At 34.3% G+C, this 72089-nt stretch overlaps 2 protein-coding genes across 2 annotated transcripts; one reads left to right on the top strand and one right to left on the bottom strand.

Annotated features, from left to right (window-relative positions):
• Positions 1 to 23665: 23665 nt before the first annotated feature.
• Positions 23666 to 25239, top strand: LOC139845336 (3-oxo-Delta(4,5)-steroid 5-beta-reductase-like). The gene is made up of 2 exons (XM_071835589.1): positions 23666 to 23823; positions 23996 to 25239. Exons 1-2 carry the CDS (start codon positions 23785 to 23787, stop codon positions 25124 to 25126), a joined length of 1170 nt encoding a protein of 389 aa, XP_071691690.1. The 5' UTR covers positions 23666 to 23784; the 3' UTR covers positions 25127 to 25239.
• Positions 25240 to 27965: 2726 nt separating this feature from the next.
• On the bottom strand, positions 27966 to 31096 carry LOC139845335 (probable protein phosphatase 2C 63). Its single transcript, XM_071835588.1, has 4 exons — positions 30711 to 31096; positions 30000 to 30373; positions 29186 to 29422; positions 27966 to 28280 (listed from the first exon to the last, which is right to left on the bottom strand). Exons 1-4 carry the CDS (start codon positions 30964 to 30966, stop codon positions 28026 to 28028), a joined length of 1122 nt encoding a protein of 373 aa, XP_071691689.1. The 5' UTR covers positions 30967 to 31096; the 3' UTR covers positions 27966 to 28025.
• Positions 31097 to 72089: the final 40993 nt, after the last annotated feature.

Genomic DNA, 72089 nt, shown 5'->3' with positions numbered 1-72089 from the left:
TCCAACAGTCCCGTAATAATCTAAAAACCTCATTTCTTACCCCAATTACCGACTCCGTCACTTGTGGAAACGTTTTGTTTAATAGTTGTAGCCCGATGTTCTTGTTCTCACTTTGGTGAGAAGCGAACATTACTAATCCGTAAGCATAACATGCTTCTTTATGTTGCATGCTAGCCGCTTTTTCTAAATCACGAAGTCCAATATTCGGATATATTGAGTCAAAATAATTTCTTAACCCGTTGCGTAAAATAGCATTTGGGTTCCCCGCAATATATGCGTCAAAGTAAACACATCGTAACTTATGGGTTTCCCAATGTGATATCCCCCATCTTTCAAACGAAAGTCTCTTATAAACCAAGACATTCTTGGAACGTTCTTCGAATGTCTTACAAACTGATCTCGCCTTAAATAGTTGTGCCGAGGAATTCTGGCCGACTCTAGACAAGATTTCATCAATCATGTCTCCGGGTAGGTCTCTTAAAATATTGGGTTGTCTATCCATTTTGTGTTTTTAAACTGTAAAATAGACAAGAGTTAGATTCATAAAAAAATACTTATTAATACAAGCAATTTTTACATATATCATAAAGCATAAGAACACTATATTACATATATTACACCACACGAATACAACTATCTTATTCCGACTCGCTCGTTTCTTCTTCTTCGGTTTTGGTTCGTTTTGCCAAGTTTCTAGGGATATATGATGTTCCCCTAATACGAGCCGTCGTTGTCCACATTGGTTTAGAAAAACCTGGTGGTTTAGAGGTTCCCGGGTCATTGTTACAACTTAAGAACTTCGGGGGTTGACGATACATATAAAGTTCATCGGGGTTGAAATTAGATTTCTCTATTTTTATGCCCTTTCCCTTATTATTTTCTTTTGCCTTTTTAAATTCAGTTGGGGTAATTTCTATAACATCATTGGAATTCTCGTCGGAATCCGATTCATCGGAGAATTGGTAATCCTCCCAATATTTTGCTTCCTTGGCGGAAACACCATTGACCATAATTAACCTTGGTCGGTTGGTTGAGGATTCTCTTTTACTTAACCGTTTTATTATTTCCTCCACCGGTTCCGATTCTTCTTCCGGTTCCGATTCTTCGTCCGATTCCGATTCTTCTTCCGGTTCCTCTTCGGGAACTTGTGAATCAGTCCATGAATCATTCCAATTTACATTTGACTCTTCATTATTATTAGGTGAGTCAATGGGACTTGTTCTAGAGGTAGACATCTATCACATAATATCAAACACGTTAAGAGATTAATATATCACATAATATTCATATGTTAAAAATATATAGTTTCCAACAAAAATGTTAAGCAATCATTTTTAAAGAAAACACGGTCGAAGTCCAGAATCACTAATGCATCCTAACAAACTCGATAAGACACACTAATGCAAATTTTCTGGTTCTCTAAGACCAACGCTCGGATACCAACTGAAATGTCCCGTTCTTATTGATTAAAAACGTTCCATATTAATTGATTTCGTTGCGAGGTTTTGACCTCTATATGAGACGTTTTTCAAAGACTGCATTCATTTTTAAAACAAACCATAACCTTTATTTCATAGATAAAGGTTTTAAAAAGCTTTACGTAGATTATCAAATAATGATAATCTAAAATATCCTGTTTACACACGACCATTACATAATGGTTTACAATACAAATATGTTACAACAAAATAAGTTTCTTGAATGCAGTTTTTACACAATATCATACAAGCATGGACTCCAAATCTCGTCCTTATTTAACTATGCGACAGCGGAAGCTCTTAATAATCACCTGAGAATAAACATGCTTAAAACGTCAACAAAAATGTTGGTGAGTTATAGGTTTAACCTATATATATCAAATCATAATAATAGACCACAAGATTTCATATTTCAATACACATCCCATACATAGAGATAAAAATCATTCATATGGTGAACACCTGGTAACCGACATTAACAAGATGCATATATAAGAATATCCCCATCATTCCGGGACACCCTTCGGATATGATATAAATTTCGAAGTACTAAAGCATCCGGTACTTTGGATGGGGCTTGTTGGGCCCGATAGATCTATCTTTAGGATTCGCGTCAATTAGGGTGTCTGTTCCCTAATTCTTAGATTACCAGACTTAATAAAAAGGGGCATATTCGATTTCGATAATTCAACCATAGAATGTAGTTTCACGTACCTGTGTCTATTTTGTAAATCATTTATAAAACCTGCATGTATTCTCATCCCAAAAATATTAGATTTTAAAAGTGGGACTATAACTCACTTTCACAGATTTTTACTTCGTCGGGAAGTAAGACTTGGCCACTGGTTGATTCACGAACCTATAACAATATATACATATATATCAAAGTATGTTCAAAATATATTTACAACACTTTTAATATATTTTGATGTTTTAAGTTTATTAAGTCAGCTGTCCTCGTTAGTAACCTACAACTAGTTGTCCACAGTTAGATGTACAGAAATAAATCGATAAATATTATCTTGAATCAATCCACGACCCAGTGTATACGTATCTCAGTATTGATCACAACTCAAACTATATATATTTTGGAATCAACCTCAACCCTGTATAGCTAACTCCAACATTCACATATAGAGTGTCTATGGTTGTTCCGAAATATATATAGATGTGTCGACATGATAGGTCGAAACATTGTATACGTGTCTATGGTATCTCAAGATTACATAATATACAATACAAGTTGATTAAGTTATGGTTGGAATAGATTTGTTACCAATTTTCACGTAGCTAAAATGAGAAAAATTATCCAATCTTGTTTTACCCATAACTTCTTCATTTTAAATCCGTTTTGAGTGAATCAAATTGCTATGGTTTCATATTGAACTCTATTTTATGAATCTAAACAGAAAAGTATAGGTTTATAGTCGGAAAAATAAGTTACAAGTCGTTTTTGTAAAGGTAGTCATTTCAGTCGAAAGAACGACGTCTAGATGACCATTTTAGAAAACATACTTCCACTTTGAGTTTAACCATAATTTTTGGATATAGTTTCATGTTCATAATAAAAATCATTTTCTCTGAATAACAACTTTTAAATCAAAGTTTATCATAGTTTTTAATTAACTAACCCAAAACAGCCCGCGGTGTTACTACGACGGCGTAAATCCGGTTTTACGGTGTTTTTCGTGTTTCCAGGTTTTAAATCATTAAGTTAGCATATCATATAGATATAGAACATGTGTTTAGTTGATTTTAAAAGTCAAGTTAGAAGGATTAACTTTTGTTTGCGAACAAGTTTAGAATTAACTAAACTATGTTCTAGTGATTACAAGTTTAAACCTTCGAATAAGATAGCTTTATATGTATGAATCGAATGATGTTATGAACATCATTACTACCTTAAGTTCCTTGGATAAACCTACTGGAAAAGAGAAAAATGGATCTAGCTTCAATGGATCCTTGGATGGCTCGAAGTTCTTGAAGCAGAATCATGACACGAAAACAAGTTCAAGTAAGATCATCACTTGAAATAAGATTGTTATAGTTATAGAAATTGAACCAAAGTTTGAATATGATTATTACCTTGTATTAGAATGATAACCTACTGTAAGAAACAAAGATTTCTTGAGGTTGGATGAACACCTTACAAGATTGGAAGTGAGCTAGCAAACTTGAAAGTATTCTTGATTTTATGAAACTAGAACTTTTGGAATTTATGAAGAACACTTAGAACTTGAAGATAGAACTTGAGAGAGATCAATTAGATGAAGAAAATTGAAGAATGAAAGTGTTTGTAGGTGTTTTTGGTCGTTGGTGTATGGATTAGATATAAAGGATATGTAATTTTGTTTTCATGTAAATAAGTCATGAATGATTACTCATATTTTTGTAATTTTATGAGATATTTCATGCTAGTTGCCAAATGATGGTTCCCACATGTGTTAGGTGACTCACATGGGCTGCTAAGAGCTGATCATTGGAGTGTATATACCAATAGTACATACATCTAAAAGCTGTGTATTGTACGAGTACGAATACGGGTGCATACGAGTAGAATTGTTGATGAAACTGAACGAGGATGTAATTGTAAGCATTTTTGTTAAGTAGAAGTATTTTGATAAGTGTATTGAAGTCTTTCAAAAGTGTATAAATACATATTAAAACACTACATGTATATACATTTTAACTGAGTCGTTAAGTCATCGTTAGTCGTTACATGTAAGTGTTGTTTTGAAACCTTTAGGTTAACGATCTTGTTAAATGTTGTTAACCCAATGTTTATAATATCAAATGAGATTTTAAATTATTATATTATCATGATATTATCATGTATGAATATCTCTTAATATGATATATATACATTAAATGTCTTTACAACGATAATCGTTATATATATGTCTCGTTTAAAAATCATTAAGTTAGTAGTCTTGTTTTTACATATGTAGTTCATTGTTAATATACTTAATGATATGTTTACTTATCATAGTATCATGTTAACTATATATATATATCCATATATATGTCATCATATAGTTTTTACAAGTTTTAACGTTCGTGAATCACCGGTCAACTTGGGTGGTCAATTGTCTATATGAAACATATTTCAATTAATCAAGTCTTAACAAGTTTGATTGCTTAACATGTTGGAAACATTTAATCATGTAAATATCAATCTCAATTAATATATATAAACATGGAAAAGTTCGGGTCACTACAAATTAATACCAACATTACAACAAAAATATTTGGTAGGCTAGTGGTAAAAATAAGAGGAATCTATCCCTGTGGTCATGAGTTTAAATCCTCCTACATGCAACAACATTGTATTTTTCAGCATGTTTCGTGTAACTCGGCTTGTTTAGCTCGGCTCATTTAGCTCTGCTCGTGTAGCTCAACTCGAGTTTTAAATTGACAACGTTATATTCATACATATATTCTATGCGCTATCGTGTTCCATTTGTTTGTATTTTGAAGATTTAGAAGACTTTTGTGTTTGTTTGAACTAAAATGAAGATAAAGGTCAAGATTTGGTTTAAAGGTTCATATTTGAAGATTTTACTGAATATTTAGTCAAGTTCAAAATTTTAGGTGAAGACAAACGATAAAGCAAGTGAAGATTTAGCAGATACGGTCTTTCTCGTGCATCAAACAACAATCTCACGACATGGCAATCTCACGAGAAGTACTAGTTTTCCAGAACTCAATCCCTGCCACTATTTTCGCATTTGAAGTATGATTCTCGCATTTGAATGTTAAATCTTGCAAAATGCGAGGCCTTTCACGAAACGCAAGAATGCTCGGGAGCTGATGTTTTTATTTTCATGTAAATAACACGTTTTAAGCCATTGTTTAGGGTATTCAGTTTATTCAGCCTCAATTACTAAAATTGATAAGCTTTTCTAGGTTATTGAAAGATAATTTGGATATTGTTAAATTGCATGTGGGACATCAGTGTAATTAGACAATAGTAATTGAATTTGTTAGTTGCCTAAAGTAATTATGAGGTTAAATAGGGACACTAAATTAACATGAAATTGAGTTATAATCTTGAGTAGTTAAAGTTGATTGATTGTATTCTTAAATTATGTGTGGGAAACCAACGTTAATAAGTTACAATTTTATATTAAAATTGGTAGTTTAGGTGAGGGACACCAGCCCAGATTATTAATTGGTGGATTGATTAGTGAGCTAGGTTAAAGACATTTAAGCTTAAGGAATTAGTTAAGAAATTGTGAGAATCGACTGATAATTGCAATGTCACCACAAAATCAATTATTATAATGGTTCTAATTAAAGTAATCCGGATCTAAGGAAATTGATTCTAAGTGGATACCCTTATCTCATTTGAATTTGTGTTTAGTTAATTTTGCGTTAATTAGTATAAGTTTAATTTCATACTTTAAATATTCCCCAAATTATTTAGGATAGCTATTAGTTTTAAATTCTAAATTATCTGTTCTTTGTGGAAAGAATCAGAGATCTTTTCGGTGTATAATGAGCCGATTGGGTATATTTGTGATAATGTTAAGGTTTTAAATCCCGAGGATAAAGTGGTGGAGTCATCAAAGATAGTCGAGGATGAGGAATTTAATACAGTGAAACCACTTGAGGAATCACTCTAATGACCCATCCTAATCCATCTGGACAAATACATTACATTTGGTTACATCGCGAGGTACTTGACCTCTATATGATACATTTTACAAACATTGCATTCGTTTTTGAAAGACAAACTTTCATTTCATCGAAAGTTGACAGCATGCATACCATTTCATAATATATCCAATTATAATTGACTTAATAATAATCTTGATGAACTCAACGACTCGAATGCAATGTCTTTTGAAATATGTCATGAATGACTCCAAGTAGTATCTCTAAAATGAGCAAATGCACAACAGAAGATTTCTTTCATACCTGAGAATAAACATTCTTTAAAGTGTCAACCAAAAGGTTGGTGAGTTCATTAGTTTATCGTAATCAATCATTTCTATAATTTTAATAGACCACAAGATTTCCTTTATTCAATAATCATACACTCGCAAATGTTTAAAAAAATCATTCATATGGATTGAACACCTAGTAACCGACATTAACATCATGCATATAGAATATCCCCAAAACAGATATCCATCTGTATTATATAAACTCGAAGTACTAAAGCATATCATTTTCCAGTATGGGGGGAGTTAGTGCCCGTAGATCTACCTTTAGGATTCGCGTCAATTAGGGTGTCTGTTTCCAAATTATTAGGCTACCAAGCTAAAAGGGGTGATATTCGATTCGATAATCCAACCATTGAATGTAGTTTCAATTACTTGTGTCTATTTCGTAAAGCATTTATAAAAACGCATGTATTCTCAGTCCCAAAAATATATATTGCAAAAGCATTTAAAAAGGGAGCAAATGAAACTCACAATAATGTATTTTGTAGTAAAAATACATATGACGATATTGAACAATGCAGGGTTGGCCTCGGATTCACGAACCTATATCAAGTATATATATTAACACTTATACTTGTTGAAAGGACCCGTTCATATACATTATAAACGATTCACAATAGTTGATTACATCGCGAGGTATTTGACCTCTATATGATACATTTTACAAACATTGCATTCGTTTTTTAAAGACAAACTTTCTTTACAACGAAAGTTGATGGTATGCACACCATTTCATAATACATCCAACTATAATTGACTTAATAATAATCTTGATGAACTCAATGACTTGAATGCAACGTCTTTCAAAATATGCCATGAATGACTCCAAGTAATATCCTTAAAATGAGCTAATGCACAGCGGAAGATTTCTTTAATACCTGAGAATAAACATGCTTTAAAGTGTCAACCAAAAGGTTGGTGAGTTCATAGGTTTATCATAACAATCATTTCAATATATTAATAGACCACAAGATTTTCGTTTATAAATATATGTACACTCGCAAGTGTATAAAAGTATTCTATAAGTTGTAGGCACCCGGTAATAAGCCTTAACATTCATGTTTTACCCTCTGAAGTACACCAGATCAGGTGTGTTTAAAATAACCTCGAAGTACTAAAGCATCCAATAGTCAGGATGGGGTTTGTCAGGCCCAATAGATCTATCTTTAGGATTCGCGCCTACCATACATAGACAAGTAGTTTAATGTTACCAAGCTAAGGGTATATTTCTGGTTTAAACCCACGTAGAATTAGTTTTAGTACTTGTGCCTATTTCGTAAAACATTTATAAAAACAGCGCATGTATTCTCAGTCCCAAAAATATATATAAAAGGGAGCAAATGAAACTCACAATACTGTATTTTGTAGTAAAAATACATATGACATCATTGAACAAGTGCAATGTTGGCCTTGGATTCACGAACGTATCAATATTGAGATTCAATATTGCAGGAAAAGTACGTAGACGCAACGGAGATGATAAACACTAATTTGACTCACGAGCAATACTCCCGAACTATACCCAAAACCTCCATAGCTTTAACCCATAATTTCCTTAGCTCTATCCCGCTCAAAAAACAATTTCGAAATCACTCGGACAGCACTCCGTCGTAATATTTTATGTATACTGATAATATCTTGAAATAATACGGAGTAAATATATATATGTAAATTGATTGAGAGAGTTTAGAGAAAATATTTTCAAGTTTCTATCAAATAATGAAACCTATTGAATTCTATTTATAATAGATTTTTGAATTATTAAAGTGAATTATTAAAGTATGAATTATTAAAGTGAATTATTAAAGTAAGAATTATTAAAGTATGAATTATTAAAGTGAATTATTAAAGTATGAATTATTAAAGTGAATTATTAAAGTATGAATTATTAAAGTGAATTATTAAAGTATGAATTATTAAACTGAATTATTAAAGTATGAATTATTAAAGTGAATTATTAAAGTATGAATTATTAAAGTTAAGGTAAAGTAAAAATAAAGTAAAGGTAAAGTTTAAGTATAGTAAAAGTATAAAACTATGTACGTATAATACGCGTATAAATATATATAATATTAATTTAAATTGTTATATATATTTAATAAAATAAAATATAAATATCATTATCTTTATCATACTGGTTAAGTAATGAGTTGTTAAAAGTGGTTCTAGATATTTATAAAAGTTATATACGTTTTAATAATAAAGTTCTTTTTAAACTGAAAACGTTTTTGTACGTTTGAAACTAAATCAAATAAATATGATAATTTTGTTTTTCAAAACTAAATATATTTAAGAAGCATTTTGTTTAAAGGTTAAAATAATGGAAATCGTTATATCATAAAACATTTTAGAAAAGTAAAATCATATATTTTCATAATAGGTTTCAAGTTTTTAAATTACAGTCTGTTGGTGAAGCATGCGATAAAGTTCAAAGGTTAAATAAACGTATGAAATAATCTTAATGAAAAATGTTGAGTTACTTAACTTGTCGATATCCAACATCTAAGTTATTTACACTCCACGTTCTTACTTATAAATCACTTTACCATTTTTCGAATGTCGTCAAAAAGAATAGATTTCTTAAATCACAGTGGACCTTATAACATAGACCCGTAATCATATCACAATGTATCTGATAAATCAATCATTTGATATTATCTTCTAATTCCATCGATAAACATATTGAAACAAATACGTTCATGTAAAGTATTATACGTTTAATACTTTATTAATATTTTTAAGTTATAATATATATATATATATACATATATATACATATTTATTTATATATAACGGTTCGTGAATCATCGGAATTTGGTCGAGGTTATAATGAATGTATGAACACAATTTAAAATTCTTGAGATTTAACTTAATAAACTTTGCTTATCGTGTCGGAATAATATAAAGATAAAGTTTAAATTTGGTCGGAAATTTCCGGATCGTCACAGTACCTACCCGTTAAAGAAATTTCGTCCCAAAATTTGAGTAAGGTCGTCATGGTTAACCATAAAACTGTTTTCATGACGAATATGAGTTGATAAATAGAGTTTCATCATTACTGAGTAATGTAGATAAAACGATTCGATTATGTGAAGCGTACGAGGGTAGCTGTCACAACAGTTTGAGATAGAAATTTAACTTTTGACGTAGTCACGGTGGATTTCTGGAATTCAAGGGATTTAAAGAAATCTTTAAAATCTGAATAAAATTTGATTCTTCGGAGATTAAGGAATAGGATCTTCTTTGGTTAAATGCGATAATCTGTTTTGATTGCTCTGTCGGATATTTCATTATAAATCCACCCTCTTTATTTCCTATATATTTTGGAGTTCCATCCTTTTGTTTTCTCTTCTCAACTTTAAGTCAGCGAATAATGGTTCAGAATTCGTAAGTATGGAGTTTCGAATGAACATGACTAATGTTCTAAGGAAGAAATTGTAATAGCACGATCTTGATTGGTTAAATTACCAGAATTCAAGAGAAAAGACAGAATTATCAAGAAATTATGTTCTTGATATGTTTAGAGATTAGATAGAATGTAAGAGTCACGTAACATGGCACATGATGACGTTATGGTCTGTGAATCATCATGTTTCATTAGAAACTCGGCATGACTTACTGTAATATAATCACATTGATCAAGTGTCATTATATTATACTAAATCATGCTTCAGTTCCCAACACTACTTCGAAAACATTCATACTTCAAACTCGAAGATTTCAGATTTTAGAAACTAAACAGTTTCCTTTATGATATAACACTGATATCGTGAAGAGATAAATGATTTCGGACAAGAATACTTATGAAAATATCCTCAGAAATATCGAAGATATTTATGATGATATTTTTGGAATTTCTAAGATCGAAGGTTGATGAAGAAAGATTTTCCGCAAGATTTTAACATGACTTCGAAGCAGGATATTTTCTAAAGATTTCATCGGATCCAGAATTACCTGGATTCTTTGAATATAGGGTTTGGTCCTTGTATTTGTCGTTAGTTTCCTTCATGATTAGCTCAATCTATTTTTCAGTACCAAATTTTCTATCGAGCGTTCCCAACATTCCATTCTTTATTATCAAACTTTTGGCCGTTTAGACCATCTACGATTTTGCTGTTTCCTCTGCATTTAATGCTACCATATCTGGGTCATCGGTTATCAATCCGAGGTGGTTTCAAGAGAATTGTGTTTTTAGATGATTAAACGTTGATGGTAATATGGTGGAATATAAAAGGTTCCCCGATAACAATAAAGAGCACGCATATATATCAAAATTATGATATGGTTGTTTCGAACGAAAAGTCGAAGTTGATTTGCTGGAGCTGTGACAAAATTTGCTACTTTGAAAAGGAATTGCAAAGTGATTTTCGGTAATAACAACGCCCAGGGAGCTAGCACAGATACGTGTTAAATGTTTACTCAGGTTCCGAGTGTTTTCAGGTGCATAACTATATGCATCGATCTTTTCTTCCGTAGATGAAGTGCGGTTGGTTTATCCTCTCGATTGAGGTGTTTTCAAGAATCATGAAAGATTTGAATGCAGATTGTAATCGTCAAGATACAAATAAAGTTTAGGATGAAATCAAGTGGCAAACTTGAAGAATTGTTTAGTTTCATATGTTATAAACAATATTTTAATTCATTTTAATTGTCCAATGTTATTAGTCCACAGTCGATAGTCCACAATTAACAGTCCAATAATTCATATATAGTTTAATATATAATATTCAAATTAATTAATACGTATCGTGACCCGTATACATGTCTCAGACTCGATCACAACTCAAAGTATATATATTATTGTAGAATCAACCTCAACCCTGTATAGCTAACTCCAGCATTACTGCATATAGAGTGTCTATGGTTATTCCAAATAATATATATATATATGCGTCGATATGATATGGCAAAACCTTGTATACGTGTCTCGATATTTAAAGTGCGTAAAAATAAATAACAGAAATTAAATGACGATAAATAAAATTGCAAGAATATAAATTGCGATAAATAAAATGTAATCAGTTAGCTAGGAACAGTTAGCGTGGATTCTTAACAAAATTTCTCATAGTTAATTTGTTTGTTTCTAACAAATTTTATTTTGTCCAATGTTTTCTTCATTATGCCACTTGTTGGATTCTGATAGGTCAAAATCTAAATATAAAATTGGATGAAAATGATTATTCTGCGGTGAACGGATACGTATATCAGTGGTTGTAAGTAGGATAGTAAATGACTGTTGAATCAGATTCGAAGAATGTACATTGTAACTTATTAATGTGAAATCTAAATATTCCTCAGGTATTACCTACCCGTTAAAATATTTTCACCATTAACAGTTTGTACGAAAGAATTTTTAATTACAATCTTTATAAAAAAAATATATATATATACCTACATATTTTCTTCGGATGTAATCATGGATTTAATGAGTCAATATGATATTAAACTCATTTGATTTACCGTTAGAACAAGAATATATAATCTCTAAAATATTAGAGATTACATAATCGCTATGTCGAATGAAAATAAATGATGTAGAACGTCATGTAGAATAATGATTATACTCGAGGTACAGAATGAGATGTCGAAGCTGGTGACGCGGATGTTGTTGTTGGTGGTACTAGTGCTGTTGGTGCTGAGGCTGGTGATGTTACTGGTGTTGGTGATACTGCAGGTGCTTGCAAATTGTGTACCGTGCTCTCTAAAGTTAACACTCAAGCTCCGAGTTCTTTAACTTCTTCTACTAACCCTGGTTGGTTATCGGTGTGAGGTAAAGGTCGGATATCTTCTCTAGTTCCGTTAATGGTAGTCTCAAAATGAAAAATTCTTGCAAAAAGGGTATAAACGGTGTTGCGAACGGGTTCGCCGGTTCACGGGTCAAGTACACCAAGGTTAGGTGGTAGATTTGGTTCATGATATGGAGTACCTTCTTCCCTTCTCCATAGGGTGAGTATGTCACGAACCCACCCCCATTTTCTCCAGTAATCACGGTAGTTGATTGGTTGGTGTGCTCCTGTCACGCTGTCTTCGGAGTCAGAGGAACTTGGTCGATTCGTAGAGGCCATCTTAAGCGATCACAGAAAAGATTTTTGGTATGAAGAGTTTAGTGACAGAAATTGATAGTTGGATGGTATTCTCAATGCATAATGTGCATAGATATATATAGTACCAGGATCCCTTAAATTACGGAGAAATTTACGAGAGATATCAGGCAAGGTCTACAGTAACAGATACGCTAAGATATGAATTTTGTCTTAAACTTATTCATGCAATCAATGCAGTAAAAGGTGTCTAGACTAAGAATAATGAGCAAGTAATTTCCTAAAGATGATAAGCAGATGATTTCTGACAAAAATGATAACCAAAACTCTTGACATGCAGACACGGTCAAAGTCCAGACTCACTAATGCATCCTAACGACTATCAGTTAGACACACTAATGCAGACCTGGTTCACTAAGACCACCGCTCTGATACCAACTGAAAGGACTCGTTCATATACATTATAAACGATTCACAATAGTTGATTACATCGCAAGGTATTTGACCTCTATATGATACATTTTACAAACATTGAATTCATTTTTAAAAGACAAACTTTCTTTACAACGAAAGTTGACAGTATGCACACCATTTCATAATACATCCAACTATAATTGACTTAATAATAATCTTGATAAACTCAATGACTTGAATGCAATGTCTTTCAAAATATGCCATGAATGACTCCAAGTAATATCCTTAAAATGAGCTAATGCACAGCGGAAGATTTCTTTAATACCTGAGAATAAACATGCTTTAAAGTGTCAACCAAAAGGTTGGTGAGTTCATAGGTTTATCATAACAATCATTTCAATATATTAATAGACCACAAGATTTTCGTTTATAAATATATGTACAGTCGCAAGTGTATACAAGTATTCTATAAGTTGTAGGCACCCGGTAATAAGCCTTAACGTTCATGTTTTACCCTCTGAAGTACACCAGATCAGGTGTGTTTAAAATAACCTCGAAGTACTAAAGCATCCAATAGTCAGGATGGGGTTTGTCAGACCCAATAGATCTATCTTTAGGATTCGCGCCTACCGTACATAGACAAGTAGTTTAATGTTACCAAGCTAAGGGTATATTTCTGGTTTAAACCCACGTAGAATTAGTTTTAGTACTTGTGCCTATTTCGTAAAACATTTATAAAAACAGCGCATGTATTCTCAGTCCCAAAAATATATATAAAAGGGAGCAAATGAAATTCACAATACTGTATTTTGTAGTAAAAATACATATGACATCAGTGAACAAGTGCAATGTTGGCCTTGGATTCACGAACGTATCAATATTGAGATTCAATATTGCAGGAAAAGTACGTAGACGCAACGGAGATGATAAACACTAGTTTGACTCACGAGCAATACTCCCGAACCATACCCATAACCTCCATAGCTTTAACCCATAATTTCCTTAGCTCTATCTCGCTCGAAAAACAATTTCGAAATCACTCGGACAGCACTCCGTCGTAATATTTTATGTATACTGATAATATCTTGAAATAATACGGAGTAAATATATATGTAAATCGATTGAGAGAGTTTAGAGAAAATATTTTCAAGTTTCTATCAAATAATGAAACCTATTGAATTCTATTTATAATAGATTTTTGAATTATTAAAGTATGAATTATTAAAGTGAATTATTAAAGTATGAATTATTAAAGTGAATTATTAAAGTATGAATTATTAAAGTGAATTATTAAAGTAAATTATTAAAGTATGAATTATTAAAGTGAATTATTAAAGTATGAATTATTAAAGTGAATTATTAAAGTATGAATTATTAAAGTGAATTATTAAAGTATGAATTATTAAAGTTAAGGTAAAGTAAAAATAAAGTAAAGGTAAAGTTTAAGTATAGTAAAAGTATAAAACTATGCACGTATAATACGCGTATAAATATATATAATATTAATTTAAATTGTTACATATATTTAATAAAATAAAATATAAATATCGTTATCTTTATCATACTGGTTAAGTAATGAGTTGTTAAAAGTGGTTCTAGATATTTATAAAAGTTATATACATTTTAATAATAAAGTTCTTTTTAAACTGAAAACGTTTTTGTACGTTTGAAACTAAATCAAATAAATATGATAATTTTGTTTTCCAAAACTAAATATATTTAAGAAGCATTTTGTTTAAAGGTTAAAATAATGGAAATCGTTATATCATAAAACATTTTAGAAAAGTAAAATCATATATTTTCATAATAGGTTTCAAGTTTTTAAATTACAGTCTGTTGGTGAAGCATGCGATAAAGTTCAAAGGTTAAATAAACGTATGAAATAATCTTAATGAAAAATGTTGAGTTACTTAACTTGTCGATATCCAACATCTAAGTTATTTACACTCCACGTTCTTATTTATAAATCACTTTACCATTTTCCGAATGTCGTCAAAAAGAATAGATTTCTTAAATCACAGTGGACCTTATAACATAGACCCGTAATCATATCACAATGTATCTGATAAATCAATCATTTGATATTATCTTCTAATTCCATCGATAAACATATTGAAACAAATACGTTCATGTAAAGTATTATACGTTTAATACTTTATTAATATTTTTAAGTTATATATATATATATATATACATATATATACATATTTATTTATATATAACGGTTCGTGAATCATCGGAATTTGGTCGAGGTTATAATGAATGTATGAACACAATTTAAAATTCTTGAGATTTAACTTAACAAACTTTGCTTATCGTGACGGAATAATATAAAGATAAAGTTTAAATTTGGTCGGAAATTTCCGGATCGTCACACTTGTAATCGAACAACTAAATTTACATATAATTAGTGATATATTTGTTATTTTAGTAAATTATATGTTTCATCAATAAGTAATTTAAGTATTTCTATTTTATGTACTTTAACTAAGTAATTAATATTTATTATAAAACGTTAATATAGATATGTTATATGTATTAACTATAGTGTTATATAACCAAAAATTCATTTGATAAAATAATAATAATAAATAAATAAAATATATTATTTTATAATAATAATATTAGTGTTAGAAATAATAAAAATGATAATAAAAATAATAATGATAAAAATAATGATAATTCTAATAATAATAATAATGATAGTTCTAATAATAAAAATGGTAATTTTTATAATAATAATAAAAAAATTAGTTTCAATAATAATGTTACTTACATTATAAATGATAATAATAATAATAATAATAATAATAATAATAATAATAATAATAATAATAATAATAATAATAATAATGAAAATGAGTAATAAGTAAACTACCTCAAAGAAGTAGTCCTAAAAATGCTCAAGTCCGGGTTTGAACCCGCGACCTCCCGCTAACCCGATAACATCCTAAATCATTCCTCCATTTTTTTTATTCACATACCATATTTATTTAAACCTTTCAGTTTCCTTTATCCTTCTTCATTAATTCGACTAGAGATCATAATCAAGATCATCATCATAGTACTTGTATCATCATCATGATCATCATAATCATCATACGCCATCATCATTTTCATACTATCATCATCAACTTTAAACTTCTCATCAGTATCATAATACTCGCCTAACATCATTATCATTTAAATTCACCGATCATTCTAGTTTTATTACAGTAATCAATCCCGTTCTCATTTTAAGCATCATCTTCTTCTCAATCGTTTTTCATAATCTAAATACACTACGACCCAGATATAGTCCATTAACTAAACAAGCCCATGACCCAACAATATAAATGTTCATGATGATCGTTAATTTATGGGCCCGAGAATTGAAGGGAGAACACGGCCCAAAGCTGAAGAGAAACAATATAGCTCGATTATAAATAAGAAGCTGGGTATTAATATAATCGTTTTATGTTTAACATTTATCTCCATGTTACTTTAAGTGACTCATTATGTCGGCAGAGAAAAAAAAGAACACAAAGATGTCTTTATCAACTTCCACAAATATTATCATTTATGCACCTAGTCATCTTATAACCCCACTAACCTCGTGACATGAAAAAAAAAAGAACAAACAAGATAGAAATCTTCGTAGCAGTAGGAGCATTTCATGTTGGTGAGTTGGTGATGGTTGTTCTTATCCAAAAACATAAAAAGGAGTGTTAACAGTGGCGGTGGTTATGGATTTTATGGTGAAATGTTTTAGTGACAATGAAGGTGGCGGTGTTTATATGGTGGTGGTGAATGGTGATAACCAGTGATCGGTGGTGGTGGGTTGAAGGTATTTGGGTATTCACGACGTAAACCGAAAAAGAGAAAAAGGTGGTGGTTTAAAAGGTGTCAAGGTGGTGATGGTGTGATAGTGTTGACTCTCGGTGATTGATCGTGTACGAGTGTGGTGGTTGATGGTTTACGATGAAGAAGAAGAGCAACAAAAATATAGTTCAGGATGGTGGCGGTTAAGATTTCAAAACGGAAATTAAATAGTTATGAGTTTGATTTTTGGTGGTGCAAAAGTGATTGGGTGGTGGTTGCTTGGCGATGGAAACAAAGAAACAAAAAAAAAAGTAAGCGTAGTAGTGGTCATAGGTGATGTCGGGTTTTTGTGGTGGTGATTACCGGAGAAGCTAGGGTGGCCAAAGGTGATGGCAGGTGTAGTTGTAAATGGTGACCGGGGTTGAATGGTGATAGATGAAGTGGAGATCAAGTAGGAAGAAAAAGAAGATCATAAGATGGTGGTCATGGGTTCGGTGTCGTTGAAGAAGAAGGTGGTGTTTGAAGGTTGTCATGGTTATGACTATGATCTTGGGTCGAGTAAGAACAAGAGCCAGAGTACGTACCGATTCAAATGTTATATGTATGTAAGTGTGGTTTTAATGATGAAAATCTCGGTTAGAAAAATAACGATGATCTTGATTCGTGAATGGTTAAAATAGTAAGGTGAGAATGATATGTTGTTGAGGATCAATCGTGGGTTACATCAAAAACAATTAAGTCGAGCAGTAGCTTAAAAGAACAAGGAGGTGAGGAGCACATGGGTTCAAATGGTTGAAGATGGTCGATGGATTGTTGAAGAAGAGGAAGGGTGGTTTTAGTTTCATGTAATAAGAATATGTATGTGTGTATATATAAAGATGATGTGATGATTTACCTTGGTGATAGAGAATGGTTGTAGGGTGGCGGAAGAAGGTGGCGAAAGGTACTTAGTGGTGGTGGTGGTTTACATCAAGCAAGTATTGGAGATGGTGGTTTGGTTTTGAAAGTTAACTTGAACAAGTGGTTCTTGGTTTTTGGCTTAATCTAAAAGAAAGAAGACAGGAGGTAGTAGCAAGGAGAAGGTAGAAAGTGTTATCAATCAATGTAATTCCATTTTGTATATGTATATAGATAATATATGATGAGAGTCGGTGGATGGAGACAGAAAACAAACACTCACATTCACCTTTACTTTTATAATTTAACTAATCAATTTAAGAATTAAATAAATAAAAACGTGTGACAAAACACACTAACAGCCACCTCAATAAATTAATTCAACCGAAAGTTTTCGTGGACAGTGTATCGTGCGAAAACAGTGGCGGATAAAAGTATTCAGAAAAATCCCATATTTTTAAATTAACTATATTTATTTATTTTGGTCATTATGGTATAAAATTCAATCACTAATTTGTTAAATAAAAATTACATCAACTGTCCCTCTCATTTATGGGTGAAATATAAAAAATTCTAAAATTTAACAAACAACTCCTAAATACATTTTTAATAAGTCTATAAATTATATAACTCATTTTCAACTCATCGTATATTTTTAAATCACATAAGTTTGAATTTAACTTGCTTAATATCAATCGAAACATCAAACGAGTATTACAATTATTTAATATTTATTTTTAATATACATTATTTATATATATAGATATATTTTAAATAATAATTATTATAATATCCTATTTTTATTTTATTAATTTTTAATAACAACAACATATAATACTTCAAATTATATTTCGAATTATTATTTATATATACTTACACACATATCTATTTACAATTAATTGTTCGTGAATCGCCGAGAGCAGTCGAAGGTCAATTGAATATATGAAACAGTTCAAACTTTTTGAGACTTAACCTAACAGACTTTGCTTATCGTGTCGAAATCATATAAAGATTAAGTTTAAATTTAGTCAAAAATTCTCGGGTCGTCACAATCACCTTCTCATGTGGAATTTGTATACCCTCGTGAGGTTAGCATTTGGAATACGATGAAAGATTATCTGTTTGGGCAGGATCCACCTAAGAGAGTAAATCTACTGTTGCAAGCTGCACTCGGAGGATAGTCAATTATTGACTCTCAGTTGGGACATCCTTTCTCTGGAATCTGAAAAAGAAATTATATGATATCTTATGTATCACCCGAGGGGTTAATGATTGGCTCACATTATTAATTTGTGGAACTTTTTCTACTGATTTCACATGTCATTCGATAAGTGTGAGGGAGGATGACCCCACGAAGCATTATAATATTGGGTCGAGTCGAGTGCACGACTCGTTAATAAACATGCATAAGTATCCTTGTAGAGTTTGTATTTTATTCTATTTTTGAAAATCGAAAAATCCTAATTTTTTTTTTAAATTTTTAACTTTAAAAATCCAAAAATATATTGCTTTTTGTGTTTTGTGCTTCTTGTGTATTCATTTATGTACCATTTGAGGTGAACATTATGTGATGACAATCGAGGAATGGCTATCAGTGCAGAGCCATATGTCACCCGTTTCGCAATTTCCAGCTCTACATCCGGGTATCTTTGTTCCCATTACTCTATTATTCTCTCGAATTTATATTTGATTATTTGATTTCATGTAATGAGGGCATTACATGATCTTAAGTGTGGGGAAAAGATATAAATTCTCATGGATAAATTACACTTGACTTTATGTCTTATTTTTGAGTCAAATTTTGAAAAATTTGAGAATTTTTAAAAATTTTGAATCATTCAAAAGCCAAGTTGTAATTGTTTATTAATCTTATTTGAAGATGTTATCACTATTATGTGTTGAGTTTGTTGGACGTACCTTGATAATGAATTATGATATTTTTTTAGTATTTTTGTGTGTATGTGTGTGTTAAAGGATGTATGTATTCCATCCTAAAAGGAAGTAAAGTCATCCGAAATACCATCCAATTAATGTAGCCTCTTCCTAAACTACATCAATTTCTACCGATATCATTATGATATTAGATACTTTGGGAAGGCTTGGCTTGACCAAGAGCGGGAAACTCGCATTTTCAAGTATCATTCACATCTTACTCTTTTTTCCCCGGAGTGATTTTGTTAGGGTTTGATATTTGTTTCGTGTCGCAATCCTAAAACCAAGGATTTGTTGTGGTTTGGCACATTTCACTACCTAAAATCCGATACCGGTGAGGAATAAATCTGAAAAAACACATATTCCGTAATCATTAGAGTCTTTTTTGGGCTAAAACTAGAGCTACTTGGGGCCAAATCCAAGAACCATTTATCTCAATATAAGTCAAGTGGGACTAAAATTCCACGACCAGCCTTCATTTGCGCACCCTGCTCTAGAGTCACCAGAGTGGTCGTTGGTACATTTGATGAGTGTCGTTGTCCTGAACACGAGGATGACCACTTATGGCACACCCACCTTGCAACTAAGTTTCACCCATTTAAAGCTTTTTGGTATTCTTGGGATTGACGAAAAATGCCTTTAGTGTAACAGCTAGAGTGTAGTATGAAATTTGTACCTTAGTTCTCTTGTCATGATATTATACGTTGCGTTTTATTTTGAGCTTATGATTATACATTGCTATTTGTGGAAATCAAAAGTTTCAAGATCATTTTGAAGATCAAGAGTTTTTTCATTGTTTGGAAGATCATTGGAGATATTATTGTTTGAAGACTTGCACCTTGCATATTTACGTGATATTTAAGATTAGTTTTGCTTGAGGACAAACAAAGTTCAAGTGTGGGGAAATTTGATAACGCTATATTCATACATATATTTCTATACGTTATCTTGTTCCGTTTGTTTGTATTTTGATGATTTCAAAGACTTTTGTGTTTGTTTGAGCTAAAATGAAGATAAAGGTCAAGAGGGGCCAGCAGCAAACCCCATCATCTTTAATGAACCAAACCCTAAATCAACCCCCAAAACCCAAACAGATCCCAGATCCCGAGCAGCAAGTGCCCGGAATCGCCGCCTTGAAGCCCCTCGAGTGACCAAAGAAGAAAACAGGCTGATTAACGCTGGGGCAACAAGGATCTGAGCAATTGCACCTTATTTCGATAGAAAGTAAGAAAATCCAGACCACCGGCGAGATGCCGGTGGCCGAAGAAGGAAGGCAGGATATGGACTACAAACCTGCGTTACTAAAACACATTAAAATGAAGATGAAGGCTCCTAAAATTAGGGTTGCTGGAGATGGGTGTTGTTCTTCAAACGTTGTTGTTAAAGATTAAAAAAAATGAAAATTTAAACATGATGTTTTAAGGATTTAGCCAAAGTTAAAAGGTGAAGGTGGGTGGCGGCTGCAATGGTATATGCTTGATCATTCTACTTAGACTATAGTTATGGCTTAGACTATACATTGAGAAAAAAGGTAGGGATATTTTTGTATCGTTACATGTATCCTCTAGTAGACTAAGACGAGTTGAATCGCAAGGGGTACAACCCCGTTGTTGCCTAGGTGGCAGGCCGGAAACGCCACCCGACAGCCGTATCCCGGCGTTGGGCCACGGCATTTTTTCGGCGTTAAGGTGAATCCAACGTACAAGCCAACGGCCGTTGAGGCCACGTGTCTGGTTCCTGTTGGTCCAAAAAATTGATCCATTGGAAAGAGTCATTTGATAAAATAAAAGAATTAATATTCTTTACTTATTATTTATATCCCCATTTTACTCACCAAAAACACACAATATTCAACTCTTTACCTCAAACACTCTCAATTTCATCTTTTATTCAAAAAAAAAAAAAAATGTCTAACACTCCAAACAATTCACACAATGAAAATGTTGATGATTACGATACACCACTATCAAATACCCGTCCGATATCAAATCTTTTGGTGTTCGGAAGTGCTAATAGTCCCGGGTTAAACCAACCTCTTCAAACACCAAGTCCACAACAATATGCTAACGTCACAAGAAATTTATTCGGGTTTAACCAACCACAATAATTGCTGCCGTTAACTCATGAACAACAACAACAATGAGCATTTTTTCAAAAAATGATGCAAAACCAACAACAAATGTTTCAAAGCCAACAACAACAAATGTTTCAAACCCAACAAACAACTTCTCAAACTCAATCGCAAGAATCACAAAAATTGGAACAACCTCGCGCTACTCGCAAACACGAAAAAAAGGAAAAAGGTTTATTATTTATTTTATATCTTTATTATATATATATATACACATACTGTTATATTTATTATTATTTATTAGATATGTTTATATCTTATTGTTTGTTATATATAATTTATTATTTATTTTATATGTTTATTATATATATATATATATATATATATATATATATATATATATATATATATATATATATATATATATATATACCTACTGTTGTAATAATTTATTATTTATATATTTTTATTATTAATAATAATTATTAATGTAAAATCTATAGGGAAATTTGTGGAAGAACCAAGTAAAAAGAACGCAAGAGGGTGGTCGCAAAAAGAGCTTTTGTGGTTAGCGGAATGTTTTTGTGATACTTCGGAAAATCCTATAGTTGGGAGATCACAAAAGCGCCAAAGTTTTTGGGGGCACGGCAATGGAGAAGTTTAATAATAACGATTCTGGATGGGTACGCAACGAAGATTCGTTATCTTCAAAGTGGCGAGATTTAAATAAGTCATGTACGGAGTTTTTGCCAATTTATAAGGATATTAAAGATAATTGGCGTAGTGGAGCGAATGATGAAGACGTTTACAAAGCTGCGGTACAATCTTATTTTGATACATACACGAAGACTTTTGTTAACAAGGATGCCTTTTTTTTCTTGATGCAACATCCGAAGTGGATGGTGCCAAATGATACAACTGCTAGAGCTCAGCATCAAGATGACTATCATGTGGATACTACGCGTATTGGTGAAAGTCAAAGAGACCCGATAAGCCTCAGTCAAGACTTTGATGAGGCCGAGTTGTTTGGGGACATTCCGATGCAACGTCCAATGGTACGTGATAGAGCAAAGAAAGCCCATGAACAGTCGGCTTCGTCGGACGCAGGAGCGTCATCTCGTGGTAAAAGTTCGAGTACGTCGAGGACGGAAGAGTTTATGGACCAATGGGGTATTGTGGCAAAAGAAAAGACAAGTGTGATCGACAGTTTCAAGCAGTATTGCACTATGCAAACCGCGCTCACACAAATTGATGTGTTGGGGAGATCATCGACTCAAATGGAAGACCTTGAAGACGTGATACGTCTTCGAAATCTCAAAAAATTTGTTCGTAAACAGATGAAAGACAATTTGAACATCGACGATAACCCGAATGCCTAGATTCACTTTATGTTATTTCATCTTTTATATTAAGTATTTAATTTATGTATTTTTTTTATTTTGGATTTTTAATTATGTACTTTTTTTATTTAATGTTATTAATTTTATGTGTTTTTAATTTTATAACAAATATTTATTTTTATTTTTAATAATAAAAATAAAATAAAACAATTAGATAAAACAGAAAAATACAAAATTAAATGCCACATCATCATTCCACTAACACAACACCAACTCACAACACCACCACTACTCCACTCAACAACACAACACGTCCTAATCATCTAAAAAGTGCAAAAAGTGCACAACACGAACCCACGATACGAACCACCATTTGTAATGGTCTAATAGATTCACTACTCTCACCTATTCCGTGTTTGATTTTTCGATCATCTGATAATGTAAACGTGATTATCGGTCGCCTGATTTAAAGATACGAATCCACCTATGCTTTTCTTTTTATTCGTATCCTCTAGTTCATGTAACTCAAGTCACCTATCACGACGTGCTTCCACGCTAACACCACACGTTGTACACTGTACATTTTGTAAATATTAAAACAACGGTGCTCTCGTTGACACGTGGACTCCTTACCTCCGATGATCCGTAGTCACTATTTTTGTCACAGCCGTGCCGTACATACATTTCGATCTCTCGAACATTTCACATATACATCTATATCTATATCTTTAAATATTAATTAATAAATATATAATAAAAATATCTATTTATATATCACATACCAATTTGCCAGCTTTCTTCTTCATTATTCACCTTATCCACCCGATCTGTCAAATATCCATTTTCACACACTATTACACCATGAGCTGGTGGTGGGCCGGAGCTATCGGAGCCGCTAAGGTAACCCTACTTACTTACTTACACTTTCTATATCTATTACATGTATATCTCAATTTCACTCCAGTTCCACTAATATTGATTTACTCTTTGATTCATTTTCATTATTCATATTTAATTCCGTAATTTAATCAATTAATTAAATTAATACTCCGTTACAAATTTGTAAAAACAGAAAAAACTCGATGTAGACGACGCGCCACCAAACTACCAAAGCGTTGCTCTAATTATCGGAGTCACCGGAATAGTCGGCAACAGTCTCGCCGAAATCCTCCCGCTTTCCGACACCCCCGGCGGTCCATGGAAGGTGTACGGCGTCGCCCGCCGTCCGCGTCCCCAATGGAACGCCGATCACCCAATCGAATACATCCAGTGTGACATCTCAGATCCAAAAGAAACCCTAACTAAACTATCTGATCTACAAGATGTTACTCATTTATTTTACGTTACTTGGGCCAATCGATCAACTGAATCCGAAAACTGTGAAATAAACGGAACTATGTTTAAAAATGTTTTAGATGCTGTGATCCCTAATTCGCCCAATTTGCAACACGTGTCGTTGCAAACTGGGCGAAAACATTATTTAGGTCCGTTTGAATTGTACGGGAAAGTAGCTCACGATCCTCCGTTTTCGGAGGATCTACCTAGGCTTGACGCGCCTAACTTTTATTATACTTTAGAAGACATCTTGTTCGAATCGGTCAAACAAAAAGAAGGGTTGACCTGGAGTATTCACAGACCTGGGACCATTTTTGGGTTTTCGCCGTTTAGTATGATGAATATAATCGGTGCGTTATGTGTTTACGCTACAATTTGTAAACACGAAGGTGTTCCGTTTAAGTTTCCCGGGACTAAAGAAGCCTGGAATAATTACTCTGATGTTTCGGATGCGGATTTGATAGCTGAACAACATATTTGGGCTGCAGTCGAGCCATACGCGAAGAACGAAGCGTTTAATATAAGTAATGGTGATGTGTTTAAGTGGAAGCATTTTTGGAAAGTGTTGGCTGAGCAGTTTGAGGTTGAAAATGGTGGATTTGATGATAATGGGGGGAGTAAAAGTATGGTTGAGATGATGAAAGGTAAAGAAGGTGTTTGGGATGAAATTGTGAGAGAAAAGGGATTGCAGGTTACTAAATTGGATGAAGTTGCACAATGGTGGTTTGTGGATATGATTCTTGGAAGTGAGTGTATGTTGGATACTATGAACAAGAGTAAAGAACATGGGTTTTTAGGGTTTAGGAATTCGAAATCTTCATTGATTTCTTGGATTGATAAGATGAAAGGTTACAAGATTGTTCCTTAAACTTGTTTGTGGTTTCTTGTTTTGTTGTCTTTTCATATTTTGTTCCGAATGTTTTTATCTTTTTATGATATCAAGTTGTATGTGTACCAAGAATAAATGAAGGGGTTTGATTATTGGAGTCGTGTAAATTGTATGTTTCATTTGTATAAGGATGTTGGCTTCAAATTTGCCAAATACCAACTCGTTTATTCATTTTAGCGTATGTTATTTATTATTATGTTAAATGTTAATTTATTATGCTCTGTTCATGTGCAACTACGTTCCTAGTCAGGTTGATCGCAATAATATTAGCAAGTAGTAAGTCGATTTTACATTACTTTGATTGATGATGGTTAACTATGTGTAGTTTCATCATTAGTTTACAACAAAATCATAGTCTCTCAGTCATCTGGTATTCACTAATTGATCGCTGGTGGTATAAGTTCATCATAGAAAACTTCAAGTTGCTGAGTTAATTGATGAATTAATGATATTGAAACGGTATTAACATTGGTACTAATTTGCGGTGACGAGGAGAGCTACAACATCATTAACTCTAGGTCGAACGAATTTGTGATGATGGCTCCATTTTCGGGTGCGGCTAATTCCTCTCATCGTTATGCTTGGATTGAGATATCGGGCGTTCCTGTTACTTATGCTTCGGAAGAAAGCTCATCGGTGGTTGCTAATTTGTTTGGAGAAACCATACACATAAGAAACGCCTCATCTACTTTGGGCAATGTGGGATCATTTTTCGCTTTCATTAGGTCGGTTAATGCGAAACACATACATGATTCGGTCGAAGTTCACTTGGAAAATGATGATTTGGAATGTTCGAGATGTAATGTTTGGGTGTCCGAGGTGTTGGATGCTAATGTGTTAAATTGTGTATTCAATGACGTGTTTGACAAAAATATGTTGGAGTCTACAAATCGCTTCGTTGTGTCTACTAGATTGGGTATTTTGAAGAGTTTTGATCGACAAGCTGATGCGATTTCGGAAAAGGTTAATGGTTCGGTTTATGATACTTACGCCGCTGTTTACAATTTTTCTGATCCAGGTTTGGCTAATGTTTTGGATGATGTTGTTTCAGCCGTGGGTTTGGTCGATTGTAATGTGAAGGATACTGAAGAGGTCGAACCTGATCGGGTTGTTGATGATCGTCTTCACCCTTTGTCACCTGTTGAATATATTAATTTAGGGTTGGTGTCTACTGGTTTTGTTAATAATCAAGTTTGTTCTTCTGTTTCTATTCTTGACCCTAATTTGGTTGCATTTAATGAGCCTGGATCAGTGTTTTGTGGGTCAGAATCAAAATTCAAGACTGTTGAATTTATTGGCCCAAGTAATGGCCGAGTAATCCTGTTAACCCAGTACGTGTTGACTTTGTAGCCGCTCATAAAACTGGAGTGTTAGACGAAGATAATATCACCTTTGCGGAAAGGTTGGCGCGTTTGAAGAATGAGAAGAAGAAGAAGAAGAAGAAGCGAAGGCTAGTAGAGAGGATGAGAAGAAAGAAGATGAGCCGGTTTCGATTTTGATTGGCCGTAGTGGAAGAATGTATTTCGATTCCATCATGCGAAGGTTTTTGCAAATCGTGGTACGTTTTGAATAGAATTGTTTCTAGAGATCTCGGTGGCGTGAATTTGAGGTCGAGAAGGAATGCCGCTTTCACTTCGTGTTCCTATAAGGTCATTGATCATGATGATGACATGGACTATGGTGATGATGTCATTCAAAACTTGTTTATGGGTGGCATGATAGACAAGAAGGGTAGTTTTGCGCACTCGGGTAAAGGTGGTACTTCGGGTTTGACGAAAGGAAAAATGAGAGGCGGCTTTCGCTGCATTTGATGCTATGATGACGTGTATGACCGAGAGCGAACCGGTTACGGTTAACCTTATTAATTCTAGTGAGATCCCTCATGCGTCGCTTAAAAGTAAGCATCAACAGAAACATAGGAAAGAATTGGTTCAAGGCGCAGAGAAGGAAAAATTCGGCTTCTTCATTAAGGATATTTGAGTTCGTTTCCCTCGTTTCATGTTTTTTCGTAGCGCACCTTCATTTGTTATTTTTTATAGTGGTTTTTTGTTTCGCTTTAGGTGAGGCTTGCTATAAATAGTTCGTTTGTTAGCCGCTTTCTAGGTACGACCCTCACCGAGTTTCTCTCTTGTATATCTAGTTCGTTTGTCAGCCGTTTTTTAGGTACGAGTCTCACCAAGTTTCTCTCTTGTATCTCTTGTTAACTTCGTTTTCTTTTCAAAAACGTTATCCGTATTTATAAAGGTCTTGGTTATTTTTGTCAAAAATAAAAATAAAAAAAAATAGTAGTACTGTAATCACTTTCTGCTTTTATTGTAATTTGCTTTTTAGCTTGAGAGTCTGGATTTTAATAGTAAAAGAGTCGGCACCAGGATAATACATTGTGTACTCTACATTCAAGTAAAACAACTGCCCTTTCGAGATAACCTATATAGGAAAAATCTTGACCGTTTACCAGTTCAGTCTGAATTTAAAGTGAAAATGTATATAGGTGTCTAATTACGGTGTATTTAAAGTGAAAGTGTATATCATGAACTTTGTATGCAACTGAGGTCGATTACTCAAATGGAAACACACATGTAAACCTTTTCTAAATTTGAGAGTAAGGCTGCAAATTTTTTAGAGAAAAGATAAAATTTAAAACAAAAAAGGAATTGCATATACAAAACCGACAAGTCATTGACCAAAAGAACAAAGGGATATTATGTTAGTAACTCATAAACCGATAAGTAGAGATCGAGATAAAAGATACAGTCGCATCATATCACGTCAGCACGATCCTAGCACTCTCGTATCTACATTCACTCTTGTTAAAGTATTTACACTCTGTTGCGTAACAATTCTCATAAGTAATGGGCTCTTTCGCAAGGTAACTTCTTTAGTACTTCAACAGCAGAGGATCTTCAACGACTTTATCCTCATTATGAGAGAAGATATCAATAGGAGCAGTAGTAAAACCTAGATTTCTGTTTTTGGACACTTTTTCGCTATCAAGATATATTACTATCACAGATATGTCATCATGGAAATGGCGCCTGACGCCCCTTTCTATTTTCACTATATCCTTGTATCTCACTTCCCTTTTCTTTGTAGCTTCACGAATCGCCGCCCCTACCAATCTTTTCGCTATTCCCTGAAAAAAACATTTTCTGGTTAGCTATAGAAATGTTAGAAATTCATAAAGTAACTCTTCACACAGTACTGGCTCAAACAGGCCATCTCAATAGAATATCAAAACGGGCCCTGCTTGGTTTCGGTTGCCACACACACATACCTTCTCCATTTTCATAAAAGCAGATTTGGGCAAGTTAACCCGCATTTGGCCCGCTTAGCAATTTATTGAACCCCTTTGAGATGAATTACAGCCCATATTGATCAATTTATAACTAAAACAGGTCGAAAGTGCCACCTCATTGGCGGTGGACGAAAGATTGAAAGTGAAGTGCTTGTTTACCAGCATTCACGCGATCAAGTGGACCCAGTACAAAAATAATATTTATAGCAAAAAAGTCAAAAAAAAGAAGAAAAAAAATAGGGATTATACATCAAAGGGCACTCATGTTTAAAAATTTATTTTTGTAGGCCACTCAGATTTGAAAACGATTTTGTAAACCACCAATATTCGCTTATTGATCCTTGGATCCATATCCACATAAAAAACACATCAATGTAAAAGGAAACATATACACACATATTTCTTAATTAAAATTATTAATATTATGTCAGCTTTAGCCAAATACACAAGTATTTAGATTATTTTACTCCGTACATTTTAACAATGCGTTTTTGGCCGAATCTGGTATATATGAAACAAGTAATAAATTTGGGTGACCTATGAAAACGTTTTCAAATACGGATGGCCGGCAAAAATAAAATAATATACTTGGTGGCCTCTAGATAAATATTTTTAAAGAAATAAAAGTCATCTTCTATAGTGTCATTCCACCCAAACAAAACCTACTGAATCAGTTAACTGATGTAAATGGTGTGTGGGTGACTAAGTGTGTCTGTAACGAGAGTTAAAATAAGTTGACTTACCGCTCTTGGATTTTTGTAAACAATATCAACCGCTGCTTCATCACTTAAATGCTCCCAAAGGCCATCAGAAGCAAATATCAAAAACAAGTCTTGGGACTTAAGTTTTCTGGAAATAATGGCAGGTTCTGCACTCAATACAGGCTTTTTCAAAGGAAATTGGTGTCCATATTGCAGAAGGCGTGGGTCCCTGTGAAATTCAGGTTTCTTCAAATAAAAATCACCTATTGATCTTGAAACCTGAAAAAGGGAATGGACATTGACACATTATTAAAAATCAACTCACATGAATAAAAAAAATAAGGCTAGTGGGTATCAATTCCATTTGTTTCATAATGAAAAACTAATGTACATAACATAACTGCAAGTCTCTATCTTTATTGTTAAAAGTAACATGAACCATATGCATCTGTGAATTATGATGTATCCATTAAGATTAGGATAAGGTGGATAAACATGTAATCTCTAAAACCATGACATGTTAAATTAACTGCAACTGTACAAGATGATGCGCATCGTAGACACGTGATTCGTGGAAAAGTAGGTAAGGCATAATCCCTTTTAGAGGGTTTAGACCAATTGTTGGTGCGATGATGCTTCTCAATAAAGTAAAAGGGAACAAACATAATTATCTGAGAATAAGATGCCTCACTTAAAAGCAATTGCAAATAATTTCGATCCAAGAATACTTGTATTTTCATAAAACAAACAAGACAAAAGGATCTGAAATTTATTAAGATCATATATGAATTGCAGATAAACAGTGTGACAAGGTAGCTAAATTTTAACGAATTAAATGTTTTGCAACTCATATTACCTGAATTATGCCTTTGATTCTCCAAACTCCACGAATATACACGACGACAGCCGAGTCACCAGGATGTTGTGCTTCAACCTCCTCCCTCACCTCCTCGTACGAAACATTATGATCTCTCGACAAACGTTCTGCAACCACTCTAGCTTTACCTCCAACCGAAACTTTCTGTCCAAGAACAACTCTCGAATCCCCAAGGTTAGCAACATGTAACTCACCATCAGATATAGCACCAACAAGACAACACGATCCAACCGATGCAATCTGCGGTCTAATCGGCATTTGATGCTTCACAAACTGAAAAAACTTCTCCTCAGTCGCACTAAACGCCTTCTTTATTACATCTGCAGATATACCCCCTTGCTCTGTTGCATACTCTACACAAAAATTAACCGCAATCAAAATTACATAATCTCCCATACAATCATCATATACTCATATAATCACTTAAATTCGATCAATCGTATAATTACTTAATTCGATCAATCACATAATCTGATTCTAAACTTTAAAATTCAAACATAAAGCTCAACAGTGTAATGATAAATTATACACACGTATACAGATATAATCACTTCAATAAGTCAATAAAATAGTCAATAAAATAGTGAATCAAGCAATCAGCATCTCAATTTCAACATTCAAATTACAAATTGACGTAGGCAACTAGTTCAATAGATTGACGTAAGCAGCTAGGGTTTCAAAAAAGCTTACTGTGAATGAAAGGGAATAAGTTATTATTAACGAAACGAGAAGCTTCAGGACCGCCATGACCATCGTAAACGCCAACATACGTAGCGGAAGGTGACGTGTAAACCTGACTTTGATCTTCAAGGTTAGAGTTGGCTTGAACAACAGCCATTGAAAAATCACCAGAAGCGTGAGGTTTCAAATCGTTATGCCATAACAGTACGTCACCGCTCCGTCGCCCTAGACATCTCTCTAACGGTTTTGCAACCATACGTAACATTCTGTTGCTGTATATTACTTGAAACGAATTTAATTAATAAATAATAAATGAATAAAAGATCGAATGTATGGGGAGATTTTGTGGAGGTTTTTAAGAGAGAAAGAATGTGTTTTGTTATGTAATAATAAAAAAGAAAAAGTGAGAAATAACGTGTTAATGGAAGAAGAAGAGGATGATGACGAGGATAATATACGATCAAACCGTGTGATATACGGTCCTTTTACTTTTGACTTTTGGTTATGTTCAATTTTGTTTCTTATTATAAAATCTTGCAAGTTGATTAATATACATGTTCCCATTTATTAAACAAAAGTAACAAACAGAAGACACGTTTAAGAATACTAAATTAAGAAAGAAAAAAAAAATTGATACTACACATACCATAACATGCCATGCCATACCATACCATATATAAATTTATAATCATTCTTTAATTAACTACGAAATATAAATATTCTCTAATATGACTAAACGTTTAATATTTTTCAATAATTTATAATTCTTATCATCAAACACGACTATGCGACTCGGTTTGATAACAAGAAAGGTTATTAAGAGTTAATAGTATAGTTTAAAATATTGCAGTACTTGTACATTTGGAACGTTACTTGTATACCATCATTTTATTTACCATTTTTATAAGAAGAACAACATGTATACATTATCTTTTGAGACGGTCAAGATCTCATCAAAGAAAGTAGAACATCGAGGCAATTATTGTAGATCGACTTTCTATCGCTCGTGAGTTTCATTAATTAGCTAGGAAACTTCAACTTAAATGATCACTTTTATGTAATGATGATAAACACTTATTTAGGATTGGTTCTTCCCGATGGAATTCAATATAACAACATGTTCTTAATGTTAACATAATCACTAAACCAATTTAGCAAGATTTAAAGCAAGCGGAAGCATGAATTATTAAGAAAACAAGTGTATATATTTAACCATTTATTTGAATTCCAAGTAGATATCAAGTCTTGATAATATGCTTACAATATATATATATATATATATATATATATATATATATATATATATATAGAGAAGGAGGAAGAAGTATTACCTCCTCAAGTTAATTGAGGGTGTGTTTGAAGAATGAACAAATTGTGAAAAGGCCGAGCCTTTGATGCACCAACACCACCCTTTAAGTTAGTTAAGATTTAGACACTTAACTAACTAATTAGCCAAGCTCAAAACCCCTTTGATTGCACTTGAAAAACTGGACAGCAGTAACTAGAATGATGATGAGAATGCAAGCTTCAAAAGCATGAAACCTCAAGAGATAATACCCCAAACTTTATACCAATACCTAGTACTTTTGTTAGAATTTGTTTTACACTTGAAGTGAGCTTGTAATAGCAAAGTTAGAACCCCTTTGTGTGTCAAACAGCCCACGGCCAGGAACAGCTGCAGGAGGAGTTTTTATGCAGTTTTTTTATTACTTGTTTGATGTGTATTGCATGCCTCTTTTGAGTCAAGACCTTGGTTAACTTATCAAGCATGTACCTAGGAGTTATGACCTCAAAAGTACCAAAAGGAATAAGCATGGGAGGTCTTCTTGGTTCAACAAAAACTGCCCACAATATCCCATTATTTTATACAAGATGTTAATTTTATAAAACTTGTAAAAATTTTTATAAAACTTGTATAAAATAAATATGTATTTGTTACTTGCAATAATTTTATAAACCATTTTATAAAATATAACACAACATAATTATTTAAACCTATAAATAATTAAATACAAATTATCCAAATAATTTATTTCAAGTAATAACATTTCAGAAAACCGATTTTCTAAAGCTCAAGTGTCGCGTATTTATTTAACGATCCAGTCGTTAAGATTAAATACATATAAAGTGTTGGTAAGCTTGTTATTGGGTATGACCCGACTTGGATCAAAACATATTAGCCGCATTAATTTAATATGTCTCTCGGGCATACGAAATACCTTCAATCTCCCACTTGCACGAGAAACATAAGAAATTAATGCAAGTGATGGATACCACCTAACGACCGTCCATCACCCCCAATATGTTATGACTTTGTGCCATTCAATAACATCATCCCATTCGAGTTCCCATCTCGAATATGAATAGGTGAATCTTTTCATTATTTCCTTTCGTCCTAGATGTCATGTTAAATCCAAGAGACACGGAGTGATCACTCCCTTTTAGATTTAACTCTATCAGGCCTTAGACATTTGACTCTCAACGAATAAGAGGGACAAATTCCATCTTGACTACATACGTCCTAAATATATATACCTTGCATTATACCTGAGTTCTTCCTTATGAACTACCATATTTCAGAATAGCGAAGGAAAGAATCAAGGCACAATACTTGGTAAATATCCGAACCCAATATGCATCTCAGGTCAGAGGATACAATGATATTCGCCTTTACTCAAGATTACATGTGATCAACCACAAAGGCTCCATTTAGTAAATCTTGAGGGCGGGTCTTCCAATATTTGCATCCCACAAATATCTATGAACTTTGGTAGCAACCTTGCCCCACATTCAGTCCGTGAATGTATACCAATCCAAGTTCATAATAGTCTAAACCTCACACTTGTTCCCACGAATGTGATCGACTACGGAATTTAGAATAATTACTTATTCATGGATAAAATTATGCAAAATAGGAACATGACTCAAAATAAATTAATACCATAATTATATTAATGAGTTTGAACAAATTTCGTTCCGTTACAATACTTAAAACAGATCATGACCAATCACTAGAATATCGAAGCCCTAATGCACAAACATGTCCTGTGTGTTTTGATCCATGTAAGAGCTTCGTGAGAGGATCCGCTATATTAAGATCTGTGTGAACTTTGCGAATACATATCTTTCCCTTTTCAACTTCATCCCTTATGTAGTTGAATCTCCGCTCAATGTGACGGGTCTTTTGGTGAGCACGAGGTTCCTTGATTTGAGCAATCGCACCCTCGTTGTCACAAAAGATCTCAAGAGGGTCCTGAATGGAAGGGACTACTCCTAAGTCGTCGATGAATTTCTTCATCCATGCAGCTTCCTGAGCTGCCAATGAGGCGGCAATGTACTCCTACTCTGTAGTGGATAATGCAACAACATCCTGTTTTGAACTCTTCCAAGAGACCGCACCTCCATTTAACGTGAAGACATAACCGGATTGTGATCGAGAATCATCTCGATCAGTTTGGAAACTCGCGTCCACGTAACCCTTTACTGCGAGTTCCTCCTCACCAGACCCATATATTAGGAACATTGTAGTGACCCGAACTTTTCCATGTTTATATATATTAATTGAGATTGATATTTACATGATTAAATGTTTCCAACATGTTAAGCAATCAAACTTGTTAAGACTTGATTAATTGAAATATGTTTCATATAGACAATTGACCACCCAAGTTGACCGGCGATTCACGAACGTTAAAACTTGTAAAAACGACATGACGATATATATATGGATATACATATGGTTAACATGAGATTATGATAAGTAAGTATCTCCATAAGTATATTAACAATGAGTTATATACATATAAACAAGGCTACTAACTTAAGGATTTCGAAACGAGACATATATGTAACGATTATCGTTGTAACGACATTTAAATGTATATATATCATATTAAGATATATTAATATATCATAATATCATGATAATATAATAATTTAACATCTCATTATATATAATAAACAATGGGTTAACAACATTAATTGAGATCGTTAACTTAAAGGTTTCAAAACAACACTTAAATGTAACGACTAACGATGACTTAACGACTCAGTTAAAATGTATATACATGTAGTGTATTTAGATGTATTAAAATACTTTTGGAAGACTTCAAGACATATATCAAAACACTCATACTTAACGAAAATGGTTACAGTTACTTTTCCATTCTTTTCTTTCATCAAGAATTCTAGTCGTATTCTTACCCGTATTATACACAGCTTCAAAACGTACTTACTATGAGTATATACCAATAGGAACTAGCATGGGATTCCACTCTTGATTATGTCATGTATGACTAATCAATTTTAACTTCTACCATGAGCTAGTCAACTAACTAGAACTCCTTTTAACCCCACTCACCACTCACCAATTACCACTCATCATTCACTCCATTTCACTTCCAATTCTCTTTCTAATTCTCTCTCAACACACACACACACTATTATGAACGTATTTTTCCAGTAGTTAATCATCATCTTCATCAAAAATCACTTCAAGAATCAAGCTATAATCATCATAGGAAGAACACTTCAAGAACACTTCAAAAATCCCTTCAAGTTTACTAATTTACTTCCAAGCTTTCTAATCCATTCCAAGTAATCATCTAAGATCAAGAAACCTTTGTTATATACAGTAGGTTATCTTTCTTATTCAAGGTAATATTCATATTCAAACTTTGATTCAATTTCTATAACTATAAACTATCTTAATTCGAGTAAAAATCTTACTTGAACTTGTTTTTGTGTCATGATCCTACTTCAAGAACTTTCAAGCCATCCAAGATCCTTTGAAGCTAGATCATTTCTTGTCACTTCCATTAGGTTTACCTACTAAACTTGAGGTAGTAATGATGTTCATAACATCATTCGATTCATATATATAAAACTATCTTATTCGAAGGTTTAAACTCGTAATCACTAGAACATAGTTTAGTTAATTCTAAATTTGTTCGCAAACAAAAGTTAATCCTTCTAACTTGAGTTTTAAAATTAACTACACACATGTTCTATATCTATATGATATGCTAACTTAATGATTTAAAACCTGGAAACGCGAAAAACACCGTAAAACCGGATTTACGCCGTCGTAGTAACACCGCGGGCTGTTTTGGGTTAGTTAATTAAAAACTATGATAAACTTTGATTTAAAAGTTGTTATTCTGAGAAAATGATTTTTATTATGAACATGAAACTATATCCAAAAATTATGGTTAAACTCAAAGTGGAAGTATGTTTTCTAAAATGGTCATCTAGACGTCGTTCTTTCGACTGAAATGACTACCTTTACAAAAACAACTTGTAACTTATTTTTCCGACTCTAAACCTATACTTTTCTGTTTATATTCATAAAATAGAGTTCAATATGAAACCATAGCAATTTGATTCACTCAAAACGGATTTAAAATGAAGAAGTTATGGGTAAAACAAGATTGGATAATTTTTCTCATTTTAGCTACGTGAAAATTGGTAACAAATCTATTCCAACCATAACTTAATCAACTTGTATTGTATATTATGTAATCTTGAGATACCATAGACACGTATAGAATGTTTCGACCTATCATGTCGACACATATATATATATATTTCGGAACAACCATAGACACTCTATATGTGAATGTTGGAGTTAGCTATACAGGGTTGAGGTTGATTCCAAAATATATATAGTTTGAGTTGTGATCAATACTGAGATACGTATACACTGGGTCGTGGATTGATTCAAGATAATATTTATCGATTTATTTCTGTACATCTAACTGTGGACAACTAGTTGTAGGTTACTAACGAGGACAGCTGACTTAATAAACTTAAAACATCAAAATATATTAAAAGTGTTGTAAATATATTTTAAACATACTTTGATATATATGTATATATTGTTATAGGTTCGTGAATCAACCAGTGGCCAAGTCTTACTTCCCGACGAAGTAAAAATCTGTGAAAGTGAGTTATAGTCCCACTTTTAAAATCTAATATTTTTGGGATGAGAATACATGCAGGTTTTATAAATGATTTACAAAATAGACACAAGTACGTGAAACTACATTCTATGGTTGAATTATCGAAATTGAATATGCCCCTTTTTATTAAGTCTGGTAATCTAAGAATTAGGGAACAGACACCCTAATTGACGCGAATCCTAAAGATAGATCTATTGGGCCTAACAAACCCCATCCAAAGTACCGGATGCTTTAGTACTTCGAAATTTATATCATATCCGAAGGGTGTCCCGGAATGATGGGGATATTCTTATATATGCATCTTGTTAATGTCGGTTACCAGGTGTTCACCATATGAATGATTTTTATCTCTATGTATGGGATGTGTATTGAAATATGAAATCTTGTGGTCTATTGTTACGATTTGATATATATAGGTTAAACCTATAACTCACCAACATTTTTGTTGACATTTAAAGCATGTTTATTCTCAGGTGAATACTAAGAGCTTCCGCTGTTGCATACTAAAATAAGGACAAGATTTGGAGTCCATGTTTGTATGATATTGTGTAAAAACTGCATTCAAGAAACTGATTTCGATGTAACATATTTGTATTGTAAACCATTATGTAATGGTCGTGTGTAAACAGGATATTTTAGATTATCATTATTTGATAATCTACGTAAAGCTTTTTAAACCTTTATTTATGAAATAAAGGTTATGGTTTGTTTTAAAAATGAATGCAGTCTTTGAAAAACGTCTCATATAGAGGTCAAAACCTCGCAACGAAATCAATTAATATGGAACGTTTTTAATCAATAAGAACGGGACATTTCAGTTGGTATCCGAGCGTTGGTCTTAGAGAACCAGAAAATTTGCATTATTGTGTCTTATCGAGTTTGTTAGGATGCATTAGTGAGTCTGGACTTCGACCGTGTTTTCTTTAAAAATGATTGCTTAACATTTTTGTTGGAAACTATATATTTTTAACATATGAATATTATGTGATATATTAATCTCTTAACGTGTTTGATACTATGTGATAGATGTCTACCTCTAGAACAAGTCCCATTGACTCACCTAATAATAATGAAGAGTCAAATGTAAATTGAAATGATTCGTGGACTGATTCACAAGTTCCCGAAGAGGAACCGGAAGAAGAGTCGGAACCGGAAGAAGAATCGGAACCGGAAGAAGAATCGGAACCGGAAGAAGAAATAGAACCGGTGGGAGAAATAATAAAACGGTTAAGTAAAAGAGAATCCTCAACCAACCGACCAAGGTTAATTATGGTCAATGGTGTTTCCGCCAAGGAAGCAAAATATTGGGAGGATTACCAATTCTCCGATGAATCGGATTCCGACGAGAATTCCGATGATGTTATAGAAATTACCCCAACTGAATTTAAAGAGGCAAAAGAAAATAATAAGGGAAAGGGCATAAAAATAGAGAAATCTAATTTCAACCCCGATGAACTTTATATGTATCGTCAACCCCCGAAGTCCTTAAGTTGTAATAATGACCCGGGAACCTCTAAACCACCAGGTTTTTCTAAACCAATGTGGACAACGACGGCTCGTATTAGGGGAACATCATATATCCCTAGAAACTTGGCAAAACGAACCAAAACTGAACAAGAAGAAACGAGCGAGTTGGAATAAGATAGTTGTATTCGTGTGGTGTAATATATGTAATATAGTGTGCTTATGCTTTATGATATATGTAAAAATTGCTTGTATTAATAAGTATTTTTTTTTATGAATCTAACTCTTGTCTATTTTACAGTATAAAAACACAAAATGGATAGACAACCCAATATTTTAAGAGACCTACCCGGAGACATGATTGATGAAATCTTGTCTAGAGTCGGTCAGAATTCTTCGGCACAACTATTTAAGGCGAGATCAGTTTGTAAGACATTCGAAGAACGTTCCAAGAATGCCTTGGTTTATAAAAGGCTTTCGTTCGAAAGATGGGGGATATCACATTGGGAAATCCATAAATTACGATGTGTTTACTTTGACGCATATATTGCGGGGAACCCAAATGCTATTTTACGCAATGGGTTAAGAAATTATTTTGACTCAGTATATCCGAATATAGGACTTCGTAATTTAGAAAAAGCGGCTAACATGCAACATAAAGAAGCATGTTATGCTTACGGGTTAGTAATGTTCGCTTCTCACCAAAGTGAGAACAAGAACATCGGGCTACAACTATTAAACAAAACGTTCCCACAAGTGACGGAGTCGGTAATTGGGGTAAGAAATGAGGTTTTTAGGTTATTACGAGACTGTTGGTCATTACGTAACCCTCGTCCCTTTGACGACGTTACAACACGCTGTCTTATCAACGGCCATAACGGTTATGTTCCACAAGACCAAGGATGGGAAGTAGTCCTAGTAAAACCAGAATGCATGACTTGTTTCTGGACGTATGAATTACGTGTCTTTATTGCCTTTGCTGAACGACTTGTGTACTAGCTAGAATTATCTTCACAACTATCTTGTATCAAAGTTATTGTGTGCTATATTTCATGCTTTATGTAAAATAAACGGTATTGTAAGTTTGTAAAATATTGTATAAAAGTTTGAACGCGAAATATTATTACAATCAGTTTTTCATATAGAATTGTAGTAGTTGAATTGTATATTAGCTACTAAGTATGAACTTAAAGGGTAGGTACTACCCGAATTTAAACTTATAAAACGCTAATATGAAGAAAAAGCTTTTATAAATGAGTTCATATTATGCTACGAAATACTATTAACTACTCTTAATATTCTGTATGATTAACTTGTTCCATTTGACTATTTTGAAGGAAATGGCACCGACTACTCGACACACCGTGAATATGAATGAAGAGGAATTCCGTACTTTTCTAGCTTCAAACATAGCCGCAGTACAGGCTGCGATACATACCAACAATAACCTTGGATCTGATAGTACAGGAAATCGTGTAGGATGCACCTACAAAGAATTCACTGCCTGCAAACCTTTGGAATTTGATGGAACCGAAGGACCGATCAGATTGAAACGGTGGACCGAGAAGGTCGAATCGGTGTTTTCCATAAGTAAGTGTACTGAAGAGGACAAAGTGAAGTACGCTACGCATACCTTCACAGGTTCTGCGTTAACATGGTTGAATACCTATCTAGAGCAAGTGGGACAAGATGATGCGTACGCACTACCGTGGTCAGCATTCAAGCACTTGATGAACGAGAAGTACCGTCCCAGAACCGAGGTCAATAAGCTCAATACAGAACTTAGAGGGTTACGAACCCAAGGATTTGATATTACCACGTACGAAAGGCGATTCACAGATTTGTGCCTATTGTGTCCGGGAGCATTCGAAGATGAGGAAGAGAAGATCGACGCGTTTGTGAAAGGATTACCGGAAAGAATCCAAGAAGATATAAGTTCACACGAGCCCACCTTCATACAACAGGCATGTAGAATGGTTCACAAACTAGTGAACCAGATTGAAGAAAGAATTAAAGAACAGACTGCTGAAGAGGCCAATGTGAAGCAAGTCAAAAGAAAGTGGGAGGAAAACGGTGATAAGAATCACCAATACAACAACAACAGCAATTACAAAAATAATCGCAACAATTATCCCAACAATCGCAACATCAATCGCAACTACAACAAACGGTCCAACAACAACAACAACAACAACAACAACAACAACAACTACAACAATCCTCCCAACAACAATAATAACCGCAACAACAATAACAATCAGAAGCAGCTATGCCAAAGGTGTGAAAAGTATCACTCGGGGTTCTGCACCAAATTTTGCAACAAGTGTAAAAGAAATGGTCATAGCGCGGCGAAGTGTGAGGTCTACGGACCAGGGGTTAATAGAACGAAAGGAACAAATGGTGTCGGAACGAGTAATGGCGGAGCAAGTAGTGTCGGAGCAAGTTATGCCAATGTATTTTGTTATAAATGTGGAAAACCGGGCCACATTATTAGAAATTGCCCGAACCAGGAGAACACGAATGGACAAGGCCGCGGAAGAGTTTTCAATATTAATGCGGCAGAGGCACAGGAAGACCCGGAGCTTGTTACGGGTACGTTTCTTATTGACAATAAATCTGCTTACGTTTTATTTGATTCGGGTGCGGATAGAAGCTATATGAGTAGAGATTTTTGTGCTAAATTAAGTTGTCCATTGATGCCTTTGGATAGTAAATTTTTACTCGAATTAGCAAATGGTAAATTAATTTCAGCAGATAATATATGTCGGAATCGAGAAATTAAACTGGTTAGCGAAACATTTAAGATTGATTTGATACCAGTAGAGTTAGGGAGTTTTGATGTGATAATCGGTATGGACTGGTTGAAAGAAGTGAAAGCAGAGATCGTTTGTTACAAAAATGCAATTCGCATTATACGAGAAAAAGGAAAACCCTTAATGGTGTACGGAGAAAAGGGCAACACGAAGCTACATATTATTAGTAATTTGAAGGAACAAAAACTAATAAGAAAAGGTTGCTATGCTGTTCTAGCACACGTCGAGAAAGTACAAACTGAAGAAAAGAGCATCAATGATGTTCCCATTGCAAAAGAATTTCCCGATGTATTTCCGAAAGAATTACCGGGATTACCCCCACAGCGATCCGTTGAATTTAAAATAGATCTTGTACCAGGAGCTGCACCAATAGCTCGTGCTCCTTACAGACTCGCACCCAGTGAGATGAAAGAACTGCAAAGCCAATTACAAGAACTTTTAGAGCGTGGTTTCATTCGACCAAGCACATCACCGTGGGGAGCTCCTGTTTTGTTTGTCAAGAAGAAAGATGGTACATTCAGGTTGTGTATCGACTACCGAGAGTTGAACAAACTTACCATCAAGAACCGCTACCCACTACCGAGAATCGACGACTTATTTGATCAACTACAAGGCTCGTCTGTTTATTCAAAGATTGACTTACGTTCCGGGTATCATCAAATGCGGGTGAAAGAAGATGATATTCCAAAGACTGCTTTCAGAACACGTTACGGTCATTACGAGTTTATGGTCATGCCGTTTGGTTTAACTAATGCACCAGCTGTGTTCATGGACCTTATGAACCGAGTGTGTGGACCATACCTTGACAAGTTTGTCATTGTTTTCATTGATGACATACTTATTTACTCAAAGAATGACCAAGAACACAGTGAACATTTGAGAAAGGTGTTAGAAGTATTGAGGAAGAAAGAATTGTACGCTAAGTTTTCAAAGTGTGCATTTTGGTTGGAAGAAGTTCAATTCCTCGGTCACATAGTGAACAAAGAAGGTATTAAGGTGGATCCGGCAAAGATAGAAACTGTTGAAAAGTGGGAAACCCCGAAAACTCCGAAACACATACGGCAGTTTTTAGGACTAGCTGGTTACTACAGAAGGTTCATCCAAGACTTTTCCAGAATAGCAAAACCCTTGACTGCATTAACGCATAAAGGGAAGAAATTTGAATGGAATGATGAACAAGAGAAAGCGTTTCAGTTATTGAAGAAAAAGCTAACTACGGCACCTATATTGTCATTGCCTGAAGGGAATGATGATTTTGTGATTTATTGTGACGCATCAAAGCAAGGTCTCGGTTGTGTATTAATGCAACGAACGAAGGTGATTGCTTATGCGTCTAGACAATTGAAGATTCACGAACAAAATTATACGACGCATGATTTGGAATTAGGCGCGGTTGTTTTTGCATTAAAGACTTGGAGGCACTACTTATATGGGGTCAAAAGTATTATATATACCGACCACAAAAGTCTTCAACACATATTTAATCAGAAACAACTGAATATGAGGCAGCGTAGGTGGATTGAATTATTGAATGATTACGACTTTGAGATTCGTTACCACCCGGGGAAGGCAAATGTGGTAGCCGATGCCTTGAGCAGGAAGGACAGAGAACCCATTCAAGTAAAATCTATGAATATAATGATTCATAATAACCTTACTACTCAAATAAAGAAGGCGCAACAAGGAGTTTTAAAAGAGGGAAATTTAAAGGATGAAATACCAAAGGATCGGAGAAACATCTTAATATTCGGGAAGACGGAACCCGGTATAGGACTGAAAGGATTTGGGTACCAAAATTTGGAGATATGAGAGAAATGGTACTTAGAGAAGCTCATAAAACCAGATACTCAATACATCCTGGAACGGGGAAGATGTACAAGGATCTCAGGAAATATTTTTGGTGGCCGGGTATGAAAGCCGATGTTGCTAAATACGTAGGAGAATGTTTGACGTGTTCTAAGGTTAAAGCTGAGCATCAGAAACCATCACCTCTACTTCAACAACCCGAAATCCCGGAATGGAAATGGGAAAACATTACCATGGATTTCATCACTAAATTGCCAAGGACTGCAAGTGGTTTTGATACTATTTGGGTAATAGTTGATCGTCTCACCAAATCAGCACATTTCCTGCCAATAAGAGAAGATGACAAGATGGAGAAGTTAGCACGACTGTATTTGAAGGAAGTCATCTCCAGACATGGAATACCAATCTCTATTATCTCTGATAGGGATGGCAGATTTATTTCAAGATTCTGGCAGACATTACAGCAAGCATTAGGAACTCGTCTAGACATGAGTACTGCCTATCATCCACAAACTGATGGGCAGAGAGAAAGGACAATACAAACGCTTGAAGACATGCTACGAGCATGTGTTATTGATTTCGGAAACAGTTGGGATCGACATCTACCATTAGCAGAATTTTCCTACAACAACAGCTACCATTCAAGCATTGAGATGGCGCCGTTTGAAGCACTTTATGGTAGAAAGTACAGGTCTTCGATTTGTTGGAGTGAAGTGGGGGATAGACAGATTACGGGTCCGGAGATTATACAAGAAACTACCGAGAAGATCATCCAAATTCAACAACGGTTGAAAACCGCCCAAAGTCGACAAAAGAGCTACGCTGACATTAAAAGAAAAGATATAGAATTTGAAATTGGAGAGATGGTCATGCTTAAAGTTGCACCTTGGAAAGGCGTTGTTCGATTTGGTAAACGAGGGAAATTAAATCCAAGGTATATTGGACCATTCAAGATTATTGATCGTGTCAGACCAGTAGCTTACCGACTTGAGTTACCTCAACAACTTGCGGCTGTACATAACACTTTCCACGTCTCGAATTTGAAGAAATGTTTTACTAAAGAAGATCTCACTATTCCGTTAGATGAAATCCAAATCAACGAAAAACTCCAATTCATCGAAGAACCCGTCGAAATAATGGATCGTGAGGTTAAAAGACTTAAGCAAAACAAGATACCAATTGTTAAGGTTCGATGGAATGCTCGTAGAGGACCCGAGTTCACCTGGGAGTGTGAAGATCAGATGAAGAAGAAATACCCGCATCTATTTCCAGAAGATTCGTCAACACCTTCAACAGCTTAAAATTTCGGGACGAAATTTATTTAACGGGTAGGTACTCTAGTGACCCGAACTTTTCCATGTTTATATATATTAATTGAGATTTATATTTACATGATTAAATGTTTCCAACATGTTAAGCAATCAAACTTGTTAAGACTTGATTAATTGAAATATGTTTCATATAGACAATTGACCACCCAAGTTGACCGGCGATTCACGAACGTTAAAACTTGTAAAAACGACATGACGATATATATATGGATATACATATGGTTAACATGAGATTATGATAAGTAAGTATCTCCATAAGTATATTAACAATGAGTTATATACATATAAACAAGACTACTAACTTAAGGATTTCGAAACGAGACATATATGTAACAATTATCGTTGTAACGACATTTAAATGTATATATATCATATAAAGATATATTAATATATCATAATATCATGATAATATAATAATTTAACATCTCATTATATATAATAAACAATGGGTTAACAACATTAATTGAGATCGTTAACTTAAAGGTTTCAAAACAACACTTACATGTAACGACTAACGATGACTTAACGACTCAGTTAAAATGTATATACATGTAGTGTATTTAGATGTATTAAAATACTTTTGGAAGACTTCAATACATATATCAAAACACTCATACTTAACAAAAATGGTTACAGTTACTTTTCCATTCTTTTCTTTCATCAAGAATTCTAGTCGTATTCTTACCCGTATTATACACAGCTTCAAAATGTACTTACTATGAGTATATACCAATAGGAACTAGCATGGGATTCCACTCTTGATTATGTCATGTATGACTAATCAATTTTAACTTCTACCATGAGCTAGTCAACTAACTAGAACTCCTTTTAACCCCACTCACCACTCACCAATTACCACTCATCATTCACTCCATTTCACTTCCAATTCTCTTTCTAATTCTCTCTCAACACACACACACTATTATGAACGTATTTTTCCAGTAGTTAATTATCATCTTCATCAAAAATCACTTCAAGAATCAAGCTATAATCATCATAGGAAGAACACTTCAAGAACACTTCAAAAATCCCTTCAAGTTTACTAATTTACTTCCAAGCTTTCTAATCCATTCCAAGTAATCATCTAAGATCAAGAAACCTTTGTTATATATAGTAGGTTATCTTTCTTATTCAAGGTAATATTCATATTCAAACTTTGATTCAATTTCTATAACTATAAACTATCTTAATTCGAGTAAAAATCTTACTTGAACTTGTTTTTGTGTCATGATCCTACTTCAAGAACTTTCAAGCCATCCAAGATCCTTTGAAGCTAGATCATTTCTTGTCACTTCCAGTAGGTTTACCTACTAAACTTGAGGTATTAATGATGTTCATAACATCATTCGATTCATATATATAAAACTATCTTATTCGACGGTTTAAACTCGTAATCACTAGAACATAGTTTAGTTAATTCTAAACTTGTTCGCAAACAAAAGTTAATCCTTCTAACTTGACTTTTAAAATTAACTACATACATGTTCTATATCTATATGATATGCTAACTTAATGATTTAAAACCTGAAAACACGAAAAACACCGTAAAACCGGATTTACGCCGTCGTAGTAACACCGCGGGCTGTTTTGGGTTAGTTAATTAAAAACTATGATAAACTTTGATTTAAAAGTTGTTATTCTGAGAAAATGATTTTTATTATGAACATGAAACTATATCCAAAAATTATGGTTAAACTCAAAGTGGAAGTATGTTTTCTAAAATGGTCATCTAGACGTCGTTCTTTCGACTGAAATGACTACCTTTACAAAAACGACTTGTAACTTATTTTTCCGACTATAAACCTATACTTTTCTGTTTAGATTCATAAAATAGAGTTCAATATGAAACCATAGCAATTTGATTCACTCAAAACGGATTTAAAATGAAGAAGTTATGGGTAAAACAAGATTGGATAATTTTTCTCATTTTAGCTACGTGAAAATTGGTAACAAATCTATTCCAACCATAACTTAATCAACTTGTATTGTATATTATGTAATCTTGAGATACCATAGACACGTATACAATGTTTTGACCTATCATGTCGACACATCTATATATATTTCGGAACAACCATAGACACTCTATATGTGAATGTTGGAGTTAGCTATACAGGGTTGAGGTTGATTCCAAAATATATATAGTTTGAGTTGTGATCAATACTGAGATACGTATACACTGGGTCGTGGATTGATTCAAGATAATATTTATCGATTTATTTCTGTACATCTAACTGTGGACAACTAGTTGTAGGTTACTAACGAGGACAGCTGACTTAATAAACTTAAAACATCAAAATATATTAAAAGTGTTGTAAATATATTTTAAACATACTTTGATATATATGTATATATTGTTATAGGTTCGTGAATCAACCAGTAGCCAAGTCTTACTTCCCGACGAAGTAAAAATCTGTGAAAGTGAGTTATAGTCCCACTTTTAAAATCTAATATTTTTGGGATGAGAATACATGCAGGTTTTATAAATGATTTACAAAATAGACACAAGTACGTGAAACTACATTTTATGGTTGAATTATCGAAATTGAATATGCCCCTTTTTATTAAGTCTGGTAATCTAAGAATTAGGGAACAGACACCCTAATTGACGCGAATCCTAAAGATAGATCTATTGGGCCTAACAAACCCCATCCAAAGTACCGGATGCTTTAGTACTTCGAAATTTATATCATATCCAAAGGGTATCCCGGAATGATGGGGATATTCTTATATATGCATCTTGTTAATGTCGGTTATCAGGTGTTCACCATATGAATGATTTTTATCTCTATGTATGGGATGTGTATTGAAATATGAAATCTTGTGGTCTATTGTTACGATTTGATATATATATAGGTTAAACCTATAACTCACCAACATTTTTGTTGACATTTAAAGCATGTTTATTCTCAGGTGAATACTAAGAGCTTCCGCTGTTGCATACTAAAATAAGGACAAGATTTGGAGTCCATGTTTGTATGATATTGTGTAAAAACTGCATTCAAGAAACTGATTTCGATGTAACATATTTGTATTGTAAACCATTATGTAATGGTCGTGTGTAAACAGGATATTTTAGATTATCATTATTTGATAATCTACGTAAAGCTTTTTAAACCTTTATTTATGAAATAAAGGTTATGGTTTGTTTTAAAAATGAATGCAGTCTTTGAAAAACGTCTCATATAGAGGTCAAAACCTCGCAACGAAATCAATTAATATGGAACGTTTTTAATCAATAAGAACGGGACATTTCAAACATATCCTTAGTCCTCCTAAGGTATTTTAATATACTTTTGACAGCAATCCAATGACTGTTTCCTGGGTTATTCTGGTATATACTTGTCAGGCTAAGAGCGCATGACACATCCGGTCTAGTGCATATCATTGCATACATGATTGACCCAATGGCTGATGCATATGGGACTTTCTTCATTCTCTCCTGTTCATTTTTCGTGGTGGGGCACTGAGATGAACTGAGAAGTGCTCCCTTTTGAATAGGTACCAAACCTTTCTTTGAGTTCTCCATCTTGAACCTTTTCAAGATCTTTTCAATGTATGCACTTTGATTTAAACCTATCAGTTTCTTGGATCTATCCCTGTAGATCCCAATCCCCAAAATGTATTGTGCTTCTCCAAGATCCTTAATGGAGAAGCATTTGCTTAACCAAGTTTTAACACCTTGCATTGCCGGAATATCATTTCCAAATAACAATATATCATCCACATATAGTACAAAGAACATGATAGTGCTCCCACTAGCTTTCTTATATACACAAGCTTCATCACCATTTTTAATGAAGCCAAATTTCTTGGCCTCCTCATTAAAACGACGATTCCACATTCTAGATGCTTGTTTCAATCCGTAGATTGACTTTTTTAACTTGCATACCTTTTTAAGATATTTCGGATCAATAAAACCTTCAGGTTGAACCATATAGACATCTTCCTCAAGATGTCCATTTAGGAAAGCGGTCTTAACATCCATTTGCCATATTTCATAATCATAATGAGCAGCAATGGCAAGTAATATCCTAATAGACTTTAGCATTGCCACAGGCGAAAAAGTTTCATCATAGTCAACCCCTTGAGTTTGAGTGAAACCTTTTGCTACAAGTCTAGCTTTATATGTATCCAAGTTTCCATGTATGTCGGTTTTCATTTTGAAAAGCCATTTACAATCAACTAGCCTAGAGCCAGCAGGTTGTGCAACAAGTTCTCAAACTTGGTTGTCATACATGGATTGCATCTCAGCGTTCATGGCTTCCTGCCATTTATCCTTATCAATCCTTGATAAAGCATCTTGGTAGTTTGCTGGTTCATCCAAATCAACCATATAGCAACCATCCATGAGAAACCCATATCTCTCAGGAGGATTACTAATTCTACCAGATCTGCGAACGTCTTGTGTATTTTGATCATCCATTTGATCATTCTCAACATTTTCATGTTGAGTGCTAGTGCCAACCAATTGTGTATCATCTACTTGATCTCGAACCTCTTCAAGATCTATCTTCCTTTCACTATCGCCTTCCATTAGGAACTTAGTCTCAAGGAATTCTGCCTTTTGAGCAACAAATACATTCTGCTCGGTTGGATCATAGAAATAGTATCCCATATCATCCTTGAGATATCCTATGAAGATACACTTCGTGGATCGAGCATTCAACTTATTAGGGACGTAACGCTTAGGATAAGCTTCACATCCCCATACCTTTAAGTATGATAGAGATGGAGGTTTTCCAAACCACATCTCATGAGGAGTTCGTTCCACTTTCTTGGTTGGGGCCATATTTAAAATACGAGCCGCGGAGCATAGACAATAACCCCAGAATGATAGAGGTAACGAGCTTCTAGCCATCATAGATCGAACCATATCCATTAGGGTTCGGTTCCTCCTTTCGGACACAACTTATAAGATGATCTTGGAAAGCATCGCTTAGGTATTCACCTCCTCTATCGGTACGAAGTACCTTGATTGTCTTATTGAGTTGATTTTGTACTTCGTTTTGATACTCTTTGAATGCTTCAAAAGTTTCGTCCTTATGTCTTAACAAGTAGACATATCCGAAATGACTGAAGTCATCAATGAAAGTGACGAAGTATCTTTCACCATTCCGAGTTATGGGCTTAAAGGGTCCACATACATCCGAATGTATTAATCCCAATAAGTCCTTAGCCCTTTCGTAGGTCCCTTTGAAAGGTGCTTTAGTCATTTTGCCTTGTAAACAAGATTCACATACATCAAACGAGTCTAGTTCATTTGATTTCAAAAGGCCATTCTTTTGAAGTGTATGCATTCGATTCTTGTTTATGTGACCAAGGCGACAATGCCATAAGTAGGAATCACTCAAATCCCTTTTGAGTTTCTTGGTGCTAGTATGGTATGTTGAGCTACTAGATGATGTGTCATCATGAACCAATTCATAAATTCCATTTGAAGGCGAAGCCTTAAAATAGAATACATTATCTAAATAAACGTGGATATCATCATTAACAAAATTAAGATAAAAACCACATTGTTTTAAACGGGAAACTGAAATAATGTTTCGACATAAATCCGGTGCATACAAAACATTGTTCAAATTAAGTTCCAAACCACTTGGAAGCTTTAATACAAAGTCTCCTTGAGCCTTCACTTGCACTTTTGCTCCATTACCCATAAAGAGACTTGATGTTCCCGTTTGCTTGCTACTTCTTTTGAACCCCTGCAAAGAATTGCAAATGTGAGTTCCACATCCAGTGTCTAATAACCATGTATTAGAAGAAGTAATACTAAGCTCTATATATACCATATATATATTACCTGAGGTTTGCCCCGCAATCCTCTTTTCCTTCAACTCCTTAAGGTAGACCGGGCAGTTGCGTTTCCAGTGACCCATTTCACCGCAACCGAAGCACGGGTCTTCCTTGGGGTTTGCTTGTCCGGCAACCTTTTGCTTCTTGTTCTTGTTTTTGGTTGGGGTAACCATCCTCCCCTTTCACTTTCCTTGATGGGCGGGTCCTTTCCTCTTAGCCGCCTTTGGCTTAGAGGTGTTGTTACCTTTGGACCCACCACCATTGATCATTAGCACGGGTGAAGCCCTCTTACCCATGCTAGTTTCCGCCGTCCTAAGCATGCCATGAATTTCGCCAATGGTCTTATCCATCCCATTCATATTGTAATTAATTACAAATTGGTCAAACCTCTTTGACAAGGAGTTTAGGATAAGATCCGTGGCTAGCTCATTAGATATGTTGAGATTAAGACGGTTTGCGCGATCAATGAGGCTTTTCATCTTAAGGACATAAGATGAAACAAATTGGGAGTCGTCCATACGACATGCATGAAGCACTCGAACGGTCTCGAATCGCTCGACACGTGCTTGTTGAAGGAACATCTCCTTCAATTGCGTGATCATGTCGTATGCAGTATGATGCTCGAAATCCTTTTGGAGTTCGGGTATCATAGTCCCAAGCATTAGGCAAGCGACTTGCACCAAATCGGCGCAATACTTATCCCAATAAGCCATGCCTTCCGTATCATCCTCATCGGGTTGATCGGGAATAGGGTCTTCCAACACATACGCCTTATCCTCAAGTTTGAGGACAATCCTAAGATTGCGGAACCAATCCATAAAGTTCGTATGGTTGAGTTTGTCTTTCTCGAGGAGAGACCTTAACGATAGGTTGTTCAAGTTAATAGGTGCGTTTTGCATGTTGTTGTTATTGGCGGCCATCTACAAAATTTAACAAAGTTCATTTAAGTATCGATTTTAAATTTAATAAACAATACCCTTTTAAATTTTAATTGACTTATTAAATATTAGAATCCAACGGTAAATCAAATTTCAGTTAGGTGACCTTTATCCCGTTATTTGATTTAGCTAGGTAGTCATTTATATGACCATTGCAATCCTTTTGCAACTTCTAAATTATGGGATCATGCAATCCTTTTGCATGGCATATTATCCCATCAACGTCTATTTGTTCATCATGCTTCGGTGACCCTAAGTTCATGATTTCCAAATCAAGTCGTCCTACTTGCATAGACATGTAAACTTAACATACAAGTGGTTAGGTGACCTTTATCCCACAAGTGTGCAAAATTTACCTTAATCATATTAGTTTGCTCATAATGGTTAGGTGACCTTTATACCATTATAAGTTCCCTAGATATTTTTAAGTGTCACACAAAAGGATGGCGTTTAACTTGTTTGCCATGTTGTTAAAAGGGATTTTTAAGTTTTCGTTATTTCTAGTTTGAGAAAACTTATATGCCATACACCAACATGCATTTAGTGTATGGTACTTATGAAAATCCATTTTCATGTCATGTAATAATGCCAATTTTATTACTATGATATAAACCATTTTATATGTGCAATCCGTTTCTAGTTCTTAATAACCATTTATTAACGTCTTTTGCCATTTCAATTTAACCAATTAAATTGTAGTTTTGTTCATTGCATATAGTTAATAATTTAACCAATTAAATTGTAGTTTTGCTTGTTGTTAACTTGTGTGATAACTTATTGTAGTAACATACACAATCCACAATCATACAAGAATTTAAAACAACCACGCATGCAAAACAAATGTTCACAATCAAGCCTTTTGGTAGACATTTTGTTTAGCCGAAAACAAAATGCCACCGGTCAATGGGTAAAACACAAAGTAAGAGGTTTTAACCTCCCACTTAACCTTGCATCCACATGCTTCTTGTGTTCTTCCTTGTGATCTTCATGCATCTTCATCTTGTTACAAAATATATCCTAATACATTTTGTCTAGAAAATGAAAATACATCCTAATCTATTTTACATGTCAAATATAAAATAAATTACATTACCAAAATTAATATTACATACCAAATAAATAATTAATTTTACAAACCAAATTGAATGAATATTACAACCATTTAACCAAACAAATATCCATTCAAACACACATGCATACATCATAAGGTCAAGGCATTGATTGTGAACTACAATATACAACAAATATGACCAATTTGCAAGTTCCAAACCCACTTTTGGAACCCTTAAAATTCGGCCAAAATTATGAACCCACCCAAACCCGAATATTTTTACATTCTACTTTCATGCATGTACATAGAATGCAAAGTTGGTGGGTTTTAAAGACCATATATAAGAAGCATATTTCATAGACTTCGGCTCTAGATACCATTGATGGAATTCAATATAACAACATGTTCTTAATGTTAACATAATCACTAAACCAATTTAGCAAGATTTAAAGCAAGCGGAAGCATGAATTATTAAGAAAACAAGTGTATATATTTAACCATTTATTTGAATTCCAAGTAGATATCAAGTCTTGATAATATGCTTACAATATATATATATATATATATATATATATATATATATATATATATATATATATATATATATATATATATATATATATATATATATATATATATATATATATAGAGAAGGAGGAAGAAGTATTACCTCCTCAAGTTAATTGAGGGTGTGTTTGAAGAATGAACAAACTGTGAAAAGCCCGAGCCTTTGATGCACCAACACCACCCTTTAAGTTAGTTAAGATTTAGACACTTAACTAACTAATTAGCTAAGCTCAAAACCCCTTTGATTGCACTTGAAAAACTGGACAGCAGTAACTAGAATGATGATGAGAATGCAAGCTTCAAAAGCATGAAACCTCAAGAGATAATACCCCAAACTTTATACCAACACCTAGTACTTTTGTTAGGATTTGTTTTACACTTGAAGTGAGCTTGTAATAGCAAAGTTAGAACCCCTTTGTGTGTCAAACAGCCCACGGCCAGGAACAGCTGCAGGAGGAGTTTTTATGCAGTTTTTTTATTACTTGTTTGATGTGTATTGCATGCCTCTTTTGAGTCAAGACCTTGGTTAACTTATCAAGCATGTACCTAGGAGTTATGACCTCAAAAGTACCAAAAGGAATAAGCATGGGAGGTCTTCTTGGTTCAACAAAAACTGCCCACAATATCCCATTATTTTATACAAGATGTTAATTTTATAAAACTTGTAAAAGATTTTATAAAACTTGTATAAAATAAATATGTATTTGTTACTTGCAATAATTTTATAAACCATTTTATAAAATATAACACAACATAATTATTTAAACCTATAAATAATTAAATACAAATTATCCAAATAATTTATTTCAAGTAATAACATTTCAGAAAACCGATTTTCTAAAGCTCAAGTGTCGCGTATTTATTTAACGATCCAGTCGTTAAGATTAAATACATATAAAGTGTTGGTAAGCTTGTTATTGGGTATGACCCGACTTGGATCAAAACATATTAGCCGCATTAATTTAATATGTCTCTCGAGCATACGAAATACCTTCACCTCCCTCTTCGGGCACTCTCGTCGATGACAGTTCAAAGAATGTATTGACTTATTCCTTCAATACGGTCACTTCCAACAAGGTAGATGGCTCAAGATCCAAGTCGTGTTCTAAATCTTCTAAGCGTAAGTCGGTGGTTGAGTAGGCCGGTTGATGTTCCGGTATTTTTGGCTTGTAAGGGTTCGGAGTTGTTATGTTATATTTTGTGTATTCTCATGTAGTCATTGGTTTTTGTGGTTGATTAGCGTTCTGGATCATAGTTAAATGTTTATATTTCAATTCTTATGGTTTGGTTATGTTAGTTTGAATTCCTTGAGCCTCTTCGCTTACTGCTAGTTTTGATTGTATCTTTCGTCAACTTCTTGTTTCTTTCCAAGAAAATAACTCGTTTTATAGTATTCGTTTTTTCGCAAAAAATAAATAAAAAAGACAAGTAATAAGACATGTTTGGAACAAACAGAGTCTTCATGAAGACGTGTTTTAAACCCTGGTTGGATGTCAAGTGTGATGACAATGACCCAGACTATATTCACTATTTATCATACAATCAAACAAACCGTCCAACAAATGTTACAAAAAAATATATGTATTTTGAACAGTGTATTCCGATGGTGTCATGGTATTTTGAACAATGTATTCTCATGATATCATGAAAAGGTTTCTGATGGTATCTTAAAACTGTAGTAGATGTGTTGTTACAAAAAACATGTATTTGTATTATTTTGAGACCAGATGTGTTAGAATATTCAGTAGTTTGAATTACTTGATATTAGCCTGTGTTCGAACATGATTATGTTTGTACAGGGAAAGATATAACTGTGTTAGGCTGATTATTCAATTTGTAACAAAATATGCATTTATAGTTGTTCCAACAACATTCATTCGAACAAAGTATTTTTAGTGAGTTCGATTATATATCTGTTCGAATACATTGAAAATGATAAGTATTCGACCATGTTTGTGTTCGAATTCTGTTTAATAATGAACCAGATCTTATCCATATTCCGTAAGGACAAGAAAATCTACTTTATAGATTTTCTGACAACTTAGATTTCATTTGAATAAGATTTCACCGATATAAATAGACTACCAAATAACTCAATTTATTACACATAATTTCACTTATCTTTTACTCAATTGTTAATCTCAAATGTCTCCTAGTGATATTGCTCCAAGGGCTATCCATACAGGAAGTTGTAAAATTTACGATTCAAATGGTAGTAGCCATTGTTTTGAGGAATTGATGTTTAGGTTCTATCCTTAGTTTGTCTTTTAACCGACAATTATTTTGTCTTTCCTAATTGGGTTGGGAGTTCTATATGCATTTTGAATTTCGACGACATGCAAGCGTTAAAACGGTCCATTTGACGCTTGATAACCACCCTTATTAATGGGACCTGAAAAATTTCAACGGCGCACTAGGCCTCCCAAACAATGGCATAAATTTTTTTCTAATACCTTTGATTTTGGTCTTTTTACGTTTTCTCAACCCTATACACGTATCGACATAAAAGACATTATACAAAACATCGTTAGCGATGATTTTGTAGACGCTTGTGTAGATGCTAAACTAGTTCTGTTTTGTCAAATAAAGCACAATGCCAGGAAAACATATATAGTTTTACGGAGCAACATAACTTGTCGAAGACAAGTAAACAAATATGATGATGTCCTTGTTATGCATGCCCTAATGATTTATTGGATCATTAACGGTACAATGTTTGACGTGGGTAACATCATTCTTTACCGAAGCAAGATGCACGGGCAACACCCATTGCCCTGTTGCCTTTTGGGATGTTGCTTACAAAGTTATTCCAATTTCTCGACTTGATTAACGATGGACAACATCATACCGTACCTAATGCACGGGTGATGGAGTAATGTAATTTCATGTTTTTAACTGTTATTTGAGAAAATAAATATGTGTTTATAAGTTACTGTAGACGAAGATTTAAGGATCTTAGGTCGCTCGCTAACAATCCTAGAGGCGGAATACACTAGAATTGGGTTAAACCGAGATATGGGTCGTATCGGGATCGAATAGATCAAACCTAGGACAATTACTAGATTAGATCGACGCCTAAACGAAGTATTTAGGTGGTATTTGGTGTTAGGGTTCGGCAGAGACGAAAACCTGTCGATTAGGGTGAATGGGATGAGTAACCTCAATAAAGAAGTCTCAACCCGTATATATACTGCATATCAGACACACTCGGTCGAGTGTGTCTCTCAGTCGGTCGAATGTGTAACACAGTCGGTCGAGTGTGTCGACACACTCGATCGACTGTGTGTGCAGTTTAAATAATTGACTGTTTAACAAATTAAGCACGCACAATCACAAACTTAATCAATATTCACAAGTAAACATTATTACATAACCGAATGTATCAAACTATGAATCAATCTACGGCTGGGGATTCATGCACTAACAAACTCCCCCTAATACCTAGACGTAGAACATAAAAATTCAGTTATCAATCAGTAAATGGATCTGTCACCCAGTTCTTCAGATAACAGACTTTCACAACGCTGCAGTACTGTTCAGCTTGCACACGATTTTCTGGACGATACAGCATCCGGTTGTAGTATAAGGTGAACATATCTTCCTCACAGCTGTTCCTCAACCAAACTGGATCCAAAACCCTTATACTATCATTTTCATCTCCTCCATCTTTGTCTAACACAATAACCGCTTCCTCTGAGCGTTCATCATAAGACCACCAACGAAAACGAGGACTGAAGTGCTACGGCATCTTTCGCAAAGGAACCTTTCGCATATATTTCACAGGTTGATATTTTACTATCTTCCTCCTTACCCCTGTTTTCCTGTTCATCCTGTTAGAGATCTTTGGAAATTGTGGTCGAAAGCCTACAAAATTAGGTGACCGAAATGATCTTCTTATCTTACAAACCAAAATATCAGGAATTCCACAATAATCCTGATACAACATCTTAAACCTGGCCACCTGCATAAACTTAAAATATGGTAACTATTTGAACTCGTATGCATACTTGATATAATCCACTCCGTGTTCTTTCTTGATCGCATATATATCAAATTCTTTTATATAAGCCCAGGCTATTATCTTTCCCTTAGCACGTAAACTTTCACAGTGCTCGATAAACTTTAAAAACTACGGCTCCACCTTAGGCTTCATAATATACTGCCTAATTCGAATCAAAATCTTCCATTCTTCTTCCAAAACTTCAACCTTTTCTTTGTTGATTTTCACCGGCAAAAACCCTTCCGGCAACACACTTTCTTGTTCTTTCTGTTCTTTTTTCTTGCACTTTCTATCCAAAAGGTCATCATTCATTTGAAAGTAATCAGTAAAAGTTGGAAGATCATTATCAGCAAAACCTTCATAACGTGGATACGGCTCTGTCGGCTCATCCTCAATAATCACCTCATCAAAACTATTATCACTTTCATCAACAACTTCTGTATCACTCAACTCATCATCAAAATTATGAGCCCCTGAAGTCGAAGCTTCAGTCGAGGCCTTTGATGCAGCATCAGCAAATTCCTTAGCTTGTCGCTCTAGACGCTCCATCAATTCCTATTCCGTCTCAGTGAGATTCGGTGTGATCTCCCTTTCTTCTAAATCAGTATAAACAGCAGAGTGATTAAGTCGATCCTGCATAGCTAAAAAAATCAGAAACTGTTATTACTTGAAGTGGAGTTACATACAGTGGGTGATCCTCAGTGTAACCTTTAGCAATCTCAACTGCCATGTCCTCCTCATTACCTAGGGTACCAAAAGGATATAGACCGTCCTCCTCTTCTTCAATCACAATTTTATTCTCCCATTCATTTAACCTCTCAGTCAATTCTTGATTTTGAGTCTCAAGAGTCAAAATTTCTCCAGCCTGACTTCCAACATTTTTCTCAAGTTCCTCAATTTTCAATTATTGTCGATCAACTAACTCCCTCAACGCAGACATTTCAGTTTCCCTTCTTTGCTTATCTTCATCAGCAGCCTTTTGAAATTTAGAAAAATCAGCAGTCAACTGAATCAATCGTCGATTAACTATTCCTGTCAGATCACCTGTAACTCCTTCAGGACGCTGAGTAGTTTGGACTTGTTGAGTAGATGGAGTTTGTTGTTGTTGAGTGGGTGGCACTTGAGTAGAACCACCAGCATCACCAGCAGCGTTAACAATCGGAGCAACCTTCGGTTGTGAATTTGTTGTAGAAGATGAACTTCCGTATTTAACCAAGATCTTTAAACGCTTCTGTCTCTGTCTGGTTGACACCTTAGGAGCTTCAGCTAACTTTCTTTTAACCAAATCAACGTGACTGTCATCAAGCGCAGTCACATCCTTTTCATCAACTAATCGAGGACCAGTATGCTTCGGTGGAGGCTGATTTACCTCTTCCTCACCTTCGATAGTAATGTCGGTCTCATCTCCGGAAGTACTTTTTTCATGTCGGCAGCTTAAACCTTCTGGACACACGTACTTTTCATCAGCCAGATGACCGATCTACCTCTTCTCCGGAACCTCAACCCTGTTCTGCAAAAACCTATTGAAGGACTGATCATTCAAATGATTCTGCTTCAGCTCATCCTGAGGAATTTTCGTTAACCCTTGAACTTGCTTCTCTAGCATAATCTGAAGAAACCTAGAAAATACCAGATGTACCTTCCTTTTAACATTCAGAACCATTCCATCAAATATAACTTGAGAAAAGTTAAAATCGGCATTCAAGACCAACGCAACAAACATAGAACTATATTTTGCAGTCATCTCATCGAAACCACCCTGCATCGGGCTCAAACACCTCAGAAGAACGTATGTAAAGTATCTGTACTGCCTTGGGAGCTTAGTACGTTTCACAGCCTTGGTTATATCACCAGCATAACCACATCTCTTAAAACATCTTCTTAGAAGTTGGCACATCATCATTATCCGGAACCCCAAATCTTCCCTGATAGTCTGAGCAGAGATCCGAACAATGGTATTGTTGACTAAGCTTAGAATCACCTGCCGATTGTTCTCAATAACAATGCTATCAACTTCCCAAAACTTTCTCTGATGCGAATAATATGGAGTGCACTCAGCGGTAATTGCCTTAAAGATTCTCGATCGCTTCAAAAATGCGATAATTGGACCAAAACCTCCTCTTTGAGCTTCCGTTCCGGTGTCATCAATACAAGCAAGCACATTAGTATCTTCTCGTCCAATTAGACCTGGAAGTTCAGATGACAGCGGGATCTGTTGTTCTTCTACTTCCTCTTCCATATGTTGTTGCTCTTGAGACATCTCAAATAATCTGTACAAAACTCAAAACAATATAAATATTAAGCGTTTACCACCATGAATCATTGGGTATCAAGTTAATTTCATGAAACCATTGATAAACAAACATAATAAGCACATTAACAAAGAAATGCACAAATACATCGTTTAGAAGTTATCGTTTATTACAGGCCATAGTTCCAAGGCTAACAGACTAGCCTTATCAAATTACACAATATACCAAGCTAAGCATAAAAACTGAAACTCATAATCACTTATCCCATAATGGGATTCTCTGGCACCAGCCTTGTGACATATTGCACCACGCCAAGTTTGTCAAACAAGTTATGTAATAAGGCTGCATAGGGAAATGGTTCTTCCATCTCAAGAAAATCTTTCATCACATTAATGAGAAAGTGACCCATATTCACCTGAATACCCTCTAGTAAGCAATACAATAGCAGTGCTTTAGTACCGCTCAATAGATTGTCTTCATAATTCCTAAAAGTGACATTTTGCTTGATTATCCTTAGGTGAATTTCAAGTTGAGGTAACACCTCGTCATCACTAATCTTAATCCTACCAGAACTAACTTCTTTCCCTGGCTTACAAATCTTTGCAATTAGCTCAGACAGGTTGAACTTGTTGGGAATCTTTCTCATGTTCTTGCTAGGATACAGTATCTTGACACCAGTGTGAGGAACATTCAACAAAGTTGAAAATTTATCCAAGGTCCATTTGTACTGTTGCTCAAACAGTGTGGAATGAATAAACTTCCTCTTACCATCTTCTAATGCCACATTGGCATAGAATTCACGCACCAATACTGGACAAAAGTAATCTCCAATATCTAGGAATGCCTGACACTCAACTTGTTCCCAAGGAGCATAAGTCAGTCGAGTCGCAATGACCTTCTGTTCCACTAGAATGCGACGATTACTAGCTAGAATTCTCCTACGCTCAATGTCAAACATCCATTGTCCAACAAAAGAACCACCTGACATTCTTACACAATACTATACAGAACATTCAGAATAATATGGCATGAACGCAACAAAATAAGCAAAAACAGCAAAAATAAAAAATAAGGGTTTCTATACACTCGGTCGAGTGTGTATACACACACGGTCATGTGTGTCGACAAACGTTTGAGTGTGTGAACTCACTCGGTCGAGTGTGTCACACACTCGGTCGAGTATGTTCTTCAGATCTATGTTCACCCAACTTTTCAAATCTATCAAATCTGTTGTTTTTGGTTCGATTCCTGGTCACATTAGCATCTAAAGAGTCCGATTACCAAGCTTATATCATCAATTTTAATAGATTAAGTCTAAAAAGTACTCGATTCGTGTTTAGCACTTCAAACATAAAATTAAAGATTTAGACAAAACGAAAACGAGTTAGAATACCTTGTTAGTGGCGCTGGAATCACAATAAGAATTTGTATCTAAAACACAGAATCAAAACCTCCTTCCTTATCAACGAAAAACTAGGTAAAATTCAACTCCAAAATCACCAAGTGTTCTGAGCCGTTCGTGACTCAATCCTTTTTATACCCTCAGACACACTCGGTCGAGTGTGTCACTCACTCGGCCGTGAGAGTGTGCATACTTGGCCGAGTGTGTTTATTAAACAAAACACATTTTTTCAACCTCAGTCGGTCGTGTGAGTGAGTCACACGGTCGAGTGTGTATACTCACTCGGCCGACTGTCTTTTGATTTCAAAACTTAAAACTTTTAACTTCAACTTCACAGGCTTTTCCTGTCCACTCCCCCTGGGACTGATCTCTACAGTATAGAAACAAACACGCTTTATTCCTTTAAGAGCCGAATAACTTATTTTCAAGTCTAACGTAAAACATAGGATTCCTTTCATAATAAATCTTTCCGAGAACTGAGTTGTTAAGCTTAATAAACAAAACATAAATTCACATGCAACTAACTTATGAATGCAAATATTTTTGATTTTTCAGATATGTATGCACATGCAAATTTACAAAGCGAACAACTGTACAAGATCCAGCGTGTCATGATCAACAGTATTAAAACAGACATAGTAAATAACATTTAACCTTACAGGTCTGTAAAAATCCACCTTCTAACATCAATTTCATTACACGATAGCGTAAGCAGATAAATGATGTTATTAGCATGAAAACAAGTGATACAGCTTATCATGAATCACGCTACGAGGAGCACAACACATATTTTTGTGAGTTGACATATCAAATTGATTTAATCTTATGATTCGGGGATCAGAACTGAACTACGTTGACATGATTCACTCATTTTATAGCATAAACAGAATAACTTTCAAATATATCAATAAACATTCACCAACTTTCACCCTAGACTTTGATGATCACGTTAGATTAATTACTTTAACATCTTACATTGTTAGTTTTTGATCACGAAGTCAGTCCTCATTTGAGATCGCACGATGTTTCAGGTAGAACAATTGAGCACAAGTATATTGACGCTGTCCTCTTATCACCTCAATGTACTTTCAATTTGATTGAACAGAACCATCTCACGATGTTTCTAGCAACCCTGTCAGCCATGAGCTTCTACCTTAAACTTATACCTTTCGTTTCAGATAACATTGTTTATCTCAAATTTATTGCATACTTTGAAAAGACGCATACCGACCACTATAAACCCCATACTTAAATGGAAATCGTATGATGTATGATATTGGATGGATGGTAGTGATATATATTTGAGTGATGGAACGCTAAGGTATCCTACAGACGATATTCCCTGCTATCCAGGTCAATAGGTACAATCCCATATCACAGAATGATTTAAGTTCTCTAAATCTGAAGATCTGATACAATTCAATTGTCCCACTCGGATGTAGTTAACTTAATCATCCAAACATGTCTCGAATAAACATACTGTATGAATCCATCACCTTGTTCAATTCTTGATCCATGATTCTCTTGCAATAAAGTGGTGCATCCAAACATTTTTTTTTTTAGATTTTCTGATGTTGCAAATATCTCCAAGCTAGATTACAAAAAGTAAACAAAACAAAATAAATAAAATAATATAACTGTACATGATGATTCACCATTGTCTTTGACTTTTGTGGTGTCTGCACAGAAAATCAATCTTCTGATGTTGAAGTCTATAACTCAATAACGTTGCGTTGTTCAAATCATTCTATGTATGTGATACAGAATCGTACTTCTCAACCCATCTAGAGAGAACACCTCCCTTTGGATACCCGACATGTATATTGTTTACTTTCGGTCCAAGCATTAAAGGTAAATAGAAACAAGTATGCACGCTAGACAAAGTATGCTCACCTTGGGGACTCACAAAATTATCCTTTGCTACTGAGTATAAATCGTAGTAGGGGAGACCTCAACCGTCTGTTGAGTTTCTGAATAATCATTTCTCAGTATATATTCAGTGATAACTAGGTGACTACCCTCAACCGCTGTAAACCTTTCCATGATTTCCTCATCATGATATTTACGCGTTGTTATTGTGATCATCTCTGTCTAAAGTTATGTCAATAAAGTCTATCGATATACTATCAATCATTCTCTAGACATGTCAGTTCAGTATTGCAATCACTTCCCCACAGATAGAATAAGCAACTCATTTTCTAAATTTTTCACCTTTTTTTTATTTGATTTTCTGGTTTTATAATTTTTATGGCTTTTCAATTTTATCAGTACAAAAACATAAAAAAAAAATAAAACACAAACTAGCATGCAATACTATCAGAAAACAAAAATCTATCATGCAAATGAAAATTAAGCATGCAAATGACCTACTAAATACTATGCAAGGTACACATACTATACAGGCAGTTCTAGGGCATTCACAACTCAGTTTCTTTGAAAGGTTCCTCTGTGTTAGGATCCTCAGTTTCAGGAACCACGTCAGTTAGCAATTTAATTCTGATTTCTTTTAACAAGAACTCAAAGCATGGTTTATTAAAAGCTTTAGTGAAGAGATCAGCCCGTTAGGTTGTAGTGTCTATCTGCACCACATCTATTAACTTTTTCTCATAGCAATCTCTAATGAAATGGTATTTAATCCCTATATGTTTCATTTTAGAGTGATTTACGGGATTTTTAGTGACAGCTATAGCAGCAGTATTATCAACATAAATAGGAGTGTTAGAAATATGCAAATCGTAGTCTCGTAGCTGCTGTCGAATCCAGATAACCTGTTATGTACAGCTGGCCACGGCAATATATTCTGCTTCACAAGTGGACTGAGCCACTGCTGTCTGCTTTTTACACTGCCAAGTGACTAGTTTGCTACCAAGGAACTGACAACCTGCTGACGTTGATTTGAAATCTTTTTTGCAACCACCATAGTCATAATCACTCTAAGCTGTGAAATCAAACCCATCCTCACACGGATGCCATAACCCTAAACTCGGTGTATCTTTCAAATACCTCAGAATCTTCTTAACCATGAACATATGATGAACATTAGGATTCGCCTGATAACGAGGACACAGATAAACTGCAAACATAATATCTGGTCGAGAGGCTGTAAGATACATTAGCGAACCTAAAATCATCCTGTATAACGTAGGATCCACTGGAGCACCCTCACAATCAGGTGAGATCCCATGATTCGCTGACAACGGAGTCTTAGCGGGTCTTTCTGCTTCCACCTGAAACCTCTTCAGAATATCAGCAACATACTTGGTCTGATGCAAGAAGATGCCTTTATCCGTCTGAGCTACCTGCAAACCTAAGAAAAACTTTATAGTTCCCATGGAACTCATTTTGAACTTCCGCTACATGACCTTCTCAAACTCATCAACCATTCCTTGATCCGTTGACCCAAAGATAATATCATCAACATAAACCTGCACTAACATAAGATGTTGTCCCTTCTTCTTGATGAAAAGTGTATGATCAATGACACCTCTCCTAAAACCATTTTCAAGCATATAGTTGGACAACGTGGCATACCATGCTCTAAGAGCTTGGTGAAGACCATAAAGTGCCTTTTCAAGTCAATAAACCTTTTCTGGGAAATGAGGATCTTCGAAACCAGGTGGTTGTTCAACAAATACTCTTTCATTGACCTCTCCATACAAAAACGCGCTTTTCACATCCATCTGAAATACTTTAAAAACCATGAAAGATGCAAAAGCCAAGAAAATTCTAATTGCTTCCAGTCGAGCAACCGGAGCAAAAACCTCATCATAGTCAATCTCAGAGATTTGTTGATATCCCTTTACCACCAACCTAGATTTGTTTCTGATCACGATACCCCGTTCATCCTTCTTATTCTTCAACGCCCATCGAAGACCATAGGGTTCACAACTATGTGGTGGGTTGACAAGTCTCCAAACCTTCAAGTGTTTAAACTGTAACAGCTCTTCCTACATAGCACTAACCCACTCATCATATTTCAATGCTTCAAAAGCATCTTTTAGTTCAATTTGACACACATAACATGAATGAGCATATACAAATACTCTCCCTATCTTATTCAACGAGGAATAGAAGGCTGTTACCACATTCGCACATTCTGATTCAACACCTTCTGCTGATGATTGACTCTCACATACTACTGGGGTCTCAGATGTATTAGGAACTTCAGACGTAGATGTTTCATTAGTTGTGGTATGAGGAATCCCAATATGAGGTATGCCTCTTGTATCAACATAATAATCATCTAAACGTTTTAGAGGCATGATAACACGATTTGACCTACGTACTCCTCTTGCTTCAGTTGGCTGTTCAGTCCCTGTTACAGTTAGAGGTTGATTATAAGGAGGATTTAAGTGTTCTTCTATCAACCGTGCTCGATTAACACCTTCATCTTCTTCTGAATCACTATCTTCATCTGTCTCATACACAATCTCCACATTAGGGTCGGCATTAGAATGGTCACTCTGGATGCTTTGCCTTGGACTATGAATCGGACTTTGATGAGAGCTTCGAGTCTGAAATTGAGTCTGGCTAGGAATAGAAATGACATTCTCTGTGGAATTCTGAGCATCATACAACATATGAGTAAGTAACTCATTATCTGTACCCTCCGGTGGAACGTTGAAAGAGTCAAACAGTTTATCATATTCAAATTGCCATGCGAATACTTTACTAACCCGAGCTGGAGCGTTACGCTAAATATCAACCTCAAAACGTTCTTCAACACACTTAGTTTCGGTATTGTACACTCACTTATTTGGATTCCCATAACCCAAGAAGATACCAGAGACAACCTTTGAATTGAATTTCCCTCCAGTGTCTCGTACTAGAATAGTACAAGGAGCACCAAAGGGTTCAAAATGCTTAATGTTAGGCTTTCTCTTATGTAACAGTTCATAACAGGTCTTTCCCTATCTCTTCACCACCAGAACTCTATTCATCACATAACACGCTGTGCTCACCGCTTCTCCCCAGGAAATAATAGGTAAACACGCATCAGCTAGCATAGTTCTTGCGGTTTCAATTAACGTCCTATTCTTTCTTTCAGCTACCCCATTTGACTGAGGTGTATAAGCAGGACTGAACTGTTGCCGTATCCCCTTTTCATTACAAAACAACATCATGTTGTTATTCTTAAACTCCGTACCATTATCGGTACGAATCTTTCAAACCTTCAACTTATACAAACTTTCAACCTTCAGAATCAAAACTTTAATGTCCTCGAAAGTATCTGATTTATGCTTCAGCATTACAACCCAAGAGAAATGAGAATACTCATCTGTAACTACTAAGTAGTATAACTCTCCTGTGATAATCTTGCAGTTAACTGGACCAAAAAGATCCATATGCAATAACTCCAAAGGAACATTAAGAGAATGATGCTTCTTGGAAGCATGAGGTTTTCTTGTCTGTTTTCCTTTCTTACACGGAAGACATCCTTCTGGAATATGAAAACTCTTAAGATTGACACCATCAACTAATCCATTATGAACTAGATTATTCATCTTTCTTAGACTCAGATGACCCATACGCTTGTTTCAAGTAATAGACTCCTGCTCAGTAGCTTTGGAAACAAAAGCCTGATGGCCTGCAGCTGCTTTAACATGAGCCTTTCGCATATCAAGGATATATAGATCCTTATACCTTGGACCAGTCATCAAAATCATGTCTTCCGGAATCACGAAATCTTTTCTCAAGATATAACACAATTTGTCATCAAAAGCAACCGTATACTTTTTGTCAGCAACCTGTGAAACTGAAAACAAATTGTTCGACATTTGCTCCACAAATTTGACCTTATCAAAGCTGACATTCTCATTTGAAATCACTCCCTGCGCAGTAATAAAACCTCCTTCACTACCTACAAAAGAAACTGGTCCTCCATCCACTGTTTGCACATTAGAAAGTAAGGACAAGTTTCCTGTCATGTGCCTGGACGCCCCACTATCAACAATCCATGTACTGCAATGAGGATTGTAGGCGACCTGCACATAAACATTAGGAGATTAGTTAGAAAGGGCCACCCATGCCCGAATGGCAGTGGGTTTCCCATCAACACCAACCACTGGCAATTCCACCCGTTGTCCCTTAGATCCGGAAGGAGCTTCAGAATTTTGGACACTTTTCACTTCGGACTTACGTTTCCAAATAATATTTTTTGGTAAAGGTTTCCTGTAATAGTCATTTGTTTGGAAAACTTTAGTTTCAGTTGATTTCACAGAAGTAGATTTAAACACAGGTGAGGATGATCTTCTATTGAAAGTACGTTTAGTGCTAAGATCAATCTTCCTGTGTGGTGTCTGTCGAATGGTGATAATACTGAAAACGAACATATATTTCATAGCATTATCCCTCAAGAAAGACAAGCTTTTAGTTGCAATTGTTCTATTTACAAGTGATAGTCGTTTAAATAATAAAAGGTGAAGACAAAAGACATATTCGACGAATTGAAGGCGCAAATGACCAAAAAGCTCAAAAGTACAAAATACAATCAAAGAGGTTCCAATTATTGGTGAGAAACGTCTCAAAATTACAAAAATACAAGACGCGAAACGCAAAGTACAAGATATTAAATTATACGCAAGGACGTTCGAAAATCTGAAACCGCGACCAAAGTCAACTCTCAACGCTCGACGCAACGGACTAAAAATTACAAGTCAACTATGCACATAAATATAATATAATATTTAAATAATTCTTATAATTATTTATATATTATATTTATTTATTAAAACGTCGGCAAGCAAAGAAACAAAAATATGTGAGCTGCTACCTACCCCCATGCGATCGCATGGCCTGGAGGCACAAAAGCCATGCGATCGCATGGCCCTGAAATCCAGGCCCGGTCCTATAAATTCGCGTGTTTTGGCTCAGTTTATATATCATATATCCATCTCTCTATCTATACGTAAATATATTTATATTTATATTATAATTTTAATTTTAATTTTAAATTCGAATAATAAGGGTATGTTAGCGAATGTTGTAAGGGTGTAAGTCGAAATTCTGTCCGTGTAACGCTACGCTATTTTTAATCACTGTAAGTTATGGTTAATGTTATTTTTAAATTAATGTCTCGTAGCTAAGTTATTATTATGCTTATTTAAGACGAAGTAATCATGATGTTGGGCTAAAAATTATTAAGATTGGGTAATTGGGCTTTGTACCATAATTGGGGTTTGGACAAAAGAACGACACTTGTGGAAATTAGACTATGGGCTATTAATGGGTTTTATATTAACTAAATGATACCTCATTAATTTAATATATAGACTTATAATTTGATGTATTTATATATAACCACATACGCTTGACTGGGCACGGTGGGCGGGATATCTATAAATACCAATAATTGTTCATTTTACCGGACACGGAACTGGATTAATAGTTAGTAGACTTGTTGAAACAGGGGTGGATTACATTCAAGGGTAATTGGTGTAATTGTTAATAAAGTAGTAAAACCTTGGTTTACAAGCAGTCGATAACCTGGTGTATTCATTAAATAAAGTATTAAAACCTTGTTACAATTCGAATCCCCAATTAGTTAGAATATTTGACTTCGGGAATAAGAATAATTTGACGAAGGCTTTCGCACTTTATATTTATGACTGATGGACTATTATGGACAAATCCGTATGGACATATTAAATAATCCAGGACAAAGAACAATTAACTCATGGGAATAAACTAAAAATCAACACGTCAAACATCATGATTATGGAAGTTTAAATAAGCATAATTCTTTTATTTCATATTTAATTGCACTTTTAATTATCGCACTTTTATTTATTGTCATTGTATTTAATTGCACTTTTAATTATCGTACTCTTTAATTATCGCAATTTTATTTTATCGCACTTTTATTTATCGCAATTTCATTATCGTTATTTACTTTACGCTTTAAATTAAGTTATATTTATTTTTAATATTTTACATTAGGTTTTAACTGCGACTAAAGTTTTAAAAATCGACAAACCGGTCATTAAACGGTAAAAATCCCCTTTTATAATAATAATATCACTTATATATATATATATATATATATATATATATATATATATATATATATATATATATATATATATATATATATATATATATATATATATATATATATATATATATATATATATATATTTGTATTTTTATAAATTTAAAACTAATATAGCGTTAAGCTTGTTTAAGAGTTCCCTGTGGACTAACCAGACTTACTAAAAACTACACTACTGTACGATTAGGTACACTGCCTATAAGTGTTGTAGCAAGGTTTAGGTATATCCACTCTATAAATAAATAAATAACTTGTGTAAAATTGTATCGTATTTAATAGTATTTCGTTGTAAAAATAATACTATTTCCTAGTACACCTCGCACACATCAAGTATTTTTGGCGACGCTGCCGGGGAAATTCTTGCTTAAACGCCGGAAGCGCAACGCTATAAAAAAAGATTTTTTTTTTACTTTTAAAAAACTACGCTTTTATAAAAATACGTTTTAAATATTCGAAAATATAAAAAGAAAAACAAAAATATAAATATTTTTAAGAGTTTGTTAAATATTTATAAAATTATAAAGTTTCTTTATTTTTATTTTAGTTTTTTTTTAAATACAAGTTTTTATTTATTTATATATTTATTTATTAAAACATAAAACAGAAAAAAAAATATAAAAGAAATCTACTCGGCCCGTACTGTAGCAGCCCAATTTCAGGCCCGAAAATCTACTCCATGCGATCGCATGGATTTTTAACGTGAGGACCATGCGATCGCATGGCCCTGTCAGACACGCCACATTTGACCTAGTTTCGCATTAATTACGGAGTATATTTAATTATTATTATTATAAAACCCTAATTAGGGTTTTGTTATTTAATTAATTAAGTTAGTTTTAGTATTTAATTTATATATTTAGTTTAATTAGTTTAATTAAATTATAAAATTAATAGTTTTAATAAATAAATAATATAAAAATAATATTTTTATAAAAATTGTACTTTTTACAATTTTAAGTATATTTTTATATTTTGTTCCTTTTTAATTTATTTTAGCGTAATATTTGTATTTTTCGCTCGTTTTTAGTTTTAAGTCATAGTTTTTGCCATAGTATTTTTACTTCTAGATTTTTAGTCTTTGCCGTAAAATCCCTTAAGTGCTTTTTTTTTAAACTAAGATTTAGGTGCTTTAGAATTTTGCGACGCCGTTTTTAAGTTTTAGTACCTTTTTAAGTTATTTCCATTTGGGATATAATATTTCTTTTAAGCTTTAATATTTTTAGACGCAACTTTTAATTCTTAGTTTTTAGTGCCTTTTTAAGTTACGACGCGCTACTTTCTTATTTTTATTTTTCGACGCCTATTATTTTTCGACCTTTTTCGACGCGCTCTTTTTCTTTCTTATTTCTCGACATTCTAGTTTTTAGGACGTAGAATTTTTCTCTTTCTTCTCTCTAAATTTCTTTAAACTTTAACGAAAAATTATTTTAAGTGGTTAAATTGATAGACATCAAAATTTTCTGGTTCGTAGTAATAGTTGGATTTGTACGTGGACCGGGTTATTGGAGCCAAACAGTACTCAATTATATTGAGACCAAACGAATTCTGCCCCTCTGCTGCATCTTTTGGCTATTCGAAACGTGGGCAAAATCAAAAAAGTCTATAAATTTGATAACTTATATAATTTTTCTTATTTTTAAAAACTAATAGGATATTCAGTGAATGCACCGAGCAAAACGTTCACCACCTTTTGTACGTTCACCACCTGTAACCAGATCAAGACATCTAGCAAATATTGTCGCCGTTGATTTTTCTTTAGAATCGTCATCCAGTCGACCAATTAGTCCAATTCAAATTTCCGATAATCCATTTTTTGAACCCGACCTCACAATTGAGAATCCGGAGAATATTCAGGGACGATTTCGAGATCCTGAACCATTAATCTTTCCTCCGGAACCACCAATCATTCAAACAGAGATTGATGAGGAACCTACTATTAAATCAGAATCCTATAGTGATTCAGATTCAACAAATTCAATTATGGAAAATCTGGAACCTCTAAGTATGGAAGACCGAATGCGAGCTAAACACACTGGCCAAGGTCACGCAATTACTCAACCTGACATTAATGCGCCAGATTATGAAATCAAGGGACAAATCCTACATATGGTAACTAATCAATGCCAATTTAGTGGTGCACTGAAGGAAGATCCAAATGAACATCTTCGTACCTTTAATAGGATCTGCACACTATTTAAAATAAGAGAAGTGGAAGATGAACAGATATATCTCATGTTATTTTCCTGGACTTTAAAGGGAGAAGCCAAAGATTGGTTGGAATCGTTACCTGAAGGGGCGATTGATACATGGGACGTTTTAGTTGAAAAATTTCTCAAACAATTCTTTCTGGCATCTAAAGCCGTGAGACTTCAAGGAGAAATTGTTACGTTCACACAAAAGTCAAATGAAACTCTATATGAGGCGTGGACAAGATTTGGAAAGTTATTGAGAGGATGTCCGCAACATGGTTTAGACACTTGTCAAATAGTATAAACATTCTACCAAGGATGCGACATCACTACAAGAAAAGACATCGATAGAGCAGCTGGTGGTTCAATTATGAAGAAAACAGCAACTGATGCTTACAAAATTATTGATAACACTGCTTCCCACTCACATGAGTGGCACCAAGAAAAAGATATCGTTAGATCATCTAAAGCAGCTAGAGCCGATTCTAGCCATGACTTAGATTCCATTTCTGCAAAAATAGATGATGTCGAGAGACGAATGAAAAAGATGACTAAAGATATCCACTCAATACGAATTAGTTGTGAGCAGTGTGGAGGACCACATTTGACAAAAGATTGTCTCAGTATTGAACTAACAATGGAACAAAGAGAGAATGTTTCATACATAAACCAAAGGCCTGGAAATAATTATCAGAATAATTATCAACCGCCAAGATCGATCTACAATCAAAATCAGAACTATAACCGAAATGTTCCATACAACAACCAACAAGGTCCAAGTAATCAACAAGTATCCAATAATACTTACAATCAGCAAAGACCTAATTTTCAAAATAAACCACCACAAACCGATGATAAAAAGCCAAATTTAGAAGAGATGATGTCGAAGCTAGTTGATTCTCAAACTCAGTTTTTCACATCTCAGAAACAAACGAATGAACAAAATGCTCAAGCATTTAGAAATCAACAAGCTTCTATTCAAAATTTGGAACAAGAAGTAAGTAACCTAGCAAGGTTAATATGTGAAAGAAAACCAGGAAGTTTACCTAGTGATACAAATGCTAACCCCCGGAATGAAACAGCTAAAGCCATTACCACGAGAAGTGGTATTACACTTAAACCACCTGAAATACCTGTAATTTCTGATGAAGCTATTCCTACTCCACAAGAACCACAACCTGAGTAAGATAAGGAAAAAGAACCGGTAGTTGAAAAGGTTAATGAAGATAACACAGTTAAGGCTAAACCTTATGTTAAACCATACCAACCACCACTTCCTTACCCAAGTAAAATGAGAAAAGAGAGACTTGAAGCCGAGCAATCCAAATTTTTGGATATGTTTAAACAGATAAATGTAAATCTTCCTTTCATTGATGTAATTTTAGGAATGCCTAGATATGCTAAATTTCTGAAAGATCTAATCACAAATAGAAAGAAAATGGAAGAACTCTCGGCTGTTACTATGAATGCTAATTGTTCAGCAGTGCTGTTGAATAAGATACCAGAAAAATTATCTGATCCAGGAAGTTTCACAATTCTATGTTTTCTGGGTAGCCTTAGTTCAATAGAAGCATTGGCAGACTTAGGTGCTAGTATAAATCTAATGCCTTATTCACTATACACTAAACTAGACCTTGGAGAATTGAAACCAATAAGAATAAGCATACAACTAGCCGATCGATCAGTAAAATATCCTAGAGGGATAATGGAGAACATGCTAGTTAAAGTTGGTACTTTAGTATTTCTAGTAGATTTTGTTATTCTGG

The sequence above is a fragment of the Rutidosis leptorrhynchoides genome, chromosome 4, assembly GCF_046630445.1.
Source record: "Rutidosis leptorrhynchoides isolate AG116_Rl617_1_P2 chromosome 4, CSIRO_AGI_Rlap_v1, whole genome shotgun sequence".
In the NCBI taxonomy this organism is placed as follows: Eukaryota; Viridiplantae; Streptophyta; class Magnoliopsida; order Asterales; family Asteraceae; genus Rutidosis; species Rutidosis leptorrhynchoides.
Note: the sequence above shows the minus strand (reverse complement) of the source record. Positions and strands in the feature narration are given on the sequence as shown.

Excerpts from the sequence above, each read along its gene's own strand:
- LOC139845336 (XM_071835589.1), top strand. The coding sequence starts at position 23,785 with ATGAGCTGGTGGTGGGCCGGAGCTATCGGAGCCGCTAAG. Across the intron at positions 23,824-23,995 it reads GAGCTATCGGAGCCGCTAAG|AAAAAACTCGATGTAGACGA; the intron begins GTAACCCTACTT and ends TTGTAAAAACAG.
- LOC139845335 (XM_071835588.1), bottom strand. The coding sequence starts at position 30,966 with ATGTTACGTATGGTTGCAAAACCGTTAGAGAGATGTCTAGGGCGACGG. Across the intron at positions 30,374-30,710 it reads CTTATTCCCTTTCATTCACA|AGTATGCAACAGAGCAAGGG; the intron begins GTAAGCTTTTTT and ends ATTTTTGTGTAG. Across the intron at positions 28,281-29,185 it reads TTTACAAAAATCCAAGAGCG|GGAATAGCGAAAAGATTGGT; the intron begins GTAAGTCAACTT and ends TGTTTTTTTCAG.